The sequence below is a fragment of the Betta splendens genome, chromosome 22 (assembly GCF_900634795.4).
Source record: "Betta splendens chromosome 22, fBetSpl5.4, whole genome shotgun sequence".
Lineage (NCBI taxonomy): Eukaryota > Metazoa > Chordata > Actinopteri > Anabantiformes > Osphronemidae > Betta > Betta splendens.
Genome location: NC_040900.2, coordinates 14,630,783 through 14,700,720, shown reverse-complemented (window position 1 = coordinate 14,700,720; position 69,938 = coordinate 14,630,783). Strand labels below are relative to the sequence as shown.

At 43.6% G+C, this 69,938-nt stretch overlaps 5 protein-coding genes and 1 long non-coding RNA gene across 25 annotated transcripts in view; 3 read left to right on the top strand and 3 right to left on the bottom strand.

Annotated features, from left to right (window-relative positions):
* The window catches only part of rbks (ribokinase), a 28,801-nt gene extending 26,120 nt beyond the window's left edge, over window positions 1-2,681 (top strand). For all 6 annotated transcript variants that reach the window (XM_029140190.3, XM_029140189.3, XM_055505386.1 and 3 more), the window contains one exon: window positions 2,158-2,681. In XM_029140190.3, the coding sequence (XP_028996023.1) occupies window positions 2,158-2,331 (174 nt within the window). In that variant the 3' untranslated portion in view covers window positions 2,332-2,681. The remainder of the gene's footprint in view (window positions 1-2,157) is intronic.
* On the bottom strand, window positions 2,462-3,871 carry mrpl33 (mitochondrial ribosomal protein L33). 3 transcript variants are annotated; one of them, XR_003784546.3, is made up of 5 exons: window positions 3,731-3,871; window positions 3,437-3,455; window positions 3,255-3,361; window positions 2,800-2,927; window positions 2,462-2,703 (listed from the first exon to the last, which is right to left on the bottom strand). XR_003784546.3 is itself a non-coding variant. In XM_029140195.3 (5 exons), the coding sequence occupies exons 1-4, from the start codon at window positions 3,750-3,752 to the stop codon at window positions 2,878-2,880; spliced, it is 198 nt and encodes a 65-aa protein (XP_028996028.1). In that variant the 5' UTR covers window positions 3,753-3,871; the 3' UTR covers window positions 2,462-2,703; window positions 2,839-2,877. The 3 variants fall into 3 exon arrangements, 2 of the variants coding, with proteins under 2 accessions (XP_028996028.1, XP_028996027.1); XM_029140195.3 differs by having other exon boundaries at window positions 2,839-2,927; XM_029140194.3 differs by having other exon boundaries at window positions 2,462-2,927.
* A 17,194-nt stretch (window positions 3,872-21,065) lies between these two features.
* si:dkey-16j16.4 (uncharacterized) lies at window positions 21,066-34,822 on the top strand. Of its 10 annotated transcripts, none has more exons than XM_041069064.2 (7): window positions 21,066-21,628; window positions 26,992-27,073; window positions 27,347-27,849; window positions 28,522-28,609; window positions 30,403-30,456; window positions 33,559-33,587; window positions 33,737-34,822. In XM_041069064.2, exons 1-7 carry the CDS (start codon window positions 21,560-21,562, stop codon window positions 33,788-33,790), a joined length of 879 nt encoding a protein of 292 aa, XP_040924998.1. In that variant the 5' UTR covers window positions 21,066-21,559; the 3' UTR covers window positions 33,791-34,822. The 10 variants fall into 10 exon arrangements, with proteins under 10 accessions (XP_040924998.1, XP_028993959.1, XP_028993961.1 ...); XM_029138129.3 differs by having other exon boundaries at window positions 21,067-21,628; window positions 27,347-27,567; window positions 27,721-27,849; window positions 33,559-34,822; XM_029138126.3 differs by lacking the exon at window positions 33,559-33,587.
* A 951-nt stretch (window positions 34,823-35,773) lies between these two features.
* On the bottom strand, window positions 35,774-42,247 carry slc4a1ap (solute carrier family 4 member 1 adaptor protein). Its single transcript, XM_029138121.2, has 14 exons — window positions 41,429-42,247; window positions 40,960-41,191; window positions 40,647-40,775; window positions 40,497-40,557; window positions 40,277-40,416; window positions 40,006-40,166; window positions 39,033-39,102; window positions 38,742-38,931; window positions 38,551-38,641; window positions 38,254-38,473; window positions 37,950-38,048; window positions 37,291-37,376; window positions 37,129-37,198; window positions 35,774-36,680 (listed from the first exon to the last, which is right to left on the bottom strand). The coding sequence occupies exons 1-14, from the start codon at window positions 42,245-42,247 to the stop codon at window positions 36,631-36,633; spliced, it is 2,418 nt and encodes an 805-aa protein (XP_028993954.1). The 3' UTR covers window positions 35,774-36,630.
* Window positions 40,693-45,673, top strand: supt7l (SPT7 like, STAGA complex subunit gamma). Of its 3 annotated transcripts, none has more exons than XM_041069063.2 (5): window positions 40,693-40,824; window positions 43,100-43,581; window positions 43,782-44,106; window positions 44,475-44,712; window positions 44,971-45,673. In XM_041069063.2, the coding sequence occupies exons 2-5, from the start codon at window positions 43,160-43,162 to the stop codon at window positions 45,288-45,290; spliced, it is 1,305 nt and encodes a 434-aa protein (XP_040924997.1). In that variant the 5' UTR covers window positions 40,693-40,824; window positions 43,100-43,159; the 3' UTR covers window positions 45,291-45,673. The 3 variants fall into 3 exon arrangements, with proteins under 3 accessions (XP_040924997.1, XP_028993955.1, XP_028993956.1); XM_029138122.3 differs by lacking the exon at window positions 40,693-40,824 and adding an exon at window positions 42,432-42,566; XM_029138123.3 differs by lacking the exon at window positions 40,693-40,824 and adding an exon at window positions 42,600-42,795.
* Window positions 45,674-47,650: 1,977 nt separating this feature from the next.
* LOC114848429 (uncharacterized) lies at window positions 47,651-49,762 on the bottom strand. 2 transcript variants are annotated; one of them, XR_008693662.1, is made up of 4 exons: window positions 49,603-49,762; window positions 48,633-48,775; window positions 48,373-48,453; window positions 47,651-47,875 (listed from the first exon to the last, which is right to left on the bottom strand). It is a non-coding gene; the product is annotated as an uncharacterized LOC114848429 (long non-coding RNA). The 2 variants fall into 2 exon arrangements; XR_003784445.3 differs by having other exon boundaries at window positions 48,373-48,441.
* Window positions 49,763-69,938: the final 20,176 nt, after the last annotated feature.

Here is a 69,938-nt window from a genome sequence, read left to right as displayed (position 1 = left end):
TATGAGTCCCAGCAGAGAGCGGGCATAAGAACAGCACAGAGGTCAGGACTCAACGGACAGAGCTAACCAGCGAGAGCATCACAGCTCATCCACAGCAAGCGCATGTGTCATTTGATTGACAGATCTCTACATCTAACCTTCACCAAACTGTGTCGAGGGCAGTGGCAGCGGGGCTGAGGGGGATTTCACTTGTCAGCCCAGTTGAGCTTCATTCAGTAGATCCAATAGCGTCACATGCCAGTCTCTGGGACAGAAGCGTTGTTGGGAAAACAGAGGAAGGGTGGATCCTGGCTCATACAGTCAAGTGGCCTATAGACAAGTTGGTAAAACGCAGTCATTTCTTTTCAGTACTTTACAACTAGTTCAACTAGATGTGGATTCCAACAGTAAAAGGAGTTCTAGTGTAGACTTTGAAATGGTCTACGTCAATATCAAGTCAATATGATCTTGGATGTTTTATTCCAGTTTCAGGTCTTACAGTAGATGTACTTGTCTCTAACTAGTAAGATAACCAACAAATATTTGATCTATTTTTATCATTAAATAAATTTATTTTAACTTGTTTTGCTTTTTAAGGGTTTAGCCCTAAATACTAGTATTAGTTTGTAGTGTGTAGTTTGGCCCCGTCCTGTTGTAGTTTGCCTAGACAGAGGTGGTTTTTCCCGGGATTTGGTCACAGATTAGCTGAGTGTTGACAGGCAAAAGCATAAAAGAAGACTTAAGAGTCATAATAATAACAGTGGGGACGTGACTTTAAGGACCCAAACATTGTGTCCTACTTTGTCGATCACTCACCAGCATCAACCCCCATTCAAGAGTGAACTGGGGCTTCTTCAAAAAAAAATCTTTCCAATATTGTAGTCCAACCCAGCTACCAGACAGGAGACATAAACACATCATGGCCTGTGAAATGTTTCTGCTCTGATCTCACTCTTCCCAGCATTTCTCCAGTCCAGACACACCAGTGAAGTGAACTGGAGTAGATATTTATTCTGATAAAGTATCCAACCAGACCACAGTTTATTGGAAGAGAGAAAATCTCTTCCGATGATAACTAAAGACACTTTTTTTAGTGGAAAAAGACGTTTTGCTTTTTGTGTGCCACAGGCCTGGTGTGGACTCTGCCTGTCCCTAGTTTCCTGTCTATATCAGTCTATATCAGAGCACAGCCTTCTTTGCCTAGCTGAGGTCAAGTTGGAGGTTTTCGTTTCTCATCCCGTCAGTTGACACATCAACCTTTGCTCTGACAAAAGGGTTGCATTGAGGTTGAAGGGTGAGGGGTGTGGGGCAAGGAGAATATAAGGCCTACGGAGATGCTCAGAGTGCAACTCTTTTGAGAGCCAGAGTGATGAGTAATGGACTGGGCTTGTGAGAACCGGGGGGGGGGGGGGGTTGTGGTTAAACATGAGCGTGTCGCCACATACCAATGTGCCTTTTCCCATCAGCAAACCCTTTCCTTTCAATTACCCTCCACCCCAGCCAAACCCCCCTCCAGGGCATAGACAGCACATTCCATCTCTATCAATAGATGAGGAAGGGGAAAAAATAATTATTTATTTGTTCATAGACACAGTCACAACTAGAACTGGGGCAGTTATGACAAAGCCACTGATGGCTGATGAAGAGTCCATGTGCTACTTTTTAAGTTGGTACTTTGAAAGAAAATCATAAGCTTCTGCCTCCCAAATATTCAAGAAAGCTGTTCCAGTCATACCGCATGACTTATTTGATTTATAATTGTGTTCATGTTGTGAGGATCAGTGTGGACATGATTATTGCCCACAGTCCAGATGTTTCACTGCAATAACTGACTGGGACACACTTCAGAACTTCAGTACCTTCTTACCATTTCAGGCAGCAGTACGAAGACCTGGTCCAACTGCTGACAAAAGCCACAGCACCCCCTACTGTTCATTGCTCACTCACAATTACAAATGTAGCCTTTCTTCTGTCTTTCTGTTATTTAATCATTTTTCAATGTAAAGCATTACATTAACTGATCTTTTATAGAAGCTCACAGTTAATTTTCTTTACCTACCTTCACATGGATGTTTACTCATATCCTCAGTCTAACGTGATTGTGTAGCTACTTAAAGGACCTATTTGGACCACAGGTGAAATTTAATAAAGTATTGATGTAATATTGCTTCTTCCCAGGGTGCTGGAGACAGCTTTATTGGAGCGCTGGCATTTTACATGGCTCATTATCCCACAATGATTTTGGAGGAAATGGCGCACAGAGCCAATCAGGTGGCAGGAAGGAGCGTGCAGGCTGCTGGCACACAGACCTCTTACCCATTCAGAGACGACCTCTCGGCTGAACTGTTCTGAGAACAGCACATTCAGCAAGTGGACACCAGAGAAAATGGGTTTTATAACTTTGATCCAAGCCATTTGTGAAATGGAGGATTACTGATAATGTAAAAAAGTCTAGTTTAATGTAAAGCTTCATCACTGCAAATTTTCATTTTACCTGTTCAATGTAATCAGTTTAATAGTTAACAAGCTTGTACAACACATAACTGATTTCAAAGTAAGCCAAATAAATCATGATACAAGCCATTACATATACTGTAGGTTATGCAATACTTCACAGGCTGTAGATCAACACCAGCTGTGATGGTCTCAGTAAACCACTTTTATGGTTTTATGTGGTGTTAATAAAGACTGTGTTGAAGCTCTTCTGGGGTTTGTCATGCTGAGCTGGTGGGGTGAGAAGAGTAGAGGCGTATTGAAAAATCCCGCAATTCCTCTGAACATAAACTATCCAATGAGTCACAAATATTGATAAACAAACACCTCAGAATCCACAGCCAGGTACAAATTGTCTATTTAAACCTTATAGTTTTAAGTTGTCCATATAATTTGAGTGCGTCGTTAAACTGATCTGATCTTTCTCTTCTCAAAGAACAGGACGTGTTTGTTCACTGCAAAGACAAATACATAATGACAGTAAATGTTGGTCAGCCACACGGGAGATGCATACACACAAACCCTGAATAAAGATTTTTTTAAAGCCCCTGATAACTACTTTATAAAATAAACCTACAACACACAAGCAGGAAATAAACAAAATTATAAAAATATTGTGAAATCATGTACTTGGTCAAGATGTTGTTACTGTGTCAAAAGCGATGTGGTAGGACAGCCCGCATGGCAGCCTCAATCCCAATAAATACAAAAGTGTTTGTCATGTGTATCCGTCCTCTGCACAATTGAGTCCATCAGAGCATCGTTGGTCATTCATGACTTACCAAACGGATCGTGTTTGCGCAACACCAGCTTGTCTCGGAGACGGTTCCGCTTTGTATTGAAGAAGTAGCCTGTCCCCGCAGCGCTGACCATCTGCACCAGGATGGTCCTAGTAGGAAAAAGCTATTGATCAACATCATTTTTGAATTGTTCATTTTAGGGTTACTGATAGTGTTTTACTTACTTTGATTTAGCCTTGGCCACTGGCACATAAAATAAAACAAAAGCACGCAAGTGAATGATGTGAAACAACAACAACATGGTTTTTGCTAATAAAGCTATATGCTAAAATCTGAACATTCAGTGACATAAACAGAAACAAATGTGTCAAACGTATCGGGTGACGTTCACAGTAACGAGCTTTCTCGTATCCGTAACTGCTAATTTAAAGCTAAGGCACTGGCTAAGTGACTTACTATTTATACGAGCATGTGAGCGTCTTACTAAATAGTGACTATAGAGTGACTAGAATACTCACAGTTTACACTAGTGAGGAACATTTTATACACACGCTGTGGAATAAAAATAGTATACTTTGTGCGCCAGTGTTAGCTAAAGTAAGTCACATTGAGACTCGTGCGTATCCGCTATAACAATAACTTCCGGGTTATCTTAAAGTGACAGCTCACCCACTAATATTTATTGTTATCATCATTATTTATACTGTATCTAAAGAATTTGTATAGATGTTATGTATTAAAAAACACCTCTGGTCATAGGGTTAACCCTTGTTGCCACTGACAGTAATTATTAATCTAAAAGTGATTTGATTAAGAAGAATCAAACTGGAAACCAAAATATATTCAGGATACACAATAAGGACTTAAGGTGAAAACAACCTGGAATCAACATAATACAATGCTATAGTTCCATGAGTCACTACAGATTTTATCAGGTTTTTCTAACATTTTTACTCAGACTGTTTCACCCAATCATTTAAAAAATAGTAAAATTGGTCAGTGTGAGGAGAAAGTCAAATGGAATCACAATGATGTATAAAGGTGTTTAACAGACCCAATTTTTCTGGGTGGTTTTAGTCCTCTTCCAATTTCCTGCTGGTCAACCTAACAAGCCAAGTTTCTGCAGAACGCATTTATCACTTTTTTGTACTGTAAATTCAACTATTGTCACATGTGACTGAGCCATACTTTGAGTAAATGCAATATACTGCATATACTGCAAGAGTTGCACCATTACTTGTTTGTTTAGGTATATATTCATATCTAGTTCTAAGTTCTACTTCCGCCTCTCGAGGAGTGCAGACGTGTTTTCTCGCTCCCACTCTGCTTTTGCTTGCAGTGTCCTTGTCTTGTCTTTTTCTGAGCACCCTGATCTGCTATTCTGGAATAACATTATGGAGCTAATCAACTGGTCACTCAGCGCATTGGACAAAATGCTTTCACAAAGGAAAGAATCTCCGGGAGAACCACTCTGCCCCTTGGGGACTTTTGCCTCCGGCTACGTGCGGGACGCGTGGGATTCCTGGTGCCCCCTGTGTCTGGAGCCTCTGTCCATCGAGGATGCAGAGGATCTATTCATATTTTGGACTTTGATAACTGGGCTACTCATGATTGGCTTTGGTGGTGCCCTGCTTTATCGGAAGATTGGAAAGATTGGAAAATCTGTGGCCGGCTCATTGACGTGTCCACCGGCTGTGGAGCTGCAAACGCCGACGGGGGCCATGGTTACTCGGCTGACGGAATTACACCAGAGGATTGCCCGGATTGAAGGACTGATCTGTAACATCTCAGCCCGTTCGGATGCCCGGATCACAGGACTGACTAACAAGATCTCAGCCCGTACGGAGGAAGACAAGAGACAGAGGGATAACATCTGCAGACAGACTGAACACTTGGTTACTATGGTGACAGCCTTGTCTGACAGGCTTGAGGAGATGTCACGGGTGACCCATGGTCCCACAAGAGGCGAAGAAGCCCTGAGTTCTGACACATTGGAGTATTGATCTAGACAAATTAGTCATGGATTGTTAAAATGTATTAATTTTGGCTGTGTACTACTCTGTCCCTTCTCCCTCACCCCTCCCTTCCCGGGTCCAATCTAGCTCACCAGCTGTGCCTCTATCTATCCTCTTCCCCTTATTGTGACTCCCTTCAAGGACAACTGTTGGACTGACCTGTAAACATCTTGGTCGGCCTCGGTCAAACTTCTATAAACAACACTTCACTACACTGATTCAGATACACCCCCCCCCCCTCCCCTCCTTACAGTCTCACTGTCTGCTCTCCGACCTTATCTATCTGTCCTGATGAATCCAAGAAAAAATTCCAGCAAGGTTTCCACTTGTACTGTGTGATACTGTATGTGTGTGCGTTTGATTTTTACTGTTTGTACTGCAATTTGCTTCCACTGTCGGACTAGCGCCGGGTAACCTGGCTGCTGATGGGAATTTCCCCGCTGTGGGACTAATAAAGGCATTCTTATCATAAGTATCTTGCAATGCATGAGACCATGCATGAGGTGTGCTGGTACAGTACATTCTTTATAAATAAGTTTTAGAAAAAACTGATGTCTTTGAAGTATGAGAGATGACTGGTGAGTCATATGATTTCTGTCTTCTGCTGAGTCTCTAACTAGAGAAAAAAATGAACAGTTATTTTTGCCCTTAATTCACCTTCTTTAAAACCACAAATTTACGAAAGATCGTATTCATTCTTTAAGAACAATGAGTTGTATTCAAGAGTTGTGGCTGTGTAGTTCATTCCCAACTAACCATTCTTTTTACTCACGGGTCATAAAAAGTTATAAAATTAGTCTATGAAGTCATTTTAACAGATTATCTGAATAGTAAGTAACTATTTGTACACAGAAATAACTGTTTGCAGTAAGAAGGTGAAATCACTCACCTGAATTTAGCTTTAACTGACGCTTCGACCATTGTCTGTTTCAAGATCTTGCTGGTTGTATGTGTTACAAAATAAATGTATTTAATGTCAGAACTAAAAGAATAACAAAGACCAGCTATACTTAGTGAGTGCTCTCTAATGTCTGACTGGAGCATTTGCTTTTTTATATCCTATTCATAAGCAAACCTCATCTGCTTCTGTTAGACAAGAGAGCACTGAGTTCTTTTAGTTCCTTCCTTGTTCTTTTGATGGTTGCCATGAGAGCAGGACTTCCTGACCAAAACTGGATTGAGATCCATTCAAATCACTGTTGATTCCAGCTGAGGATTATGTTATTTTCTACTTAAACCTTATCTGTCACTACTGAAGTAATTTCATTCACTTTTCCAACTAACTTTGCTTCATCTAATTTGTATTTAACCTAATTAATTTCAATTTACTTTCATAAATGAGCATTTTACTGAAGTAATATTAAAAAAAAACTTTGTTTTGCTGGGAGTTATGCCTCAAGGAAGCAAATCAAATTTCTTGAATGTGCTGTGAGGAAAAACATACAGTAAAGTCCCTAAACCTTAGTCAAAGCCTGTCTCTCAAAAACACATACTGTAAATTGGTTTGATGCTCATAATGTCACCATGAAAGTCCCCTTCACGCCACAGAAACATGATATCTTTTTGTTAAGCGCTGGTGCTGTAACAATTTAGTCTGTTTAGTTGGTTTTACATGACTTAAGGTAGGACAGTGGTTTCTATTGGTATAGTACAGTATGTTTGTTGAATATATAAGTAAGGCGTTAGAAATGTGAAATCCATCTATCCATCCATCCATTTTTAACCGCTTTATCCAGGGCCGGGTCGCAGGGGCAGCAGTCTCAGCAGAAAGTTCCAGACTTACCTCTCCCTGGAAACTTCCTCCAGCTCTTCCGGTGGCACCCCAAGGCATTCCCAGGCCAGCCGAGAGACATAGTCTCTCCAGCTCTCGATGTGGAGGAGCAGCGACTCTACTCCGAGCTCCTCCTGGGTGACAGAGCTCCTCACCTTATCTCTAAGGGAGCGCCACCCTACGGAGGAAGCTCATTTCGGCCGCTTGTATCCATGACCTTGCCCTTTCGGTCATGACCCAAAACTCATCACCAAAGGTGAGGTTAGGAACGTAGATTGACCGGTAAATTGAGAGCTTTGCCTTTCGCCTCAGCTCCCTCTTCACCACGATGGACCGGTACACCGCATTACTGCAGCCGCCACACCAATCCGTCTGTCAATCTCACGCTCCTTCCTTCCCTCACTCGTGAACAAGACCCCAAGATACTTGAACTCCTCCACTTTGGGCAGGAACCCTCCTCCAACCTGAAAAGAGCAAACCACCTTTTTCCGGTCGAGAACCATGGCCTCAGATTTGAAGGAACTGATTCTCATCCCAGCCGCTTCACACTCAGCTGCAAACCGCACCAACACACGCTGAAGGTCCAGGCCCGATGAAGCCAACAGGACAACATCATCTGCAAAAAGCAGAGATGCTATCCTGTGGTCCCCAAACTGCTGGCAATGCGAACCAAGCTCCTGCTCTGGTTGTACAGAGACTGAACAGCCCTTAGCAAAGAGCTTTGGACTCCATACTTCCGGAGCACCCCCCACAGGATGTCACGAGGGACACGGTCAAATACCTTCTCCAGATCCACAAAACACATGTAGATTGGTTGGGCAAACTCCCACAAACCCTCAAGCACCCTGTTGAGTATCCGAGGTCCGACTATCGGCCGAACTCTCCTCTCCAGTACCCTGGCTTAGACCTTCCCAGGGAGGAAAGTCCTCTGCTTCCTCAGCAGAAGGCATGTCAAAGGGGTTGAGGAGATCCTCAAAGTATTCCTTCCACAGGTCAACCAGACCTGATAGAACTCTTTCTTCAGCTTGATGGCGTCTCTCGGAGATGTGAGTTAAAGGTCCGTCTGACAGAGTGTTCAGCCAGATGTTCCCAACAGACCCTCACAATGCATTTGGGCCTGCCAAGTCGTTCCAGCCTCCTTCCCTGCCAGCGGATACTATTTACCACCAGGTGGTGATCAGTTGACAGCTCAGCCCCTCTCTTCACCCGAGTGTCCAAAATATATGGTCGAAGGTCAGGTGAAACGACTACAAAGTCTATCATTGACCTCAGGCTCAGCTCAGGCCCCCCACAGTGACGTAACATTCCATGTCCCAATAGCCAGATTGATTATCCAGGGATTGGGTCGCCTAGGCTCCCGCCTACGACTGCTGCTGAATCCACTATGCACCTGCCTCCTACGGTTCCTCCTGCAGATGGTGGGTCCACCTGAGGACAGTCCCACGTCGCTCCTCTGGGCTGTGCCCGGCCGGGCCTTCGAGGGTATAGGCCCGGCCACCTGGCGCTCGCATGCGAGCCCCAACCTCGGGCCTGGCTCGAGTGTGGGGCCCAGGCTCGCAGAAGCGTGCAGAGGCGCGCAGTGATTAAATCATGCAGTTGTAAATTGTAAAATGTAAATTAACTTTCGGTCAGTGTACTTTCTTATACATTTATTTATTATACCCTATTGCTTATTGTCACCTGCTTCTTCTACTTCCTTTTCTGTCAATGCACTAAACCCCATGTGGGACATTATCACCCCCACAGGTGGAGGTTGCTTTTTCTGCTCCCAGCCAGTTGAAACTGATGGGCTGCAAAGCAGTGGACAAGGGTGCATATTTATGTTTTCTCCTCAATTTGCTTATGGTTGATTTATTTATTCATTTAGGTTTTGCTTTGTATTTATTAACGGTTTGTATTTAACTATTGATTGAACATGCCTGTAAGGTGTGAATGTGAAGCTGGAGCTTCTCTGGGGGGGGCCAATGGGGTGGCCAGCAATTTTTCAGGGGGGGCATGGCCACCCTTGACCACCTCCTGGGGGTGCCACAAGTTTAAAGTCATTATGAACAGGATGAAGGCTTTATATGCAGACCGCAGTGATTCCTTTGTTTGAACATGTGGGACCTTAATAATGATTATATATAATACAGTTTATGCACATGAGGTCCCTCAACAGTGGTGAATGTGCTCATCTTTCATCTGACTATGTACTGTACGTGTCAAAATAGTCCAGATTAGGTTTTAAAAAATTAGTTACAAATGGAACTAACTGATCTGAACCAAAGTCATCACACATATGTACATAAATGGATGTACTGTAATAAGCAGAATATGTGCCTTTAGACCAGTTGCAGTATTTTATGTAAAGTATGTGGCAATGAACATTCACCACCGTGATCATTTTTGGTTTTGTTGCATTACTGCAAATAGACTTCCATCAGTGCAGTATTGCGCCTGTACTTTAATGGGAGGAAAAGCATTATAAAAACAGGGGGTGGCATGTCTCTGGTGGTTAAGGGTTCCTTCAACCATCTCTCCAGCATCCGGTGTATTTTAGATTCTCTGTCGTCATTTAGACGACACGAGACAAATAGAGTCCTCTGCAGCTTATCTTCCCTGGAAAAAATAAGATCCTGTGGGTATGTGACACGGTGGTCCCGTTAGTGCCCGGATTAAATGAAAGCAACATGTAATAGGTGAACATGTACTAATGAACCTAAATTGAGCTGTGTTGGTAAAGCCAGTGGGGGAAAGCCATGCATTAAAGCGGAAATGAACATGAATGTTATTGGACAGGCCGAGAAGCTCTGTAACCAGGCAGGGAGCAGCTGTCAGGATGTGTGTGGAGGAGCCTGCGTCACAGAGGGATAATTCTGAGAAGGAAGCTGAGACCAGTAGCTCCTGCTTCAGCTCTTTGCCTTCTCCTCCTCCACCACCCCACCCACTCATACTCTCCACAGCTACTCCGGACATTACAGTAGCTTTCCTTTTCTTCTCCTACTTCATTGCATTAACGTTCTTCAGGCTATCTCACATGCACCTTCTTTTCATGACTGACTTGGTATTGTCAAGCCTTTTTTAAATTTTTGTTCTTGAACTCAGGTTCTAATGGCATGATTCTTACGGATAGCAAAAAGGAATGATATGGGTTTAATAGGTTTGACGTGTGTCCACCTATTCTTCTCATCAGGTGACAGCAGCAAAACCACAATGTAGTTCACTATTACTTATGCATTATGGTATAATGGTACAAAAAGGAACAACAGAAACATTTATTTGAAGCCAGATTATGTAAAGCTATCAAAGATACAGCTACTGCTACTGTTACAGTTACAGCTACTGTAACGAGGCAAACCTTAGTGTTAAAATGTTGAGCTATTCAAGAAGACAACATGAAGCTTGTCTTAACATTTACTGTAGCAAATGTATTTATTGCTAGAAAACACTTTTGCACTTTTTTACCACAACTGAAATCATGTACTATATATTTAATTTAAAATTATAACAACTATAAAAATTCAAAGTGACATCTAATATCTGAAGCTCCTAATATTGTCCACAGTACATTCCAGTTGTTAACTTTATCTTTGTTTCTTTCTCTTAACATAATTCCCAGCAGGCACCAACCAAACTTTAATGTTAAAATAAGGTTGAAATAATGTCAGTTGTTTTTGTAATTTTGCTTATAAATCAACGTTGAGATATGGTGGTTGAAACAGCGTTTAATGCAAATTGTATGTGGTTCTCATAATATATCCACTATCTAGACCATAGTCTTGATAACATCAAAACAACAAACAATTTTTGCCTGTTCTGCAACCAGTCTCTGAGTCTGCTCACTCACAGTTTGGTACACAGCCACATTTTAACAGGCTTTGTTGCAATTTTAACGTTTTTCATCTTTCAAAATCATCAGTTAATTGAACATGAATGCAATGTTGATAGTTAACCATAACTCAAAAAGAATCATGTCGTTGATAATTGACCATAAATCAACATAAACGCAATGCTGATAATTGACCATAAATCAAGGTACACATAATGTTGATGTCAATAAATCAACATAAATTTAACATTGATGATTGACCATAAATCAGTGTAAATGTAACATTGCCCCATCAGCGTTGATTCACCTTTCAAAATCTAAATATAATCCAATGGTAATTCAACCGTAATTATGATGTTGCCTTAATGTTGTCGCAACGTTGAAATGCCTGCTGGCTTTTAACCATAAACATACTGACGGATGACGCTACTTGGGTGAAGAGGGTGATAAGGTGCAGGTTCGCTGATGCTGATTGATTGTAAGTAGCATGTGCTCAGGTCAGAAGCGTGTTCACACACACACACACACACACACACACACACACACACACACACACACACACACACACACACACACACACACACACACACACACACACACACAGCTGTAGCTGCAGCAACAACTGTTTGTTGCACAGTAAGTGACATGATGACTCACACACAGAGTCAGAGGCACTAAATACTACACACTACTGTAGTTCACAACTCCCCAGTCTGCGTCAGCATGATGCCTTATTAACTATTATATAAAGTGTAAAAATAAATAACAAGAGGTGATCTCATGGAGTTTTTTACCACAGAGGAACACCCTGTCCACTGCTTTGTAACGTCTCATACGTGTCAGCGTACAAGGTGACTGAAAACTGCCTGAGACAAACTTTAAATGGCAGTAATCTTCATTTTGACCTTCTGTACATAAATACTTGTTCAATTCAGTTTCCTTGGCATAAAAGCAGCCCCCAAAGAAAGGTCAGCCATTGTGACACATTAATGGGTTAGTTTAACTTACGTTAGTAACTAAAGGGGAAATAATTTACTGCCTAATCATTAAAAGCTTCACTTTGAGGGAAAGAAATCTCATGTGAATCTTTGTCTGGACTTTCCTATTAGCAGATTTGTGATGACACAGACATCTCTCTCATCCCTGGTGGTCACAGGATCAGCACCGTGGCCTGCAGCTATGACACACCTCTGAGGCATCAGTACCAGTAGTCCACGAGGAAAAATGCAAAGTTAAGTGGGAAAACCTTGAATCTTCAGAAGCATAACTAATATCCCCCACAAAAGAAAACATATTGGCCTTGGATTTATTCAGAGTGGCGATCTACTGTACTTAAACAAGAATAAGACCTTTATAACCAAAAGCTCTTTGTATCTAGAAAAAAATAACAATTGAATGAGTTTTTCATTCTTGCATAATAACCTTGGTTTAGTTTCACAAAGATGAAAATCAAGTGAAAATGTGGCTCTGACTTATTTTGTGGACCTTCCGAAGCTTTTACACCCACTTTGTTTCTATTGCTGCACTAAACGTGGTCTCACAAAACACCCCATCAGCATCTTTGCATTCAGTCTCTAATTCATTATCAGTAAGACTGTTCCAGAAAACGCTGCCTGATCACATCGCACACGGGTTGCCAGTCTCTCCGGGGCCTTTGAAGCAACTTGTCTATGTTTGTATATCTTATTCCAGCTGTCCAAGATCATTGAGGGGAAAATATGGGAATTCTCTCCCAGGGTGGATTTTTGCTTTTAGCTTGACCCAGATTTGACTGTTCATGTTTAGCTTAGCAATGAGAAGATTTAATCGCTTGTTTTCATGGTGCTACAAATCTCATTTTTGCTTTGTTTCTGTGTAAATCCAATAAAAAAAAGCATTTGCATCTGAACGTGCTACATTATCAGTATCTTCTGTGACACCTTTTCTTACTCGTATCATTTTCAGCCTTATGCAATGCTTGTATAAAGTTATGAGAAGACAAAAACAAAAATACTATAATGCTCTGAATTGTCCTGCCACTTGCGTAAATGGGAGTGATTGTGGCATGTTGTGATGTCATGGACTGATGTGCATCAGGTCGCTATGGTTACACTAATGTGAAGCCCTCAATGAATCCAGTTACATAAAAAAGTGATTAAATGATTAAATCATTATAGTGGTTGCAGTTAACCACAAACAGGTTAAAATAATAATAAAGCTACATTTTGTTTAAAGCCCTTGAGTTAATGTGGGACTATATTTCCTTTAAACACCAAATGTGTCAGTTCCTGCTCCTCTAAATTCAGCCCAGGCCTATATATAGACCTGCTTGATGAGTCTACAATAGCCTGCTACTTTACATAGTCATATTGATGACCACAGCGTTGTTAGGAGTAATGTTATAAAACAGGCAGCCAGTGTGTCCTCCTCCCATCTGTTCTCTCTCCTCTGTCTCTATTTCTCTGTGTTCCATGACGCAAAGCCTGAGTGGGAGTGGACAAACCTTCTGCTCCCTGAGAGGACTGAGTGGGCTGCTGCCATCCGCTGTGCACGCACCAGAGATGGAGGTAGAGATTAAAGTATATGGTACAAAGGAAGGGGGGGGCGAACGACTGGGAGAGGGTGACAGCGGGAGATACAGAGAAGTAAATAATGGGGATGAATGGGGATAGGAAGAGAAAGTTGTAGTAAAGACTCTAGGACGGGTTTACTGGAGAGAGGGTGACATGAAAGAGTGAAAAATGCAGAGAGAAAAAGAAGGGGAGGGGCAGAGGAGATGGGAGGATGATAGCCTAATAATGGGGAGATAAGGAGAGAAGAGCGGAAGCAGGCGGAAGACACAGACAATGAGGACAGGACTGGCGGCAAGGAAAAATATGGGGAATTAGACTGACAGGCCTTGAGCGACAGCGTGCCAGGAAATCATTTAGAGAGTGGAGGTTTTTCAAAGGATGAGGTTTGTGACACAGACTCCAATGTCAATGCCAGTACTCAAAATATAAACCTCAGCCATTTAAACTCGGTCAAACCCAGTCATTCACACAATCAGCCTTCAAATTATCTTTAGTTTTAATTTAAAACATTGTCCTCCTTCAAGACGTCTTCCAAACTATTTCTTGTTCAATAATTTGGTGAGAGTCAAACTTCAGGCAACTTGATAAGTGTAAGTCTTAATAATTCACTCTTAATATCAAAACAATGCATAAAACAGCTGAAAAACTGAGACTATATACTATATACTATACTATATATATACTATTAGACATGCCTACAGTGCATGAATCGAATAATTTATTTACTTTTATTAACCTCTGTGGGTGGACCTATGAAGGGCATCACTGTACTGTAGGACTGAAATCCTATAAACAGTATCGTCGGCATCTCATCCTGCTGTTTAGTCTGACACCATTAAAGCAGATAATGAAACAGGATATAAGCAAATATTATATTATAGCAATGTATATATGTATAACTGCTGTTTATCAGAAACTCCACCACATATCGTGTTGTCATTAAAAGTATATTGCTTTTCTAAATACTTTTTTTTACTCGTTTTTTTAATGTGCTAATTTAAACATTTCCAGGAAAAAGCGAGTGATGAATCAACGACCCTCACAGTGGCCTCTACCTGCTGCTTATCTTTAGTAACATGATTCCCCTCCTCATCCACCAGTGGCCATTTTAAAATTTGGTTAAATCCAGCTCTGAGGTAACAAGTGACACCTTCTGTTTCCATGCTTCTGGTCGCTAGGCAACCTTAGCAATTATGCCACTGCCAAGAGAGGATGTAGCACCATGAGGCCCCCCTTCCTCCGTTCATTTTGGCTTCAGCCAGTCCGGCTCCATCCCTCATCTTAGTGCCGCGCTTCCACAGTAAGACGGTGATGGAGCTGCTGAAGCACGCTGCATTTCCCACTGTTCTCATTAAATCAGCCCTTTGCTATGCGATACAGTTGTCTGGTAAGCACAGTTCACCAAAACACGCTGCTGCCATCTGTTGTTATTACCAGTTCAGTTTATGATTGAAAGGAAGGTGAAAAAATTATGAATAGAATGTTGTAACTGTACAATCTAGTTTTGCCTGCAGCAAAATGTTAAGTAAAGTAAATTACAATAGAAGACTAATAGACTAAATTCAATTACACTAATTAAGCAGAATATAACGGAACGCTTATGGTATAATATCACTTGGCCTTATTTCCTGTGCTACAATCTTGGTTCTGCCCCAGTGTTTCGTTTGACCATTGAAATTTTCACAAAAGCACATGTTATAAAATATGATGCATTATGTATGATGACATAGTAAAAACACAAGTGTCTTATCAATTACTGTGATATATTTGAGGTGCATTTTGCTCAACAGATATCAAGCTTTTATGGGTCAGAAAAGTATTGCTGGACCAAAAGGTCAGACATACTGTACAGCGTAACAAGGAGAAGGCCACAGTAAATCTGAAAAATAATCAATAGAGAGTTGCTATGGTCACAGCTGTTATTCAGCTGGAATAAAGTACCAGGTAGCAGAACCCACGACAAAATAGACTTCCATGTATAGAAAACCATATCTATAGAAATATCTATCCTCAAATATGACAAATGTTTTCTGAAAGTACTAGTTACAGTAAAGACTCAGAGATCACAGCCACTATACAGTATGTCTGACATAGAAGATCACATTTCTACATCCATCCTGTAGAACTATGCAGCCATAAAATACATTGTCTATAATATTAATGCTGTTAAAAGATAAGGCAGCAATAAAATAAAGAGTTAGGAAACTTTCACATTCAGAAATTGAAATAAAAACAAGCTCTAAATAATATATTTGTATGTTTTCACACTACTTTGACTTGTGAAACTATGTAAGTATAAAAATATTTTTATACTGTGTGTTACAGTGTTATTGCCAGCGATCCTAAATGAACTGAATTTCATTTAGGGTTTCTTTTCACAAACACTATATTACAAGTGTGGATTGATTTGACTTTCTAACCTGAGTGCAGGACATTAATCAAAGTTTGCTTCCTTAATGTTCCTTGATTTGATATTCCTGTGTTTTCAATCAATTTCAGTACCCTTTGTTCCACAGGAATGACCATGACAAATAAAACCTAAATAGAAGCAAAAGAACATGTGCTTTGGAAGAACAACATGTTGTGATGAGCATTGTGATGAGCATCATGTGAAGACTGTTGCATCAACCCCCTGCAGAGACGCACATCTCGGGATGTAACAATACTGTATGTGAAGATGCACCTGAAGTGATTGAACTAAACTATATGTCTTTACAGATGACAGATTCAAATTCACCTTCCTGTGGCTGTTGTGCTAACTGTGTAAAAAGGGGACTAGTGATGACGTGCACTAAAGATCAACATGGCTTTGGGCTCAAGCTTGACTCGTGGTCAGTGGTTACTTTATCTGTCAGTGATTTGAACCTGCAATTCAATCATTTCTTCTTTTGGTTTTTGACATCATTGCAAATCTCGGTCAGTTCATTTAAAGGCATTGCTTCATACTTTCATGTGAGTATCACACATTTAACCACACAACACACTGTGTCAAAACATGAGGACATCTCAACTTAAAGGTCACATCTGCTTTTGTTAATCTCTATCTAGGCAAGTTTTTTCTGTTGACATCTACAATAACTGTGTCTACGTTGGTTGTGTCATAATAAATAAATATTTACATACGTTTACATTTTACAAAAATAGTTTTAGAGATAAACATTATATTTATTTGTTTTTAGTTTAATTATTCATATATAGCAATAACCTGTCAATATTTAACAATAAATCCAAACCAGCCTTTGTTTGACTCCAGCGATTAAACAGCTCTGAAGTCTAAAATGTTCTTTAGGTTCCCAGCACATGGCATCAGGAGAAAGCCACGTCCTAATCAGCACAGCTGGTGAAGTGGCAGCAGATGCAACCAATACTTTAATACTTAGAAATACTTAGAAACCTATACTGTATATACTTCTGTATCTTTTTAAAGAATATTCTTAAATTTATATATATATATATATATATATATATATATATATATATATATATATATATATAGATAGATAGATAGATAGATAGATAGATAGATAGATAGATAGATAGATAGATAGATAGATAGATATATTCCAACTGGTTAAATTTATTTAGTTTAGTTATGTGTCTTACCTGTTGTTTGTCTTTCAATGACTCAAATTGTCTCCTACTTTTTCTTTATTTAAATCTTTAAAGCTTAATATGTTTTTGGGATGTATTCCAAGGCTTAAACCAGGAATGAATTTATCTCATGTCTAAATATGCTAGTCAATCTACCCGTAAGGGTGTGTGACCACAAACCAAGAACGCTCTTGAGTAAACAAGACCTGTGACGGGATGGAAGAGAGAACCAGAGAGTGAGACAAGTGTTGCGTAAGCGAGCCTGTGCTTTGTGTTAAAAACAGTCAAGAGAAAATAGTTGCCTAGGAGGCTAAAAGTAGCCTCTTCATGACAGATGGCCCCCACGCTTTCCGCCAGTGGGTCAGTGGGTGAGGGGGGGACGTAGGTGAGCGGGGAGGCTGTGGCTGTATGCCGCCATCCAGGGGAGAGTGTGGGCAGCAGAAAAGAGAAAGACAAGGACTTCCAAGGCCAAGTGGGCTGAGGTTTGCAGTACAAGCGTCTAAAAACAGACGCAATGACGCTCAGAGGTCAGTTGGCTGATTTGTCATCAGCTATTTGAGCAATGTTAACAACTGATGAGGGAGAGGGAAAAACGTTGACATCACCGGAGCATGTTCACATCATTACTTGCCCCCACATTCTTCCGATTGCACAATCATCAAAGCACAGGAATAAAGCACTGTTTCCTGGACGTAAGGTTGGGCCATATTTGGTATTTAATTTAATGCCACAGGTATAAACCACCAAGTGGTGTGACATGAAAGAATAAACTTGTTTTGATAAGATCTGACGAAACATGATTATGATGATCTCCAACCTGAACTCACTGAGTGAGCACTTGCCTAGAATTCAAATGAGGAAGCAAGAAACATCTGTTACTTTTGAACGGGAAGTGACTCCTCCATCCTCCATCCTGTTATTTAATGATCGCAAGACACATTAGGCTTTAATTTGTCACAGAAGTATCTAAGAAGCAGCTCTGACATGCTTCGCATGTGTATACAACTGGATTGAGCTGCTCTACAGTACAGTATATAAATGATCTGTGCAGTGTCAGCCACATGCCAGCAGAGAGCAAACAAGACTACTGCTCTAGTTAAAGGTATGTTTGATGTGGCAGACACTGTAAACATGCTGAATGAATGACAAGTTCCAGTAAAAAAGGAGTAACTGGTTGAACTTGACTCAGAGAAAGTCCACCCTGCAGAATGGCCTTTAATCCCACCTGTCATCTAAAGAATGATGTGTACTGGGAACTCATCACATCACGTCATGGGAACACACTGTTTTTCATAGGTTTCCTGTCCATTTATATTCCTATTTATAAAAGGACATGTTTCAAATTTCGTCCTAAGGCCCACTAGATCTATAAAACGAAATTCAAGATTGAATTGGGAGCTTTTAACACCTTCCATCCACGTGAGCCATTTATGCCTGTTTCTAAAGGAATGCTTCCCTCTTGTGGCCAAATATTGCAAATCAAGAAGAGTTGCTTTAGTACAGTAGCTTCCCTTTACTGTACTGAAAGGGTCGCAGGGTCGCAAACTGGAGCTTATCCTCAGGGGTGGGTTCACCCTGAACAGATTGCTAGTCCATCACAGGGTCACATTTAGAGACAGACAGTAACTCACCTACAGGCCATTTAGAATCTGGCTGTGTATGTTTGGATTGTGGGAGAAGGAAACCCAGACAAACACGGGGAGACCATACAAATTTGTGTTTGATCCTGGAATCTTTCCCATGACCTTCTTGCTGTAAGGCAGAGCTGCTTATCCCCACACCACTGTGCCTTCCCTTAGTACTGTCAATGATTAAAATATGCAATCAATTAATTATGCATGATAATACTGATGATTCATATTCCTTCCTCTGTTGTTTTCCCACAGTTAAAGCCTTTTTAAAAACTACACTATTATACAGGGATGTTGTTACTGACCTCATAGCTATGTTCAGCACCAAATTGGATTTGCATTGAGCTTGTCCTAGAGCCAAGCCACATGTTCCTTGGAAATTTCACCAGGTCATTGACCGGAGGTGTTAAGTGAGAAAGCCTCTCACATACCAATCAGTGAGCCATACATCTTTAAAGGTGCAGCAGGCTGTGACAGAGTAGCGAGCAGAATAATAGAATAATGCAAGCAACAGTAAATTTATCTCACATACCGTAGCAATGTGAAATGTGCAAGCAATGTACTATGCACACATCGTGATGTTTGTTCCACGAGACCCGGGCCGTAGTGCTATGAATAGAAAATTCAAATATGTTGATGAAGAAATGATTAAAACTACAGTAAAACATAGTTTGGAGTTGATTATTATTTAGGAGCCATCATTCATTTAAACTCTTTTTTTCAAGCTAAGCTGCATTTTTCTTGAGATTGAATGCTGCATGTGAAGCAGTACATGTGCAGACTGGTGCATTTGTGCATCGACATCTTCAAGCGGACAATGGATGCAAAGTATGACATCACTGAAACTGTATGCCTCACTTAGACCAATTATACTTAAAGTGTTATGCTTTCTCCCCATCTCTCGTTCTCTCTGTGTCTGCCTCCACCAGCATCTTTTTATCAGTTTGTCACTGGTCATCAGAATGTCACAAGCAATAACAGCTGGAAGCAAAAGTATGTGTAATGAAACCTCCCTTTTTGTTTTGGATGATGCTCATTTTATTTGTTAAACTTTTTGTACTGCACAGAGCTGCTCTGCTTGTTGCAAAATGTGACAGATGATGAGGTCTTTTACAACCAATAATTACAAGTAAATTGTGTCAAGCAGACATAAGCAAAGTGCTTGTGAATGCAACAGACCCAGTGTTACTTTCATCTTAACAACACCATTTTCTACTAGATACAGATACTGAAGGGCTATATTATGTTTGTATACAACTGAGCTACAATACATTGTAAATCGTACATTATAATGCAACTTAATGATTACAAGAATGTGTTGGCCTTTTCTACTTTAACTACTTCTTAAAGTATGAGCTTCAACTAAGTACATTTTCCCTGTACTGTATTACTTTTCAGTTACGTTTACTTGAGTATTACGTTTATGTACTTTCACCTCAGAATTTTATGTGTGTTTAGACATAATATGAATATGAATGAAGTTTATTTATTTATTTACAAAATTAGTTTTACTGACTTTTATTTTATAGCTTTCTGTAGTTGCTAATGTAGGTTGTTATCAAAATTAAAAATTCTTTCTTATTATTTAGTATATGTACATTCTCTTTACAATAATTCCACTACTTCCAAAGCAAAACTCTCAACACTCTTACACCAGTCAACTTGAAGGTAGAAACATGATGTGTGGATGATATGGTAATAGAAAAATGAGTTCTAAACTGAACAGACATGCCAATGTTCTGGGCGACAACTGATTGGACATAGCTTCATTTTGCAAAATGACACAAAACTTTCTTTGCAATTGTTTATTATTTGGAGACAATACTAGCTGTTGAAATACTCTTTGAATTATCTTAGTCTGCTAAAAGACCACATCTGTACCTCCTACTAAAAATGCTAGTTATATTTGACCATTGTTCTGTCCTGGAATATGCTCTAGCGGCAGTTGTTGGCTTTTGTGTTTTGAAATTAATTTACAATCATTTGATGAACCCAGCAAATTATACTGTACATACAGAAGATGTTACTGTAAGTTAAGTCTGTACTTAAAGCAAGTACTGGTGAGTACTGGTGGTAAAATACAGTAATTTCTAGTTAAGTATTAGGCTAAGACTTGTAATTTTGTTTTCATTTATTTAATTTAATTGTATTATTTTTGTTTGTTTCAGGACATACACAGGTCATAAAGGTATGTTAAATTAATCAGAGATATGTCAGAAATGTCAGTTGATTCAGTGCTAAATGTTTAAATAAAACTAAACCGTTTGTTATCTTCTACAAATCTAACTTGAGGTACAATTAATATGTATTATTTAATTTTAGTTTAGTTTAAGTCAGATTTACAGCCATAATAGGCACAATAGGCGTTTCACTGGGTATAAATGGCGAGTCTGAAAAGAAGAGGAAGTAAACAGACAAGATAATGTGGCTTTAACTCTCATCCCTCCTCCTCGAGCGTGAAACGTGACGTCAGTCCACGCTGCAGCCAATAAGGGGGCGGTACGCTCGGGCTAAGGGAGCGTTCTGCGTATTCGTGTGGCTGCCGAACGTTTGCTTGTGTGTATGTGTGTGAGTTTGCGTGTGTGCGTGTCTGAATGCGAACAAGTTCATGTTATATATTTTTTTATTTTTCCGCATCTTTGAATTAATCTCCGGAATTAGATCGCGGCAGCGGCGAGCGAAGCTAAGAAAAAGTCTTTCCACAACAACGCAGTCCTGCATGGACTCCAAAATAACAAGTTTGCTGCGTACACCCTTTTGAAAACAAGCCACATTCACGCAGTTTTGCGAATTTCGGTGTATAATTTCTTTGCGCCACTGGCTAACTTGGTGCTAGGAGCGTGATTCCGTCAGGAGGGCGTCCCGTGTGCGTTGTTTGAAATCTTTAAAGTCGCTCATGTTAGCTACAAAAGCTATAGTCGTCACATTAGAAACACTACTAAAACGTAATTGCAGAGGTTGAGCCATTAGCAAAAGAAAATGTTGAAGACGCTGACGAAGAAGCTGAGAAGACATTCACTTAATGAGATCCATCCTTTCCAAGTAAAGGTAAGTTTGACTGAGTTACTATACTAAAACATATACTAAAACACATACTAAAAACGTTTCAACACAGTATAAAGTCCTGGTAGGTTGTTGTCAGTGCGCTTTTAGGACCATACATTGGTTTGGTGGTGAACAGCGTGGATGCGCTTTTGTCCCGTGACTTGTTCATTTCTAGGCCAGTTAACTACGCAGCTGAAACACTAGCAGCTTTCAGTCTTTAACCTTGCCTGAGCAGGGTTATGAGGAATTTATTAGCACACTCAATTTCACACGCACACGCACGCGCCGTAGCACAGATTCCTTAACGTAGTTGCTTTCTGTGCAATTGGTGCACACGCACGCACACACACACACGCACGCACACACACACACACACACACACACACACACACACACACACACACACACACACACACACACACACAAAGACACACACACACTCACTCCTGAAGTCAGTGCTCCTTGGTGGTATTTTCAGCTCCTGCTATCCTCGACCCATCCGTTTCCATGTTAGGAGGAGTTTGAGATGATCCAAGCTGCTCCACAAACACACCAACAAATATGTGGGTTATTAAGCAAGTCTCCCACACACAGATGGACACTCATTGACTCATAAACACTACTTTATCATTCATTTCATTTGCTATTTTACAAAATACATCTGGCGAATAATGTGCCCACATTCAATAGGCAGAGTGCACTTGTTTGTGGTGATACATGTGTAACTGTGTAACTAGTCTAGCTTCTTCATGTACAGGCGAAAATGGAGGTGAAGAAACTGTATGTGTGGGGAGCAAGAGGCAGCAGCAAAAGCTCATTTTAACAAGGCTGTAAAAAACAAACGTTACAGGAAAAACTTCATTGTCGCGATCTGTAATTGTCCCAAAATCTACGTATGTACCCTCCAATTTTCCATAACAGCATCCATGTAAGTGCTCCTCAATTGTTGCTCCCTGGCCAGTTTGCATAATGGCTCGTTTTGGCAAGTAGAAGGGTGAATTGTATCCGGCATGGGTCACTAACTTGCTCCATCCACAACACCATTGTGCGCCAACCAACTGTACAGTCATATGGCAGCCATTTTGTGTCAAAGTGCTCCCATTCAAAGGCCTGGCAGTGTATACGGGGGAAAAGTGTGCCATCCCCATTGTCTACTTTTGTTTGTGTTTGTTGCTCTGCTCAGTGGTAGCATTAATTCTTTCAAAAGTGGTTAGTGTGACAGGAAAAGTGAATTGCCATTACTGAGCAGCTTCGTGTATGTTTTTTACAGCCATATCCCACGCTCTATTTTGTCACCTACTACTTTGACTGGTTTACATCTGATTAAAGTAAAAAAAAGTGATTAGTACAAGACTTTATAGCTGAGGTGATATAGAATGATAATTTTTTTAAGTTATACATAGACACATAACAATAAGGTAGTTACTGTAAAACAATATACCTTGTCATTCTGGAGGCCCATGTGGGTAAAACGCCTTAAATTCTTGATCTTCCATTTTCCAAAATGCACCTGATGAACATTTCTTTTAAGCTTTCTTCATATTAAAAGTTCTAAAAACTCCTCACTCTGTTTATAACACAGGGTTCTTCTTAAGAAACCATAATTCTCAGCTGTTTTCCCATCTGATACTAGTTGTATGGTCCTTGAATCAGCAGCATGAGTTTTGGACTTTGACTAGACTTTGCTGTGTCAATTTACTTGTGGGCTTCTGAGCAGGGTCCTGTTGCATGGCCAAATGTTTGAGAGGTGTTTATAAGGTGTTTCTGTTTTTACTCTCTTTCATCTTCACAAAGTAGTTTTCTTCTGGCAACACCTCCAAACAGAGTTTACCTGTTCAGTCATTTAACATGCTCAATGGGTCCTGTAGGGTCTGAGATGGAGCGTGTGTCTCCCACTGACTTTGGGGTAGATGTGCTCAGATGTTTACTGCTGGGCAGGTTGGCAGCTGTGTTAAATGCTTTCCATTTTTGAATTATCTTTCTGACTGTAGAAGCGTTGGCTCCAGATTGTGTAGACATGGCTTTACAACCCATACCAGACTAATTCAATAATTCACATCAACAGTTGCTTCTCTAAAGGCATTGCTTACAGTATGTCCATGACATTGTATCAACACATACTGTACCCATATGCTCCAGACCAGCAAACTGCCCAAACATTTGCTTTTAGGGTTTGAAGCTTGGCATTTATCATTTGTTAATCAAAGTCAGTCTGCAGGACCCAACTTACACTGAAAGAGGAAATGTGGAGCTTTGAATTGCCCTTATTATTTTCACTTGTTTTACTGTATTTTGGTTTAATAAATAAAGGCATTTCCTGTTGTCTAAGGTTATACAGTATGTATCTCATATGGAGATCAGCCACGATGAGAACGTGTGTCTGTGAACAGGGTGGTGTGTGCACTGTGACATTGCCACTGATCCAGCTTAACAAGCTGCTCAGTGATGCAAGTGACTGACAAGGATTTTATTCAACTCTTCCTGACACACATACTTACACCTCAATCTTTGCATATATGCACAAATGTATTCTTTATGCAGTGTCATGAATGAAATGGTGTAGTCAACAGATGCACGCTGATTTAGGACTGTAACAACAATAAAAGTACTAAGTAGTTAATGAACCATGAGTCTGATATTGATACAGTGACTTTACAATTCAAGTACTGTAATGCTTAGTACAGTTTAATAAGGACTGCTCCAGTATACTAAGTTGCATAATTGGGTATTAGTCAGTTTTCAAGATTCTAGACCTAAATGTAGTTGTTGAGTTCAGATCCAGTGCAAAGGCCTGTGGAGAGTGATCAAAGCAGTTCAGGAGTGGTTTTCTGAGGACTGCTCCTAATGTATCCTTATAGATTAATAAAAAAATGTAAAACTCATTTGAATGTTTGCCGTGCAAAAAAGCTGTTGAGCCATATTTCCTGTAGTAGTTGGGCAACTTCGAAATGGAGCTACAGCATTACAAGAGATCTACAGCTTTGTACATTAATGTGGAGACAGAGGCATAATGCTTCTTCACACGTAGTTATCTTAACATTAACAACAGTGTTATTGATATATGACTAATAGGCATGTGAGGAAGGGTGTGACTGTTATTCTGGTTCATCAGTCTTTCATTTTGTTGCATGTAGTCAGAGTACAAATGGGTGTAAATCAGTCTGAGGAAGAGTGTTGATAACTGTAATGGTGAGGCTTTATATTTGAGAGCAGGAGCAGTGTTTGTACAAACAAACAAGGCCATTATGTGACGTCATGGGAGTTTGCTTTCATCCAGCATTAGACGTCTTATCCCAGCACTGGAATTGTGATGCTCTTCATCTGTAATTGACAGTTCCGTGAAGCCAGTATCGATGCTTAGCTGGGGGATTATCATATGAGGCTGTCTGTCCAGGGTGGAGTGGTACAATCCAGGTTTAGCCACTGCATTATACAAGTTTTAGATCTGTGTTTTAATGAAATGCACTTTTGCAACATGCTTTTAATTTTGTGCTTTGTTTGAAAACACGGAAATGATGAGCAAATTTGCTGTGTCTATTAAGCATATATTTAAATAAACCAGCATGTTGTGTAATTTATAGTGACATTGCCTTCCCTTAATTTCTCATGTTTGGACCTGGAATGATGAAACCCTGTCATTCCCATCTCTTAGGAAAGGGTTGCACACCTCAGTAACTCTAAAGCAAACCTAGCTACAAAAACTCTTCACTCACACCTTTCCCATATACACTGCCTGAAATACAGAAAATGCTTGAAACTGCCATTACTTACATGCTGATGTCAAACAACAAGCGTTATGACATCTTTGGCGTTTAACCAATACGTAATTCGGTCTGAAACAGCACCAGGACTAAAACCTAAGTACTTGTAAATGCAGTGAGGTTTGCTCTTAAATGGTCAGACATAAATCTGCTTTCCATTAGTAGTTTGTGTTTTAGCTGTTGGAGTGGTAGTGCTGCAGTGATGATATGCGTGTATCTGTGGCAGTGAAGTAAGGACGTTGGTGAAAATAGAAGGCACTCAAACACAAAGTCGTGTGATGTGGTTTAACGTGTACGTTTGAGAAACTCAATTATTGCAGCTGATTGTAATGGCACCCAAACATAAACAAGTCTTCTTTTGTTCCTGTCAGCCCACATCCTTCAAGAAGGCTAAACATGTGCTGCAGTGCATTTCTGTTATTCTGTGATCCATTAAGTACCTGTGAGCCAGTCTGTGAGGGGCAGGAGAGACCCAGCCGTTACTTTTAGTTACGTTTGTCTCCAGCTGCTCAGGCAGTGATCACCTCAAAGTTTAAGGTTAAAGAGACACATGTGCAAGCTGGTGAGTCTGAAAATGATAAAGCACTGACCTGAACCTCGCTGAGTGTGAACAACCGCGGCATTCAACAATTATGATGTGACATGAACACACCACTGACGTTTCATGGATGCTGTCCAAAAGTAACACACTGGACTGCATGTGTACAGTAGCTGAAGCCACTTGCCAAAATATATTTCCTTCCCACAGTAATTCCTCTGAGTAATTTTCCTTTGTAGTTAATAGGAAAAAATTGGTGCTGTTTAATAGGAGAATAGTATCCGTTAGGGCATTGATTGATTGTCTGTACACCGGCTCCTGGCTTATTCATTGGAAATTTACCCCATAACTGACAAGCAGAAGGGCTGCATCCTGGCCTCTTGATCCCAGTGGTTCTCCTCTCCAGTGCTGGACTGCTTCTACTTCTTAATTGAAATACAGTTACTATTAAACTTATTTTTAACCATCTTACACTTGTTTAGTCTATTGTAAGGAGTCGGGTCAAAACGATAAACCGACGTATGCAGTCATACAAACAGGCATTATACGCAGGACTTCACGCTGTACATGAACTTCACATGCTCTGCCCTCACTGGGTTTTGAGGCCCCGGGGTCTTTGCTCCCCTTTTTCCCTCTTATTGGGGAGCTTCACAAAGAAGAGGAGGTGTGCAACTGTGAGAGTAAAAGGGACTACACTGTGTATGTATACAACACACACAGGCATGCACGCGCTCACACGCACAGATGGCAGCTGCTTAGCGAGGCAACAGAGTGGTAATTACTGAGTGTGAGGCGCATTACTTAACTCTTAACACTGCAGTCTGTAGGGTATCTGCGCTGGTGCTACTACTGTATACAGTGGATGGAGTTTTAAAGGGGCAGAGAGAAAAGCCAGTGAGCACTCAAACAATACTGTGAACTATGACTTTGGGCCCTGATTTTTGTGAGAATCATTAATGCAGAAATGATGAAGTAATATTTGCACTTATTTTTTGCTGTTTATTGCAGCAAGGAATATCAGGGGTTAATTTGTCGGGCGTACTTGACCCACAGTATCCCTGTTTCAGATTTCGTACCATGGCAGTGGAGAGGGAGGGGAGAGTGACGACTCAGAGGGGGAGAACCAGGAGCTCGCACAGATTGACAGAGGTATGTGCTCTCTGCCAAACAAAAGGTTTATTGAACCTCCTCCATTCATTTAGACTTAGCCTTTTATAGTTACATGTTCCAAGTCAGCAGATGATGCATTAGATATGTTGATGCTCTGTCAACTGTCCCTCGACCACCATGTTTGACATTTCTTGTTTGTCGACTTCTAGAGAGACATGTTCCGAGTCAGCAGATGATGTATTAGATGTGTTGATGCTCTGTCAACTGTTCCTCGCCCGCCATATTTGACATTTCCTGTTTGTCGACTCCTAGAGAGACGGAGAAACTGTGCTCTCACTCCCCTGGCCACCAGCCAGCAGCACAACCAAGGTCCCATCTCTCCAGCCCGGTTAAAACGCCTCCGCCTCCTTCTTGATGCCAATCTGGATCGCCACTCCTCAGAAGAAGAGCTGGAGCGAATCAGCTGCAGCGACAGCAGGAAGTGGATGTCGCGTCACGGCGATCATCACAGCAGCGCCTCCAGTGATGAGGAGGTGAGGGACCTCTGTGGCTGCGGGTCACTGGCTGCCTCCACCAGGCCCCTGGTTGAACCCGGCAACTGCCTGGCTGCTTCCCCCAGCCCTGTGCACTTCAGCTCCAGCCCACCGCGCAACCTCAAGCAACCTCCCATGCGCTTCCAACTGCAGGTGGTGCAGCCAGTGGCACGACCCATTATTTTGAGCCACTTTGACCAGTCAGCACCTTACAGGAAGTACCGGCACAGCTACAGCGGCGAGCCTGGGAGACCTAGTTTGGACCTGGAGAAAATGCAACAGGTGAGTAATGTGGAACCAGATGGTTTTAACCAGCATCAAGCGCATGAGCCAAATAATGAAGATGAAGTTGAAACATTGCAGCAGCTGACTATGCTACCATATAATATCTTTTAAAATTGTACTTCTTAACTCTGGGCCAGTCGCATTAGACCTGTTCTGCTGGTACTGGTGGGCTGCGGGTCGGATTGTGGTGGATGCCACCACCATAAATTAGCCCAAATTACAACAGTGCAAAGACTAGATCTAAAAGCGTCAAATAAAAGCAGCAGTAATCGAAAAAAGTATCGTCCCATAAATCGATTACCAAGATAATCATTGCACCCCTAAATTTAAACTTTTTGGTCCTCACTATTGAGCAATAATTACTTGTCAACACACACATTATGTGATTAATAGTAAAATGCACCAAATTTGTAAATTAAAATATTACATTGTTGAGAAAGTGCTTTCTTTCATATGGAACATTATAAGGTTGTATGCTCTCCGCAACAATTGGATATTCAGCCTCTATAGTACTGTAACTACCGTAAGAACCAAACCCCAAAAGGCTCCTTACTATTGGACCAAGGGTTTAGTCCAAAAACACTCTTGAATCCCTGCAGTCTACACAAGTAAACCCCACACACAAATGTGCGCACTTGCACAAGCAAACAAAGTCTTCCCTTTCCATAGCCGGATGCTCGGTGGTCTAGCTGGAGCGGGATGAAGGAGAGGGAGGCACGGATGGCAGATGTCTGCCCTCGTTTTGTCACAAAGGCTGGTGAGCGAGGGGAAATGATGGAGGGGTGGAGGCAGACAGAGGATTAAATACACAAAAAAAAAAACAAAAAAACGATGGCCACTAACGAGTCATTTCAGAGGTGCATATGTCCATGAGGGAATAAACAGATGCTGAGAGACAGTGGGCAGCAATAAGAGGGCTGAAAAGAAAAGTGTGTGTGTGTGTGTGTGTGTGTGTGTGTGTGTGTGTGTGTGTGTGTGTGTGTGTGTGTGTGTGTGTGTGTGTGTGTGTGTGTGTGTGTGTGTGTGTGTGTGTGTGTGTGTGTGTGTGTGTGTGTGTGTGTGTGTGTGTGTGTGTGTGTGTGTGTGTGTGTGTGTGTGTGTGTGTGTGTGTATATTTGCTGTCTGTGTGTGTGTGAGCGTGTCTGCATGTTACAGTGCACACTCAGTCAAGTGGAATAGGAGGTGCAGGGAAGGGAATACAATAGGGGGCCTACAGAGGTAGCAGACGCAGCCACAGTCACCCGTTAACCCTTCAGCTGAACAGTCCTCCTCAGCTGAAGCTGAGTCACCATCACTGGGTCCTGGTGCCCAAAGAGGCCTAGGGTTAGGGTTCCATCTGAAAGTATTGCTGCAAATAATTTCTGCTTGTTGGGAGTATGTTAGAATCCAGTTGTTCCTATTGAACTCCTAAAAGGATGCCACTGATCCAGGTCCATGTAAAGCCGGTAAGGCTACTTTGTTACAGTGTGACCATCAGCTTAGCCTAAGTCTTTAATCATGCATTTATTTATCTCCACATTTTCCCAAAGGCAGGATTAAAGGGTCATCAGGTTGTTTTCATTCAGTGTTTGATAATCCCCGACCCACGTCCTCAGATGTGCTGCTGTCATTGTTAGCCTGCCTGAATATTATGAATGGATGGCAGAACATAGCAGGTGCTGGTCATGAACACAGTAGCCATGTCATGTACACAACATTATTTATAAGTAGACTGTTATAGTGTTTTTTAAAACTTGATTGAGCTGGCGTTTCTGTAGTAAATATTAAGGTATGAGCCCGGGTAAGGTGACTCAGATACTTTTCATGTACAACAGAATTTGTAAGGTTGTAGGTTAAGTGAAGTACCTTGAGCATTTGAAGCAGTAACACAGATTCACGTTTATGATATCTAGAAACACTACTATCGGGCTCATTAAAAATACAGAGTGAGACTTTCACACAAACCCGCCGTCATCTCAGACAGATGAGGGTTGGACAGAGGTGAGCCGGGGAGGCAAGGTCAGCTCCCTCCCACATCACTGCGGGAGTCTTGTGTTTCCTTTCTTCCTTGTGCTCTCTTACCTCCTGACTGGAGACAATCCCATGATTGTACAACCCTTTCACCCCCACTGTTTTTTTTGGGACCAGTGGAGCTGCCTGGGACATAGAGGGAAGTAGGAGACAGGATATTGCATAATGTTCACTGACTGTTTAATTTGCTGAGACAGCTGGATCACCATGCTTCCCTTTTCAACACAAAGACACAAAGCCACCTGATGACCACCTCATGTCACATAAAAATAACTAACTAACTAACTAACTAACTAACTAACTAACTAACTAACTAACTAACTAACTAACTAACTAACTAACTAACTAACTAACTAAATAAATAAATAAATAAATAAATAAATAGTGGAGTTATTGTTATTGTTATACTTCACAGTCATTGTCACCATCCACATGCATGTCGAGGCAAATTTCATAAGCACGGAACCTTTACACGCTTCAGGGACTGTCACAAATGTCAAAACAAGCTGCTACAGACGTTTGTGCTGTTCCTTTCCACAGAAAATGCTGCTGAAGAAGAACTGTGGGGGAAAAACGCGGACCATAAAGATTCGGGTGAGTCCATGTTTTAGCTACACTTTCCCACAGCAAATGAACAATACCCTCAGTATTACAGAAAAAACTGTGTCATTTTAAAGACTCTACTGAGACAGCTCTTATTAAGCAATAAGAGTTTATACAAGTGGTTTTAATTTAAATAAATACACACACACACACAATTGCACAGACGGCTTCTCCTTTCATGCAGGGCCATAATAGGCAGTCCAGACCAAGGTGTCCATTACAGCAGTGATAAGGTTGCAAGGTTGGCGTGCCCAGTGAACAGCCCAGCCTGTCGTTGCCAGCACCTTGATGTCCATCCAACTGCCTACTGGGACAGCATCTGGCAGTGGCGTTTGTTCCCATGCCCTCCACTAGCAATAGAGCCGAGCCTGAGACATCTGAAAGTGTAATAGCGTTGTCAGATTTATGCGGCAAATGGCAATGTAAACATAGATTATTGCTGGGAATGTGCTCGTTTGTTTTCCAGGCTTGTTTGATCTTTTAATCTCAGCCTAACGATTCATCCTGCATTATTTCATTTGTCCCATTAGGGCTTGTGTGCTCCCCTCAGTAGCTTTGCAGACACAAAGGTATTTTCCCGACAACGTGTCCCATGTGATCTACCTATAAAGTGTTTTTTCAGGACCAATCATCGTCCACCAACATACGGCTGCAGCTGTGTATAGTTGGACGTTTGTATGTGGTGGGTACAGTATGTGAGAGCAGGCTTGTTTTCCAGGCTTGTTTGATCTTTTAATCTCAGCCTAACGATTCATCCTGCATTATTTCATTTGTCCCATTAGGGCTTGTGTGCTCCCCTCAGTAGCTTTGCAGACACAAAGGTATTTTCCCGACAACGTGTCCCATGTGATCTACCTATAAAGTGTTTTTTCAGGACCAATCATCGTCCACCAACATACGGCTGCAGCTGTGTATAGTTGGACGTTTGTATGTGGTGGGTACAGTATGTGAGAGCACACTAACAGAACAGACTGGAACCAGCCGGGGCATCTTGGCTCGGAGTAGCATACTCCAGAAGGATGCGCAGTGCGGTGAGAAAAGTGACGTTATTATCACATTGTGTGGGCTCGCGTCAATGGAGCCTCGGCGCAAACTTGTTTATGTCCACGCGTACAGTCCTCCATATCATGCAGGTTCATTACATACTGTATAGCCCTAGGGTGTATGTCAAAAAAGCCTGAGCTTTGAGAGCCAGGCTAGAGCTGAGGCGGAAGAAGAGGAGGTGGAGTGTTGTGCGGATCCCTTGTGGTGTATTTCCAGGGATGAAGTCATTTTCCATTTATAGCCTGGCCGGCTGGTATCTGTTTAGCTCCACTGATACACAGAGATATTGCTCATTATCCTGTGTTCTCGCTGGTGTAGTCAGTGGGGCTGTTGTCCCCGTCAGTGACGTCTGTGGGCATTGGGTGCGTTCCAGCTCATAGATTTTTCTTGAAGTGAGTACACAGTGATTGTTTGGATTGATGAGTAATTTGGAGGCTTGTGTTGACTGTGTAGCCTCTGTAGCCACTTCTCTTTCTCTGTTACATATGGGCTCTGTTGCTTCCTTGCTCCTTCTGTCTCTTTACCTTTTCATCCGTCAGCCCTCAGTTTCCTGGACAGCATCCAGAAGAGACGCTGGATCTGGACAGGTCCCTAGTTTTAAGACAGAATTGTAGCCGCGAGATGAGAGGGTCCTGTGTGTGTTGTTCTGGAGAGGCCTCTTCTCAAAGGGCTGGAGGTTCAGAGTGGCACAAAGTTCCCACGATGTAGCAGGCAAGAAGGGACTGGGTTTGGTTTCAGCCACTGTAATAAACGGAGGGTGATGACTGAGGCATTGGTAATGGGGCATGAATGAATGTGCTGCATACCTCTTGATTTTACATGGATGGAAACTATTTGACTTGAATGCTACTGAAAGATATTTGCCTCAAGTATAACAATAAATAGAACTTTTTGAAGGACATATTTGCACAAGTGTTAAAATGTGTTTATTTGTGTGTCTATACATGGTTAGGTTATCTTAGCTTAGCTTAGCTCAGCTTTGTTTAGCTTAGCTTAGTGTTAGAACATGAAGCAGAATTTTGATGAACAGACTAGAGAACTATTGTAGCAATCACCTCAAACAGGGGCCTCGGTTGAGGCCAAGGCGAGAACCCCTGCGTCAGATTAACCTGTGTTTGTATTGCCCTAAAATTTTGGGCTGTCTTGACACAAAGCAGGGAATCAGCAACACAAACACGAACAAGGAGTCATCCTGATGAATGACTCGCCCCCACAGCTGTACTGAAATGTAGCTACCATATGGAGGACATCCTAACACAGTCCACGTGTATTTATTTTAATGTAAATTGTGCTTGAGCTTAGATTTATTTTTGCAGTTTCAGAGCTTTATGCCCGTTTATATGTTACACTGGTAGATTAAACAGGGCCAGGTGATACTGGGAATTGTTGCTGTGGCCTAGTTGCCAATGCTGAATCTCTGAAGACTGTCTGAAGTCATAGCAACACCTGTAGCCTGACATGCACCACTAATGGGGCTTTTTAATATGATGTCATTCTTTTCCAATAGTAGTGGCCACTTGAATGCAAATGAACGTAATCACTCAAGCACCTCTTGGTTTATTAACGAGAGTATGCAGGTTTTCCATGGGATCAGCTCCGGATTACAATGAGTTAGTCTTAAGGCACTAATCTGTCTCAGTCCACCATCTCATAAAGTTCACTCCCCCTCAGCAGGCTCTGGAGAAAGTGCTGCCTCACTGCCAAATCCAACAAAGCCATTTCCTGTAGTTTCCTGTCGAGATGAAAATGACCAGGACTAATTTTAGACGGAAGGCTTGTAAAGCAGAGAAGTATGGTTCTGTTTAGAGGGGAATGTCTGTGTGAGTGGAAAAGCATTTATCTCCCCCAAACCTTTGGTGTAAAACTTGGTAGCAGTTATTTTCCCACGACTGCTAGTTTGGTTTTCAGGCACTTTTCTTACAGACCCACTAACATAGACGTGCAGTAACTGAGCCTCTGAACTGAACTGAACTCAAACGGGATTCTTTTACCTTTTATGTCCAGTGATGCTCACTTGTCTCTCTGTGCCTCTTCTTTGCTGTCCTCCAGAATCTGACAAGCAGTCGTCCCCTGCCCAGGTATACCTGCGATCCTTCGATTTTCGCCTTCCGCTCCTTGAGCACCGCACCCCCCTGCAGCCCTTTGACCTCGTCCGAGGATCCTCCTTGCTCCTAAAGAAAATTGTCCACCGCTAGAAACTCCCTTCCATGTTTCTCTTCATTTGCAGACAGCTGCTGTTTTGTGGCTTCTGTGCCAGGACCAAGGAGTGACTGATAAATGAAAGCGACCTAGAAAGACAAGACAGACAAGGTCGAACTGTTGCACACTCAGGTAAACCCACCTTGTTGACGCTGTCCCTTTTGATCATTGTTCTCCACATGGAATCAACAGCATTTAGAGAATATAAGGCTAAAACACAACAGTTCTAAGGATATATTAGGTATTGCATATGTTTCGCTGTCTCTAAAATGATTTTGTGATAGGTGGATAAATGATCATAAGACAAATATGGACTGAAAAGTACAAAAGGACAAGGCCAACATTCTGACGCCTGAATTAAGTTCAAGGTTGTATGACTTGCAAGGGTAATCATGCATGTAAGACAATCAATCGGTTCCAAGGTTTCTTCCTTCCTAATGTTAGTAGTGAACATCTCGTAAGGTTTTTGGTGACTTTAATGAACACATTAAGGTGAGTCATCTGATGTCTTGTTATTGCTGTGATGAACATAGACCGTGGTCACGTTCATCTGTCTAAAACACTACTTCTCTTGATGTTATTGAGTATATGCAGGTCACAATGAGCTGTAACAAACATGTATGACTGTAGTTGAATAGTCAGCCTTTGACCTTTTGATGTACATTTCTTAACAAATTTGTCACTTTTTAGTCAGGGTCAAAGTTAAGTACTTGTATCCTTTTTCCTCGCATGACTTTCAGCGATTTGCAGAAAGAGACAAAACAGAGAGAAATGAGACTAGTTTGCTGCACATTTGGCAAGTGTGACTGGTGCTGTGTTATGCAGAGCCTACTTTTCCACATATTGTACCTCATTACTGTCTAGGTAGAAGAGGACCACTGGTTTATTCGACACATCCCAGTGTTTTCTATGGATCTCTTTATGCCTTGAAATGACATTCCTGTGGGGTAGTTCCCAGTTTCTGAACAGAGCTGGTTAATTGATTGGACGTCATATAACCACTGTAACAGAGTTCTTGCCTAAGTGAACGTAACATTGTGACATGCTTTTGTCCACTGTTGCACAAACAAATCAATAAAGGCCCTGTGGCCTCTTGTTTAGGAGACGATTGTTACTTCAGTGTCAGATTAATGGATGATCCAAATTGCTTTCTTGGTACATGCTTGCTTTGACTAAGTTGTTTTTCTTAATCTTATCACTGGTTTATACTTTACTGCTAAAAGTTCCATGTTCCATGTGTTCACCACACATGGAACTCACACCTCCACAGACTTTAATAGTGAAACAAGAGTTGAAATCCCACCTCCAGGAGCTGACTGGCTGACTAACACAATAAACTAATTGGACTATAGCACACTGGAAAATATACTAACAATAAACCTACAAATGCTGTCTGTATGAGGTATCATTACTGTAACACTATCGTATTGACTATCCTTTAGATCATTGTTTTAGGGTTTTAGGTCCGTGCTTTTATCACATACCATCATTCTTTCCAGTCACAACAGGCATCTCAAAAACATGTGCAGACTGACACGTTAAGCCACTAGCTAGTGAACTGCATCACAAAATTAAAATCTTTGAAGTTTGGATGAGACCAAAACGGATAAATATGGACAAAAGATTGGACATAATTGATGCTACATATACACTAAAGTTGCCGTGTGTGTCCTGGATGCATCGAAGGTCACTGTTTCTTCAGCTGTTGCCAGAAACAAAACTGCCACTTTAATATGTGTTTTATTGATTTATGATCAGTCATTCTAAAAATGCAACTAATTCAGACACAGGCTGGTCCACATGTGTTAACCAATTAAAAATGGAGTAAAATCTAGTTCAAACTTGTTGGGCTCATCACAATATGCATAAAGTGTTTGGATACCGTAAGATGTAATAATGTCTAGAAGATAACTGGTGTTTGGAAAAATGGAGGAGTGGTTTCTAGGTCATAGCAAAGGATCTACAGCCAAGACTGTGGGCCTCTGTACCACACTGGACCATCAAACAGAGAGTGTGAGAAAACTTAGGAGTTAAACTTGGAGGATGGAAACTCTGGGTCATCAGGTTAAGTGTAAGAAAAAAAAGTTTTTGGCACAATTTTATTATACATTTATATAACAAAATACAGTTTATTTACTCAAACAGACAACAGGAAATCAAGAGAACAGCACTGAGTTAGTGGGAATGCACAAAAAACAACAAATCCTGCTCCAGGCAAATCACACAATCGCTGATAAAGACAATCTTGTTAAACAGAGAACTTTGAGAAGGTTGGGCTTTGTAGACACTCCACTCAGCTTGAGTCATTATCAGCTTGCATTTCATCCAGTAAGCCCTCCAAGTGTCCAGATGGTCAGAAAAGCTGCTTCAATACTCTCCCTCCCCGCTATACACTCTCCTTTAGAGGAAAAAAAGGTTACACCAGCGACCAACCCAAGCCAAAACAGAGGGGGCTCAGATTGGGTGTTGGGTGCAAGGGGAGCAGAAAAAGACCACAAAGCGGAACACAGATCTGTTGCTGCTCTGTGTTGTGTTTAGATTATAAAGAACAGAGACAACAAGGGACAAACTTTCAGTACTAGAGATACTATTATTGTCACAGATGAAAACTAGCTCTGAGTGGAGGGGGCAGTTCCCAAAGCTTGCCTCTTTAATGTGAACTGGAAAGGTTTCCCTTCTTTACTCAGCCTAAAAAAAGAAATATCCCAAAGGCATAGATAAAGGATAGCACATTTTTATCTCCCCTAATTTGTTCTGCCTCCCATTTTGTCAAGCTCTAAGATTTGGATGGGTAGTGGGGGTTATGTTTAGAGCTACAGAGGCTGGAAGTTGAAACCTTTGCCTTGCAGGTAACCCCACGGCCCCCCAAAAATAAAAACTCCAGGAGTACAGTGGAGTCCTCTTGTGTTTTCCATGAGTAGCTCAGTAGCCATACTTGTCATTTAGATGTGTGCGTCCGTCTCCGGTCTGATCTAGAAACACAGAAAACAAAGTTTAAATGCTGTTTCATGCAGTAGCATCGGTCCTCTAGACTCGTGTGCAAACTATGTCTAGGAGATGTGTTAAAGTTTATCTGAATCAAGGCATATCTCATCTCCAGCAAACAATAAAAATGTCACTGAAGACTCAGTAACACAAACAGTCCATGAATAAAAGCCTGTTTATTTCCTCTTGCCCCTTTATTTCTAGCACTGCAGCCCATGTATATGCAACCCACTCAAATCAAAAACCAATAACACTAGTATGTTTGTGTCAACTTTTCTTTTCCTGTAGCTCGTTTAAGAAGTTTCAATGCCATCAGTCGCTTCGATAAACAAAGACCTACAGAAGTATTCACATTTATTTAGGTTGACACTGTTTACTTCATATGCTTGACAATGAGACCAAGAAATAACAGCAAATCGTTTTAAGCATTCTTACTCGCAGGAGGCACCCACACGGAATAATCAGGGTCATCTTCTGGATACTGTGTTGACAGAGGCACTGGTGGCTGTGGAGGCAAATCATGAAATTCAATTTTTACTACATTACCTTTTCTATACGGGTAATAATACATATGTATTGGTGTATGCGGGGGCCTACCCTGCTGGGGCCCATCACTTTCTTCTTTGCAGCCTTTTTAGGGTTCAGCTTTGCTGATGACTTCTCATCCTCCTCTGTCTTGGACTCTGAAGACAGAGGTACACTGGCATTAGTGATGCAGAGTGAGTACCACTGAATACAAATACTTTTTGGCTAATGTTGTAAATTAATGGTGTAGATGGAAACAGCTGTAGATGGAAACAGCTGTGTGCTTTAATACACTAGTGTGTATTAAAGCACACAGCTGTTTCCAACCAAGAATTAAAACCAATTTTAATTATTTTTGGCAAAATAAAAAAATGTATGCTTTCAAACAAAAATACAAAACCTGAATGGTCAAGTACATGTCAAGTCACATACCATGTATTTTTGTGTGCTGTAATGTTACGTTAATTTGGAATTTACATTAAATTCACCTCAATCTAAAAGACTTCTTTAGTTCTGGCTGAGGCACCATAGCAATGTTCATATCCAGGATAGCAATAACAAGTCACCCAATGGGTGATCCACAGGGTGTATAAACTTGTTACAGCAGCCAGTCAGCCAAAACTGAGTAGGTCTTTTGACGGGAGGAGCTCCCATCTCAACTACAACATTTTTAGCATGTACAACTTCAATCCAACTAAGAATATTACCACAATAAGAGACACATCACCCACCTGAATGTGACAGCAATGGAGCCTTGTTACACTTATACTGAGGTTTCTGCTCCACTGCTTCAACAGACTCCTCTTCACTGCTGCGTTTGTGGCTTTGTGCTAATATGAAATACAAACATAACTTATTGTCATAACACACATATGGCCTAATAGTTTTTTTAGTATTGTAATACAGATCTACTGCCACCCAGTGGCGGAAAACACTTCCCATTACTACGTGGGAAACTAATGTAATTACAGAAATAATTCTTTCCTCTTTTTTCCTCATGATGACTAGTTCCTAGTACTGTAATGGGGGGTTCACCTTGTGCTGAAGGCCCTAAGGCAGTGCTCTCTTCTGACTTGGACGCACTCGACTCTGCACAGTCAACAATAGAATTAGCAAAACTGGCAGAGTGTTGATCATTATTATCCATTTGTTGCTCTGTTGCATTCTCATCCTCCTCTTCCTCTTCTTCATCAGGTGGAAGCTCGTTCATGTTGAAAAGCTGTGCGGGCAAGTTGGGCCGCTTAGCAGGCAACTTCTGCAAGAAGTATAGAAATAAGCTCATAAAAAGGCAGGACGTTCAAGAAGTTAACACCATAGGAATCAGAGACCTACTCCAATGGTGCCAGTTTTTAGTTTCAATTTACAGCCTCCTTTCATGGCTCCAAACAGAGGTAAAGTCTTCTTAGTCTTCGCTGCCTCTGAGCTGCCAAAGACCCACATAACATTAAAAGGGATTTTTTTTTTCAGTTTTGAGAAAATGAAAACTGATTCTGGACGGAGATCAAAGTAGCATCATGTCTCACCCCTGTAGCAGTGAGGGCATCTGCGCAGGACGTGTGAGCTCCACCAGTTTGTGGAGCTTTTGAACATCTTTGCGCAAGTCAGCCACATGCACGTGAAGTTTCCTGCGTTCCACAGCGTCCATGGCTGCCTCGGTTTTCACCGCAGTCATAAAGGCATCCAGGGGATCCTCGGTGGAAGAGCTGGAGCTGTCTAAAAGCAGGGATAGGATACGCAGTAACATAATGAGAAGGTAAACCTATATGTTCAGTGAGACACATGACCACAACACATTGAACACACAGCTGACTCACCTCCCCTACCAGCACTGAGCTTTTTCTGAGCATCTGCCAGCTCCTTTTCTACTTTGGACAGTTTGGCCACCTACATGAAAATCAAACACAGACTTTTCTCTTTACATCAATACACATGTAAAACAGAAATAGTTAGTATCAGTGCAAAGAGCAGCTCCTTAAAACATACAGATATATTATTATTGAGGGAGGAGAACACCTCCATCAGTAAGCTGCACAGTGAGGAAACAGATACATTCTGTGGCAACATAGTGGAAGCATCATACCCAGACACTGACCATTTTTAACTGTCTTTAAACTGTTTTTGAAGCACTTGGATTATTAGTCATTATATATAAATGCTAGATGACTTCACTCCAAACCTGGTTTGACTAGAACTGTTATCTAGATAGTGGAATAGGGGGTGTCAGTAGATTTAATAGTCACACCTCCTGTCGCCACTCTAAAACAAAAACAGCTGACCATCATGTACACATTTATATATGATACATTATTATACATATATTTATAACAAAATCCCATAATCTCATAATCTGTTTCCAAATTATTATCCTGTCTGTTCATCTATCTCCAAAAGTTAGACATGAAAAAGACCAGTTCATACATCAACCAAGACGCCACAATAATTTGGGTCTCCTATTTTCAGACTGAACAAGCTACTGGAAGGGAAAAGAAAGAGATGCAAGCTGAGATAAATAAAACTTACACAACAAGATAGTGAAATTTAACAGAGAAGCATTTACAAAGTGCAAATCAAACTATTTAAATGCAATGTGAGAAGAAAAAACAAACATTACCTGATCTTCAGATCAAACTTTAAATCAGTTTGTCACAAGAGTTTCTTAAATCCTGTCATTTGCTTACACAGCATGGAAAGCAACTTGCTTTTCTTTTGATATCTAAAAGCAGTTAATTTTACAGCCCTAATCTGGAGGTACAGTAGGCAACATTTTCCATAGTGGCAGCCATTTACCAGTGATTCAAAGGTCTCAGGCTGCTCGTCAATCTTTCCAGCCTTTTTCATTCGCTCCTGCCTTTTCCTCTCCACAGTGCCTGTTCGATCTAAAAACGTGTCATCGTCACTGTCGTAGTAGTCATCATCTGCCCAGTTCTTCTTCTTGCGCTTACGAGACACTACAAATTAAACAGAAACGCTGTTAATTCTATTTCCATAGGGATTATAGATGGTCTTTGATGCATCCACTTTTTAGATCAAACTCACTGAGGAGGGAGCACCTGCATACCTGCTTCCTGCCGCAGCAGCCCTCTGGCCTCCAGCATACGACAAGCCTCCAAGCAGCACTGGATGGCGGCTTCTTTCTTCTTCCCTGTGTGAGTGACTTCGGCAACTAGCTGCCGGCCCAAGGCATCGTCTACAGGTAGCCTGACAAACATCAACGTGAATGTGGCGACTTGAAACACAACTTCCACTCACAAGCAAACAAAGTAAAAACAACTACTCACTTTATCCTGCAGAGCCAGGTACCATGACTTTTGTCTTCATACTCAAACTCCAACTCTTCCCCTACACAGATGGAGAATGTCAAAGCTAAAGTCAAGAAGCACAGGAACCTCTAAAAACAGAGCAGATGTTTGTGGATGGAATGTTCTTACCTTCTCTGTCATAAAAGCCCTGCAAAGCCTTCTTTGGGTCTTTCAGATACGCAGCTTCCTGGTCCTCGTGGAATTCTGTCGAAAAGGGATTCTCCTCATTCTCATCTTCCTCTGGAACAGCCTCCTCAGCTGCGGAGTGGATTACCAGGACCAGATGTAGTGAAAGGGAAAAAGAGAAGTAAAAGGCTTCTTAAGTTATTCGCATTAAGAAATACTCGTCACCCACTCATTCAGGCTGACAAGACATTAATATGTTGGCACAGGTGACACGTAACCAATTAACAGCCTAAATCTGATGTAAAGTAGAGCTCACCCATCCCCCATGAACAGCCAGAGTCTTCTGTAGACACACTGTTGTGGCTCTTGTTGCTTTCACCTTCCCCTGTCTCACTGTCATCTTCATCATCGTCATCATCATCATCATCATCATCATCAGAGCCATCTCCCATCATCCTCTTCTCCAGCTCTTCCCTCTGTTTCTGGGCTCGCTCCCTGAGCTCTGTCACAGTTAGCTCAGATTCTTCTTCCTCATCAAACTCTGGACCCTGTAAAAAGAGATTTATGACAATATAAGAACATTAAACATGCGGACACATATTGTATGTCATATTCTGTGAGTCTCAGCCCAGACTTTAAACACATTCAATTTGCAAAATGCTTAAGAGAGCAAATCTTGTGCAGCTTAGTTTCATGAATGTTTGGTGAATAATTCAATTGAACATCACTGTTTATACTTAAAAAAATAATCATCGGTATATTAACCTGCTGTAACTGTGACATACCTGGAGAATAAAAAGCCTTGTGCTTCCCCCAAACTTTAAAACATGTCCCACGCGGAGTCTGATGTAAGTCTTCGAGGGTATCTTGTTCTTGTTCACCACGGTGCCGTGCGTGCTGCCTAGATCTTGGACGTAAAAGCCCTTTTCCTCCCCGATCGACTTCCCCTCCCCGTCCTGTCCGCGGTACTGGATGACTGCGTGGTACCTAGAAATGGAGGGATGCTCTAGGGAGACATCGCACACAGGTAAACGTCCAACCACGAAGTAACCTCTGTGACTGAGAGGTATCTTGTCCACTATGGCGCCGTTTTTCAGGATTTCAAGCTCGTACGTGTCATCTGGAGCTTTACCACCCCAAGGCGGCTCCGTGTACGGGAGAGGGGGGAATTTAGCAGCTGGGGGACCTTTGCCAGGAAGCACCCTAAGTTTAGCGTCTGACTTAGGTTTAGCAGGAGCCAACTCTTTGTCACATTTTTTACGCTCCTCTGACAGCTTTCTCGTGACGTTTTTACTATCAGGCTGAGACGGAATACCGATCGTAACGTCGGCTTGTTCAGCTTTGTCGTTTTCTTTCGCAACCCGTGTCTCAACTGCTGCTGGTGGTCTGGATGCAGCAGTGACGTTACCACGTTTGTTGGTGATGGAAGGCGCTGAGAAAATAGCCGGTTTCTTAAAAGGGTCGTCGGTCTCATTAGGAGGAATATCTTCCTTTTCCGCAACACGTCCACTATCTACAGCTGAAAACTCGTCTGTTTCCATTACAAAATTAATTTCTTCACCCGTAGATTTCAGGCTGACGTCTGGCGGCGGGGAGGCGGCCATGTTTATTTGGTGTGACAGTAAAATGTGTTCGTGTTTCTAAGATGCTATAAAACTCAGTAAAGAAGTAATTAAACGTCTATCATCTAGTTTTAAAAATGTCGCGGAGAAATATTTCTAAAAAGTTGCAGAATGGATTAAAATTTTTTTTTTTTAATTTATGAATAGGTTCGCGTTAAAATCAATAGTTGTGGGGAACTAAAGTTGTGTCCAGTTGTTTACCGGATTTTTGCAACAAGGACGAGATGCTTATTTCCTGTGCAACTTTCTCTAGACATATAAAACGTCTGCTACCAGTTGGCAAGAGACATTTCAGGTCAATGTAAGTTACAGATGTACTTTTAAATTATACAACATTAAAATAGTTCTTAGCTAGTTTGATAGTTTTACACTGACAAAGTAGACGATGTTGTATATGTACGTTTACATACGCAGCGTCGTCTACATGTATTACCCCAATAGATGATAGTGACTTTAATTCGGCATAAACCAAGTACCCCACTAGTCATTTTCGGCAGATTAAGGTGGTGATCCCTTGATCTGTGTGTAAGGTAAGGATGTGAGAGCATTGTGAATGCTAACGGAAATAATTAAATTTAACAGTGTTAATGGTGGGTAGTATTATAAAGCGTTCCCCCGGATTCGTATTAGTTTGGCACATTCATCTAGTATTATTTTGTATACCTACAGATTCAAATTGGATTGATAAAATAAACTTACAAGCCACTAGCATGTTTATTTTAAATATATAACCTAAATGGCTTATTATCTAAAATGATTCGGTAATGATAATTTTTTGTATATTACTATACTTTGCTATCATTCATTCATTCATTCATTCATTTTTACTTTCAGGTGCCTAACAGTTTGCCGAATTAATCAAAGTTGGACTCCAGCTCAGCTTGGTTCCACATCATGATGCGATACTGGGGAGAGATCCCTGGTCCTGCTGGTGTTCCTCCCAGCCGCAGCTCCTTCGACTTACTCCAGCGTGAGTTTCGCTCTGTGGAGATGCAGGACCCACCTCTGCACCAGCCCTCGGCCCAGCGTCCACGACCCACCACAATGTTGGATATTCCCTCAGAACCTTGCAGCCTCACCATCCACACGGTGCAGCTGTGTCAGCACGTGCGCCGTCTCCGTGGACTCTTAGCGGCAGCCCAGGCTCAGGGTCAGATCAATGAAGGTGGAAACAGGCTGGAGGAGGCTGATACCAACCTGCCCCTACGTCCTCCCACCCCACCTGCAATGCCAGATGACCTGTTACCTGTGGACAGTAAAGACCCTCAGGAACCTTTTCAGCTTCGTCATAGTAATCCTGAAAGTGACTTCTATAAGTATGTTGCTCTAAGAGTGAATGAGCTAGGAGTACAGCCTTTTTTGTAAATAAATACCTTATAGCATTACTGATTACTAATCTAAACTAGGATCACGGTTTAAGTCTAATTATAAGGTACATACGTATTATCAATATAGTTAAAATGACAACTACCAACAACTATCATTTATCCCCTATTATCTTTTCTTCTATCCTAAGGGGCAAGGGTGAGCCTGTCACAGAGCTCAGTTTGCCCTCCTGTAGGCAGCTACTGTATCAGTCAGTGGCCACCATCCTAGCGCATGCTGGCTTTGAGTCTGCTCAGGAGAGTGTACTTGAGACTCTGACCGACCTGGTCCATGAGCATTACCTACGTCTGACCCGCCTGCTTCGAGTGGCGGTGGACCGAGAGGCACGGTTAGGAGCCACTCCGTTCCCAGATGCGATGGAGCAAGTGTTTCATGAGGTAGGCATCGGCAGCGTGCTGGCCCTACAACGCTTCTGGCAAGTAAGGATCAAGGACTATCACACCTACATGCTACAGGTGAGCTTGGGAATGGGTTATAGCTGTTTTATTATATAGTTTGATGTAACTGTAAATATTGCAAATCAATGAGATCAGCTTCTGTAACTTACTGGATTAGATGACACTAAGGCAGAAACATTAAAATGGTTCAGTTCTGGCTCTTCTCAGAAAGCAGAAAGAACAATTGAAAACAATTCATCATATGGCAGCATGTGTGCAAACATCTTGGATGTACACTACAAACCAAACATTTATGTTCCCCAAAATTCAACACAAGTGTAGAAAGCAGAATTCATTTTTTATATTCTTAGTAATGATATCATTTGGCCATAAGATATGACCGTTCTGGATTACATGCATAATCACTATTAGTCTTTTTTTCCCAGGTTAGTAAGGATCTGTCAGAAGAGTATGAGCGACTGGTGAACCCAGAGAAGGCTCTGGAGGACTCAAAGCCTTTAGGAATTAAGGAAGAGCCAGTAAATGACATCCCCTTCCCTGTGAGCGAGGAGCCTGAAGCTGACCTGGCCTCTGGGGACCAGGCTCTGCCAATGGGGGTCCTCGGGGGCCATGGTGAAAGGCTGGCTTCAGGGTTGGATGGTGACCATTCTCCTCATACCTCAGGTGAGATTAGCATTCTAACTTAAATAAAATTTTGCCATCCATGAAGAATTGAATTCAAATACTACTCTTTGAACTGCCAGTTTGAATGTACTGTGACCACACATGGCAGGTAAAGGCACTGCAGTCTTCTCTGAATAGCCTGTCCAGTGTATTTACTATAGTATTACAGTTTCTTAAAATATATATTAGCATCGCTAAATATTTTCTAACTATGTTTAGGGAATTTGCAAATAAAGCTAACTGCCCCTCTTTTAACAGGTGGAGGTGGGGCCACCAATTCCCCTCTGTGGCCACAGGTAAAAATGGAGCCACAGGATGGCGAGGAGGGCCATGGGGCTGGCCATCATCCTCATCACCACCATCATCATCACCACCACCATCATCACCCCGTATTGGGCGGTGACGTGTTTGAGGAGGGGGGGCCCATGTCCACCATGAGCGAGTCGGGAGGAGCGATGGCACCCTCTCCTGGAGGCGTGGCATCAGATGGCAGCTATGCCTCACAATCGCCCGACTCCCTGATGGGCACGTCACCTATCTTCAACCAGAGACCCAAGAAACGTGCAAAGAGAATGTGATGGAGGAGTGTGGCAGTTGTAAGAGAGACAGTTGAGTCTGAGCTCATGATTTACCTGTGGGGTTTTGGATTCATTGTAAAACCAGCTGTGCAATTTGAAAGTCAGGATGGACTTTGCCCAGCTGCTGAGGTCAAAGCCACAATGACTGGGAGGAATAGAGGAAATGGCTAGTGTTTTTTTTTTTTATTGTGAGCATAGATTCTCTCTTTCTTCTGTTTGTTCTGTTTTTAAGTATCAGTTAATACAGTATTTAACTTTTTGAGGTTTAGTGAGTTATAATTAGCTAAATGTAACTGATTTGGAGAATAGGAAAAATGATTTAGTTTAAGTTACCAATTCTAACCTGTGTCATTTATTACAATTAAAAACACTCTTAAAAAGTGCTACTTTTTTTCTCCCTGTGAACACCCCATTGAATATTATCCACTCACTTTCAGTTTGCAGTACACTTCTAGCCCAACACAACACAACACAACACAACACACACACACACACACACACACACACACACACACACACACACACACACACACACACACACACACCTGTCAACCTGAAGCTGCATCTGTTTCAGTAATGAGGCAAAGCTGGAAATGCAACACCAGAGCCAATTATGGATTGGTTGTCTGTCTTGTGGAAACGACATAAATCCAGCTTTAATGGCAAATTAATTATGACATGCATAATTTTGCATGCTGAATGAGCAGGGCTGTTTGAATACATGCGGTTTGGCCTCTCTCTCTTTTCAGTTAGGAAGATAATTGTCTGTGCCGATGGGACGTGTTGATGAGGTATATGTGTTAATATTCAAATGGTGGCTCTAAAAAAAACACTTCTGCCAGGTCATGCTAATAACAAAAAATTTGTTGGTTCAGATAAGAATCCTAAAAGAGTCCTAAAAAATATTTCTGATAAGATTTGGACATTTACAGCAGACATCAGCCCCAGTTTGTGATCTCTGCCCAGTATAGTCTCTTTCAGGCCTGTGGATGATGGATTCTACTGTTGTAGCAAAACAGTAAGCAAACACCTGCAAAATTACTTATCAGCCCATTTACATTTATCATTGTGTAGATTATAATTAGCAAGTATTAACTTGCTAAAATTGTAAACATACCACAATCTGACATTGTACGATGCTAAACTGCATCGTTCCCTCTGAAAAAGCCAAAGCCTTGCTTTTCATGTAGACATGAATGTCGTTCCACCATCTGAGATTACAGCACTGATTACAAATTAAAAGTTAATGTACAGTTTTTTAAAAAATATAAGTTTAGAATACTTGTTCATTCACCCAATATTGCCGTAAGTTTTCCAAATTGTCCAGATTTTAATGACAGTGTTTTTGGAAGACGAGGAACACCATTCTGTACTGATTTTCCTAAACTGGTTAACGTTGTGAATTAAACAAATGCTCCTTTTATAGCCATCCGTGTTAATGAATCATTGCCAGTTAACATGCTGAGTTGCAAAACGTTTTCCATCTTGCTTCGTTTCCAGTCTTTTGTTGCCTTATTTCCAAATTTTATTGACGCACGCTTCCTCAGGATTTCATTTTGGTACAATAGTTAGTTAGTTTCAACATTTGATGTGTATATACAGTATGCTCTGTGATGAATCATTAGCATTGTGGGCCTCGGTGTTGAAAGTCCACCAGAAAAGCCACGGATGATGCTGGATTTCGTCAATGTAAAGAAATGGAGTGTGACCTCTCTCCATTTATCAGTGGATTTAACCCTCAGCCACAGCATTAAAACATGCTTGAGGACTGTGATCGTCTACAGTTACACAACACCATCTGCAGCACCCTGGGCAGTTCACCAGTTGTCTTTACTCGCACCACCCTGCTAAGACCTGCTGTTTTGGTCCGACACTTCAACCATCATAATTGGACTCTTGTCAATGATTCAGACCTGTACACTTCATCAATTTTACAGGATTCTGCTTTAACTGTGAGAGCTGTTCATTAATATATTCACCTTCTGACAGAGGCTGCAGCACGAAGATAATCAATATAATTCACTGTATTTAGTTTGTCAACAGCTGCTCAGGTGCTTTGCTGTGGAGCAAAGGTGTAATTACAAAAATGTCAAGATGTTGTTTTGAGCAGAGGTCCCCAAGTGAGGCCGGAGCACATTGAGAGCCAAAGAAAGCATTCAACAAGTGATTAATTAACTTCCTGCATCCAAAATCATTAATTTAGTATGGAATTGACTCCAGCTGATTTTTGACTGTGAGCAGAATGAGAATTCAGTTTAATTTTTACTCTGTGGCCTTAAAGGGCCTTTCAGGGTGCTGAGTTGTCTGTTCTTGAATGAAATCACACAAGAAGTGGGAAGGACACACTCCAAATAACGCAGCAGCATCACAGGGCTCCTCAAAAGCCTGTTTATTGTAATCACATAAGAGACACAGTACAGCACGTTTGAATTATCAAACAGAAAGATGAATTGCCAGATATATAGCATGTGACAGGTACAAAGGGCCCCGTATGAATGCCATTTTCACTGCGCCCCAGAGATGGAAAAATTGATTGAAGTGTCATAAAACTCTAAGCAGTCGATGGATATTTTCTCTTGGGTAATCTGTTAAAAATGTAAAACGAAGCGAGAATTGATTAAATCATCCATTGTAAAATAGCTAAAAATATAATTCTGTGTTACAAATGAATCCTAAAAGAGTTGAAAAGGTGTGCGTGAACTGTAAAACATGCTGCAGTGCAGCACAAAATAAGGCTTTTGTGTCCCTCCGACATGGTTACATTACACACACTAACAAACACAGACATGTACCTACTGTAAGTGTAATTCCAGGTGTGAGTGTACTGTAAGAGGTTGTCTGTGTCTATATGTGGCCCTGTGATTGACCAGCAACCTGTCAAGGGTGAAGCCTGCCTCTCGGCTGTCATCTTAGATAAGCTCAAGCATGTTCATCAGTGGCTTAGACGATGAGTGAGTAGAAGGGACTCAAAGCAGACTATGGTGTTTCCAGAGATTCAGTCTATTAAACTAACCTGAAGTAAAAAAAAACAATTTATCTACTTATGACTTATCTAATTAGTAATTAGATAAGTTCTACCTACCGTGCACAGTCTGGTTTCCTTCAGGCCTCTCAGGAAACCCCTCCTCTACACCAGCAGACAGACTCTAACCTGTAACCTCAACTACATTTGTTTCAAAGCACTCAATTGGTAAAACTCAGCAGGAAAAGAGCACTCAGGCAAACCAGTCCAGCTCTCTGTAATGTGCTTTCATATGATAGCTTTCATCTTAACGGAGTGAAGTAGGCTCTAAAATTGGATACACTGTATGGTAAATCCATTCTACTAGAAACAATACTGACCTTTTGAAATAGCGCCACCACGGCTCCATTGGAGGGCACTGTTGCACAACACACAGACTACACATGGACTGGCAGCACTCAACAACCTCCATGTCACCAGAGGCAGGGGCACTCCCCAAGCCATAGAACCATGCAGCGGTTTTCTGGAACAAAATGATATGAAAATGAATTTCCTCAAAACATGGTAATAATCAGCAAATTGGTGTTCGTCTGGTCTTGTACATGCTATTGCATGGCCTTGTCCATGGAACTGCTGTGTGGGAAAACACTAAGCACACTACTGTACACCGTTGGATTTGTTCCTCGTCAACGTGGATCCTATTTCTACACCCTTTTCCAGGACTTCTCTGCTGTGATCCTAGTTTTTACTTAAAAACTACTTTTCAATTGCTTGTCAGTCACAGCAGCCTTTGGCGGCGTTAGGTACCTTCTCATATCTGCCTTTGCAGCACACGAGCGAGGATAACCAATTAGAGTATTGTGCCTGTACATAGCTGGCAGGAAAGGTACGAAAATAGCACCACCATCTTTCTCATTTCAGTCCACCACAACTGATATTTCTGTAGGTTCTGTATTCACAGCAGGCACTAAAAAAGCATTTTGACACACACGCAAAATGTAAAACTAATCAACAGATATGTTCACTTACAAGTTACAAACTTAACAAGGACCACCCAGACAGACAGTAAGATGGATCTGAGTGAACAGAACCAGAAAGCAAACACTGATGAACAAGATACAGCACAGAACCAAAAATCAGCAGAATCATTATATTAAGAAGTTTGAAACTATGACAGGATGATAGCAACCAACCAAGCAAAGAGGAGGAAGAACCCAAGGCATTTTACAAGAAGAGAGGTTAGACGAACCAGCAAAGTCCAAATGTGCAAGTCCTTACAGCAGGGGTGTGAAACTCAAACCAGTCCCTTGCTGGTTTTTAATTCTCGCTTCCCCAGAGCCTGTTGATTACCTTGATTAGGTGTGTCAGTTGGCTCATCCAGCTGCTGATTGACTTCTCTGATTGACCATCTAGTCTGCAGTCAGTTTGATAAAGTGATTCAACATGTCTAGCAAGCGCTCGGTGCTTTTGCACTCATTCTCGTGCAAAGTTTGCTTTGTTCTGTTTGAGTTCAAATGCTTCAGGGGTTTCTAGAGTCTGACACCGTGGAACAAATTTGCGCAACATGATAAAAGTTAATGGATTCTGGCACTGCTATTATTGTTCTGTGTCACTTTGGGAACAAATATGCTCTACATTTTGAAACTGAATTACACTGCTGGCTACAACATGTGCTTCCTGTTTTGTTTGTTTTTTGTTTAGCCTCTGTTTTATTCACCCCACCAGTCAAAGGTTTGGACATAGCCTGCTTTTACAAATTATGTGTGAAATTACACGTAAGTACTCAACTAAAACATGAAAACCCCCCAGAATACTTTGTTCTTTTTAGAATTCCTAACATATAAAACAAGAGGTCTTGTCACCATGCTAAATAAATGTATCACAAACTTATAATTTAATTATTATAAGCCAAGCCAATACTCCACCACGTAGCCACCAAGCCACTATCTCAGCAACTGTATCAACATTAAAGCATCCCCACACCATCACACCTCTGCCTCTACACTTTACATTGAGAAAATCACCTTCAGTGTTACGGATCAACTCCCCCTGAGGTGTTGGACCTAAATGCAGAAGTGACAGGGACAGCCAGGTTCAAACAGACTTTATTATAACGAAACTTCAGGGCAAACGCTGGAAATAACAGTAAGAAATATTGCTCAAATCAGGAAAAATGAGAACTAACATAAAGCAGCTACAAAAACAGGTAGGAACATACTGTAGAAACTGTCCACATCCTGAATCCCCAAGCAAACGATGACGCACTACCTAATGGCTGTAATGTTGATCACTCAAAATAGCCCCCTAACCACCTGACTGACCTTCTGCCTCACTGAAGACTGACAAGGTATGTTCTGATGGAACACTGGACTCACAAAACTCACTAAGAAACAAAAAGGTGTGGTTGGGTAACAGCAAAGTCAAGTGTTCAAGGTCAACATACCAGCGACTTGGGTCACATGTGGCAGGCTTGAAATACCCCTGCTTTAATTACAAACCAAGTACATCTGTATGCCCTCCCAGCTCCGCCCAGGAAGACACTGAGCAGAAAACACATCATTCAGGAATGTGGTTAAAAGCCCCAAATCTCAAATTTTGACCTGTCAGAGTCAAAGTAGTCAAAGGAACTGATGAGGGGCTTTCATCTGCTTCAGTGTTCCACACCTGTATTTTGACATAATATTAAGCTATTTTTAAGTTATAATGTAATGTTTTTCAGCCAAGAGGTTTCAAGCTTTCTGCACTGACTTATGTTACCATGTTATAAATAAGTTAATGTAGCGCTTTAATCTAATTTCTAGTTACCTTTTAAGTAGAACAATGCTCTTAGTGAAGGAAAGAAGTGTTTTTAAGTTTGACCTACCTATAAATGATTGTTCTCATGATGCTTTGCCAGTTTTCAGTTGTAGAGATATTTTGTGTCGGGTTAATCTTGTATTAATTTTGCTTAGGGACTCACTATTCCTCATTGGACCACAGAGGAGACAGAAGCTCAGGTAGATCTCTACAGACACCACCGGTGCTCTGGCCAGCAGCTTTGTCATAGCTCTCATACTTACCTCTTCGCTGTCTCTACATACTTTGCGCCTCGCTGACCTCACTCTCCTGCTGACTCCTCCTTGCTTATCAGCTGTTGCATGTACCTGATTCAAAAAGTGAAGATTCTTAGAACAATTCGAAGCTGTGTGGTCAAGCTGAATGGTTTGTTTAATTACTGTCTGATCCGTTATGACGAGTGCCCACCAATCACTGCTGCCTTAAACATCTGGCGCCACTTGCTGAATCTCTTATTATTTCTATAATTTCTTGTTACTTTGATTGTGGTTTGGTTTTTAATTAGTGTAACATTCAGTAATTATAACACTTGTGTTTCTTGGCCCAAGAAAATCTCGTCTGCTTGTTGGTGTTTGAATTTAAAAGCAGGTGCCTGCTCTTGGGGAGCTATTCAGTGTGTTTTGTATTTTGAATTGACCTTCATCTTCTAAAGTAGAAGCTTTGTTCAGTGTTTCTGTTCATACTATGGATTTACAGTGGCTGTAGTAGCACAACTGATGTTCTAATGATGGCAAGGCATGTCAGAACTGATCTCTTGACACGCTGTGAATGAGATTCCATGCACTGCCATGAGTGAACCATTAGAAAACACATTCTGTTTTTACTGTTTTCTACAGTATATGATTCTGTGTTATGGTTTGGGTGTCTCAGTATTATTGTACAATGTTTAAAGTGATAAAACAAAGGATGTGTTCAAGCCACTTTAATATATAAGGATTTTGAAGGTTTATTCAGGATGGATGTGTTACCAAGTCATGATTATTCACACGAGGACTGAACCAGTAGGATTTGATGCTAATTGCTGCAGTTGAGTGCTCATGGTTTCAAAGTTGCTTCTGCTGCTGCTGACCATGATAAATGAGCCAAATCAAACCCTTTCCCATTTACCTTACTCTGTGAATTCCTCCCTCCCCAACCCCCAGTATGAGTGAAATGCTTTGACATTTGTCATTCTTAATAAAATGCAGCAGAGAGGTCTATTTTTAATGGGCTGTGAATTCTACCCTCTGACCGCAGCTTTTCAAACTCTTACCGGAAAAGAAAAAAAGGGTCACGGGTTCATTTCACCAACCACCTCATGACCTGTTCTTGGAAAGTGACTGTGTTAAGTCTGACATGCTGTCATGGTCCTGTATCACTTTGTCACACCGTGCTTGTGACGCTCTGACACTTTGATGAATCCTCTGTGTCAGCTTGTTGATACTGAGTTTATGACACCACCCCATCCCATCTGCTATTCGTTGGCACATCCTCTGAAACTGTCAAAACACTTTGGAGATTGTGCAAAAGTGAGTGCATGCAGTGATGGCTGACAGAAAGATGCTGTGGTTCAGAATGGAGGCGCTCAGCTTTTTTTTTTTTTAAATTTGCGACACCGTTCAATCACTAGTGGTTTTTGTCAGCACTTCCTACTAAAGTGATTTAGGTAGTAGGGGAGGAAGGTTGCCCTGCGATGGACTGGCGACCTGTCCAGGGTGTACCCTGCCTCTCGCCCGTAGCCAGCTGGGATAGGCTCCAGCACCCCCGTGACCCCGCACTAGGGAGTAAGCGGTTAAGAAAATGGATGGATGGATGGATGGGAGGAAGGTTTGTTTACTTACTGGAGGTGATGCTGGGAGGGGGTTAAAACAGTGACTTTTGAAAAATCCTCTCAATTGAGGTAAACACTTTTTAATTTACTTAAAATTTCCAGTAAAAGGAGCAAAACAGCAGATAAATAAAAAGAGCTGGACACAACTTTCTGTGGATGCAATATGTTTACAGTGTTGCCTAGCAGCGAACCTTTAAAGCGTCACTCTTAGTATTAGTCTCCCACTCAAAGTTAGTCATCAAATTACATTTCATTTCACAGTCAAGACTATAAAAAACAGTTTGACTCCACAGATTCTTTGGAACCTATGCTAATTATTGTCACATGGAGACGGGAGAAAGGAGCGAGCTCCCTCAGAAGAAAATGTTCTGTTTCACATTGTCAGGCTAAATGTAGTTTGGGGAAAGACTTCCGAGGACTCTATTGTTTTTGTGCCTAAATCAAAGCAGTACTGCTTTTTTTAAGATCATTATCTCTTGTTGAGTCCTCTTCATTTTCATTTACTCACCTTGATCTTTTCAGATGTGACTTATTTTCAGCAGACTGCTGGCAGCTGCTTCCACAGTAGTTTGTCTAGTTGAAGTCTTTTGTCTTCTTTTATGGTTGTATCACAGTTCGTTTTTTTTTTGCCTTGTGCTGCTTATGCTGAGACCAGTTTTTAATTGTCTACAACTACTTCTTTGAACAAATAACAAATAACTTATCTGAGGTAAAGGAAGCACCTCAGGTGGAGTTTCAGGTAATGTAGTCCACATTTATGTCAGTGCAACATATTTTTGTCTTGTTCTCACCATGGCTGTTGGATGCTGGAGCCTGTCCCTGTTGTCATTGGGCATAAGGGGAGGACTATACCCTTGGGTGGCTGCTAATCCACCACAGGGCCACACATACTGTAGAGACACCTACAGTATGGACAATTTAGTGGTTTAGTGGTCGGAGAACAAGAAGTAAACTGCAGTATTACAGTAGATATATGGTAAATGGTAAATGGTCCATACTTATATAGCGCTTTAACCACCCTTCCGGGATCCAATGTGCTTTACACTACTTCTCATTCACCCATTCACACTCATGTTCACACACTGATGCCATGGATAGAATTATAAGTGAAAGGTTTTTCATCCTTAGACTGAATTACTGTAGTATTTTGTCTGGTGCCTCCTGAAGGAAAGGTTCATTTGATATTGTTACAATTTGATTTACTGTATTGTATTCAAATGCAAGTGGTATGTTTATTGTTACATAACTTTAATTTCTTATCCCAAAGGTGCTTTGAAATTATTTCTTCACAGCTTTTATATTGTAATCTCATAATGTATGTGGAAACCAAACATTAGTCAGTGTAACCCTTTAGAAGCTACTGTACATTCTGACCTTTACCAGCCAGCTTGACATCAGCCTGAATAAGACTGGAACAGAAACAAAAGGAAACCTTCTAGAGCTGGATACGGAACCATATTTCGCACCACTCTGTAAACTCAAGTCAAGACCCCTATTGAGACTCCAAAATGTTGATATAGAATACAACCTGAAAGGCCTCCTCCTCATTACATTTTTGGACACTTGATGTTTTACTGTCTTCTGGTTCCTAACAGTTTCATACACAGAATGGGAAGTAGAATCTTTCAAGCTCCTCTCCTGCGGAAGCAGCTCCTGGTTCAGGTTCTAGGAGCAGCTTCAGCTTTTAAAACCAGGATTCAAACTTTCCTTTTTAATAACGCTTATTGAGATTGGTTCTGTTCACTCTGAACCATCTCAGACTGAATAACCAGCTTCTTCCTATCTTGACAGACGCTCACCAGTAGCCTGACATCACCCACTGGCTGATTTTAAGATAGGTGGATTCTGTTACACTGCAGCCAACTGCTTCCCCTAAGCTGGGTTGAGGATTTTTATTGTTACACTTAGATTAAGGTTGGAAATGCATTATCTCTATTCAGGCTCTGACAGAGAAGGAACCATTACTTTATTTTTATTCTAGAGGTCATTTTAGATCTGCTGCTCTACATCTGATGATTGAAACTCAGTGATGATTGACAATTTGCTTTTATCATGATTAAGGTCAAATATTAGTCTAGATTGTCTCATTAGGTTGCATACAGACAAAAGTGATCTTGAGCTCAATTAACTCCTGTCATTGGCTAAAGCTGCAGCTTACTGAATCCATGTGTTGCTGAGAAGTTTCCACCAGCTCTTTGGTTTCAAAATATGTGACCTTAAAATGCCTTTGCTAAACAAATGATTCAATTACTCCTCCTTTTAAATGTGAAAGTGGAGATAATGTTTTTTGTGGAAGGGAGGAGAGAAAGAAATTAACCTTGGCTAACTCCCTATGCCCTCGACATTTGTATTATGATTTTCTATTAAAACCCTATCTTTCGCATAATGAATTCAGGCTTCTGCAAGGGGACACTCTCAGCATTGGCACAAAGTAATTTTTGTTTGTGTTCAGATGGACTCTCCAATGAGAGGCCCGACAGTGCAGCAGTGAAAGACCTATTAGAATACTTACTGGCTTTTTAGAATAGGCTATACAAAGGTGCAGCTAAATGGGTCATACGGCATGGATATGAAAATGAATAATAACCCAAGAGTTTGTGAGATCATTTTTACTGCTCATTTGATTTCAGTTTTACAGTATTTTTAAAGGTGGGCTTCTCTGATGCTGTAGAGGCAGAAAATGTTGGGAACTGATGAATTAATAAGAGTCCCAAAACTACAGTAACACCAAGCAACCCCATACACATGCATGTCCATCTCAAGTCCCAGATGGGCCAGGCAGGTCAGGATGAGCCCAGTGGAAGTCTGGGATCAGCCCGGCGTCCAAGATGTCCCTGGCCGGAACCCAGGGGCGCTCCTCCGGACCATACTCCTCCCAGTAAATGAGGTATTGGCTTGTCGTCGACGGGCCAGGAGGGTCTTGACCGTGTATGCAGGCCCGCCATCAATGACCCGAGGAGGAGACTGAGGAGGAGCTGGGGGAAGCAGAGGGCTGGAGCAGACGGGCTTGAGATGGCTGACGTGGAATGTGGGATGAATCCTCATGGACCGAGGCAAAGCGAGCCAGCCAGACACCGTCTTGGTGACGGTGAATGGGCCAATGAATCTTTGTGCCAACTTACGTGACTTCAGCCAAAGTCACGTTGTCACGATCTGGGTTTTGTGTCTAGTTGTTCCTGTTTTATTTTGGTAATCTCCTGGTTTCTGTTCCTGTTTTAGCTTTACTTCCGGGTTTTGTTCTTGTCACAGCTGTCCCTGCTTCACCTGATCGTTATTCACACCTGCACTGTATCAGTAATCAAGTCACGTTGCATTTAACCACCACCAGTGTCCTCAGTTCCCCGCCAGATCGTTGTTTGTGTGTTTACCGTTGTTCCCAGTTCGCTGTTCCTGTCCGGCCAGATCGTTGTTTGTGTGTTACCGTTGTTCCAGTTCGTTGTCTCTGAGCCTGCCACGTCTGTCTGGATTATCTACTGTTACCTGTGTATGACCCCGGACCGTTGTGACCTGAGTTTTGGATTAAATATCAGTTTGACCGCATCTCCTTGTCTATCGTCTCATCGCTGTGCATTTGGGTCCGTTCATTGCCGCTCGCTGACAGAACGATCTGGCCAGACTTGGACCCAGCCAGCGCCAACCTGCACCCAGGTCGGTTACGAGTTTCGTTCCCGTATTTTCCTTTTTTTCCGTCTGTTTGGCTCCGTGCGCAAGTCACTCGCCGGAGCAATGGAGTTTTCCTGCCCGAGTCTGCCGGTGGATATTCGCGGAGACCTAGAGAGGTTCGCTAAGGCATACGCGGAAGCGCACAGCCTTGAGGACCGTCTCCGCCACGTAAAGCAGGGCATCGAATTGCTGACGGCTGAGTTTTGGTGGCGTGCGTATCCCGGAGTGCAGACGTACTACGAGAGACTTCATTCGCTGCAGAGGGAATTGGCGTGCGCGCTGCATGCATCGTCCGCCCGTGTCTCCGCAGCTGCTCCTACCGCTGTTTCATCGCTTTACGTTCCCGTTCCTGTTCCTGTCGCCGCTCCGGCGGCTCCAGCCCAAGTTCCAGTCGCCGTGGCCTCGTTTCACCATGCGGACCCCGTTACAGAGGTCCGGTCCACACCGCTCCCAGCGCCTCAAACGACGGACAGTCGCAGCTGCTCCGGACGGCGACGGCGGAGGCGCGGTTCCAGGATTCCGGGTCCCGCGGTCTCGGTCAGGGGGACCGAGCAGCCTCCTTCTCCGACAGAGGAGCCCCTTGATTCTCCGACTGACTGTGTCCCTCTGATAACAGGCATCCCAGACAGCGTCGCCCGACGGGTCCACCTCCTCTGCTCTCCTCCAGTTGCGTTTCTCTTTGCCCATCTCATGAACACCGCCGATTCGGCAGCAGACCAGGGCACGAGAGAACAATTGTTCGAGGAAGCAGCCGCTCTCGTCCTGAGGGAACCTGTCCTGCGTGAGGTCCTGCAACTCCCGGTCCTGCAGCCAGCAGCCGCTTCATGTCCCACCTCTCAGTCAGGTCAGTCGAGCCCAGTTCAGTCTCCAGTCCAGCCGAGCCCTATTCAGTCTCCAGTCCAGCCGAGCCCTGTTCAGTCTCCAGTCCAGCCGAGCCCTGTTCAGTCTCCAGTCCAGCCGAGCCCTGTTCAGTCTCCAGTCCAGCCGAGCCCTGTTCAGTCTCCAGTCCAGTCGAGCCCAGTCCAGGTTCCCGTCCAGTCGAGCCCAGTCCAGGTTCCCGTCCAGTCGAGCCCAGTACAGGTCTCAGTCCAGTCGAGCCCAGTTCAGGTTCCAGCCCAGTCGAGCCCAGTCCAGTCGAGCCCAGTCCCAGTTCAGTCGAGCCCTGTCCCAGTTCAGTCGAGCCCTGTCCCAGTTCAGTCGAGCCCTGTCCCAGTTCAGTCCAGTCACGCGCAGGTCTTATCCCAGTCAGAGGACTCCACCTGTCGAACGGGTGCTGTGCACACCCGATCAGGCCCGACGTCTCCTCCGTCGAGCTCGGCAGCTGTAAGCAGTCATGCCGGCTCCGGAGGGGACGCCGTCCCAGTTCCTGTCGGCCATGTTGCGGCCGTTCCTGTCGGCCATGTTGCGGCCGTTCCTGTCGGCCATGTTGCGGCCGTTCCAGTCCCCGTTCCTGTTTCTGTCGGCCATGTTGAGGCCGTTCCAGATCCAGTTCCTGTCCCTGTCGGCCATGTTGAGGCCGTTCCAGATCCAGTTCCTGTCCCTGTCGGCCATGTTGAGGCCGTTCCAGTTCCTGTCCCTGTCGGCCATGTTGAGGCCGTTCCAGTTCCTGTCCCTGTCGGCCATGTCGAGGCCGTTCCAGTTCCTGTCCCTGTCGGCCATGTCGAGGCCGTTCCAGTTCCTGTCCCTGTCGGCCATGTCGAGGCCGTTCCAGTTCCTGTCCCTGTCGGCCATGTCGAGGCCGTTCCAGTTCCTGTCCCTGTCGGCCATGTCGAGGCCGTTCCAGATCCAGTTCCTGTCCCTGTCGGCCATGTTGAGGCCGTTCCAGTTCCTGTCCCTGTCGGCCATGTCGAGGCCGTTCCAGTTCCTGTCCCTGTCGGCCATGTCGAGGCCGTTCCAGTTCCTGTCCCTGTCGGCCATGTCGAGGCCGTTCCAGTTCCTGTCCCTGTCGGCCATGTCGAGGCCGTTCCTGTCCCTGTCAGTCTCGGGGTGGCAGTCCCGGCGGACCTCCAGGAGGAGGTCGCGCCAGCTGCAGTCCCCGCGCACCTCCAGGAGGAGGTCGCGCCAGCTGCAGTCCCCGCGCACCTCCAGGAGGAGGTCGCGCCAGCTGCAGTCCCCGCGCACCTCCAGGAGGAGGTCGCGCCAGCTGCAGTCCCCGCGCACCTCCAGGAGGAGGTCGCGCCAGCGGCAGTCCCCGCGCACCTCCAGGAGGAGGTCGCGCCAGCGGCAGTCCCCGCGCACCTCCAGGAGGAGGTCGCGCCAGCGGCAGTCCCCGCGCACCTCCAGGAGGGGGTCGCGCCAGCCGCAGTCCCCGCGCACCTCCAGGAGGGGGTCGCGCCAGCCGCAGTCCCCGCGCACCTCCAGGAGGGGGTCGCGCCAGCCGCAGTCCCCGCGCACCTCCAGGAGGGGGTCGCGCCAGCCGCAGTCCCCGCGCACCTCCAGGAGGGGGTCGCGCCAGCCGCAGTCCCGGCGGACCTCCAGGAGGGGGTCGCGCCCGCCGCAGTCCCGGCGGACCTCCAGGAGGGGGTCGCGCCCGTCATAGTTCTGGCCGTACCTGCATCGGTCCCTGGCGGCTCGGCCGCACCTGCATCGGTTCCTGGCGGCCCGGCGCTGACCGCGTTGCCACGTCTGTTCTCGCTTCGGCAGCTGGACTGGTGGCCTCGCCCTCGGCGCTTCCGGCCGTTTGGGTGGCGCTGCCTCCTGCGGCGACGTCCACCTCGACCCCTCGGTCTCCAGGATCGGCGTCGTCCTGGAGGACGTCGCCGTTCGGGGGGGTCCCCGTGGACGCTGGCCCAGCCCAAGGGCGCTGGGGGTGCCCTCCTGCCTCAGCGGCGGTTGAGCAGGATCTCGCCGCGTCCCCACCCTCCGTGAGGGACTCCCTGGACTCTGTTGTTTTCCTGGTCGGGGACTTTTGCTCTTGTTTTGTGGACATTCAAGTTGGGTTCTCTTGATTATGAGACGTGTTCTTTGTTTTTTTTGGTCGGTCTGTGTTCGGGCGAATTCTGTTTGATAGGGGTTCCCGTTTTGCCCTCCCCCGGTCCGCCCTCCACCCGCCCTGTCTGTGTCCTGTGCGGGTTGTTTTTGGTTCTGTCCCTCCGCCGGTCCTCCCTCCGCCCGCCCTGCTCGGGTTTGTTGTTTTTTTTGGTCGTCTGGAATCCGCCCTTGAGAGGGGGGTACTGTCACGATCTGGGTTTTGTGTCTAGTTGTTCCTGTTTTATTTTGGTAATCTCCTGGTTTCTGTTCCTGTTTTAGCTTTACTTCCGGGTTTTGTTCTTGTCACAGCTGTCCCTGCTTCACCTGATCGTTATTCACACCTGCACTGTATCAGTAATCAAGTCACGTTGCATTTAACCACCACCAGTGTCCTCAGTTCCCCGCCAGATCGTTGTTTGTGTGTTTACCGTTGTTCCCAGTTCGCTGTTCCTGTCCGGCCAGATCGTTGTTTGTGTGTTACCGTTGTTCCAGTTCGTTGTCTCTGAGCCTGCCACGTCTGTCTGGATTATCTACTGTTACCTGTGTATGACCCCGGACCGTTGTGACCTGAGTTTTGGATTAAATATCAGTTTGACCGCATCTCCTTGTCTATCGTCTCATCGCTGTGCATGTGGGTCCGTTCATTGCCGCTCGCTGACACACGTAAGTTCAAATGAAGGTCCCTGGGGGACATGGATCCAGTCTTTGCTGAATCCATGTGTATTTGCCCCTGGGAGATAATGAAACCAAGAAAGGAAACTGTTGACACATGAAATTCACATTTTGACAAATAGTTGCTCGAGTAAGTGCTTGAGGACCCGTTGCAAATGGGAGCGGTGTTCCTCCTCAGTCTGTGAAAAAATCTAAATATCGTCAAGGTAAACAAAAACAAAGGAAGTATGCACCAGATGGTATGCATTCCGGAGGTCCAGCTTGCTAAATACTCGAGCCTCTGATAATACCTCTGACGCCTATGCCAACAGAGGAAGGGCTGAATCAGAAGGGCTCATTCAGAGGAAGGACGTCATTCGGCCCCCAGTAGTCAATACATGCCCTGAGAGAGGCGTCCTTTTTCCTGACGAAGAAAAATCCTGCACCAGCCGGGGAGGACGAGGGCTGGATCAACCCGGCCGCCAGGGCCTCCTCCAGGTATTCCTTTGGAGAGAGCTGGAACAGTCGACCCTTGGGAGGCACGGCGCTTGGCTTCATGTTAATGGCACAATCCTGGTCCCGGTAAGGGGGTAATGATGTGGCACGGCGTTTGCTTAACACGGTATGAAGATCCAGAAAGCACTCCCCAGCTACATCCACTGGATCCATCCTATCCCTGCTCAGGTCAGAAGAGGGCGCCAGAGCCGAAGCAGTGGCCAGCTTGAAGCAGTCCTTGGTGCAACCGGAGCCCTACTTCTCGATCGCGCTGGTCCTCCAGTGAATCTGGGGGTTATGCCAATGTAGCCAAGTGTGTCCAAGGAACACCGTGTGGTGGCAATCAGGGACGATCAAAAAGGTGATCCCCTCCGAGTGAGAATCAGGAAACGACAGGGTTACTGGAGCGGGATGGTGTGTGATTCTAATGAGCGGCCAGCCGTCTAAGGCCGTGGTCATGGCACCGTCAAGGGCTATGTGGTAGCCCCCAGCCTCTCCGCCAGCGCGACATCCATTAAACTGGCATCTGCATCTGGGAGTTGACCAGGACGGCCTGCTGGATGGAATGGGAAGAGGGCGGAAGAGAGGAAGAGAGCGAGTTGAGGTATTTTCTAAAAACAGTACGGCTCACCATTAACCTCTGGCTTAATGGTGACTTTTAGCGGACAGGCCACCACAAAATTACCTGGTTGGCCGCAATACAGGCAGAGCCGTGAGACCCTGATCCTGGCTCGAACAGCGTCCGACTCCCACCCCCACGTCTCCACCCGCCGCTTCTGTTCGCTGCTCCACAGGCATCGCTCCATCCGGATGGATAACTTGATTAGTTTGTCCAGTTCCCTCGGGAGATCTCTTGCAGCTAAACAGTCCTTCACACGGTGGGGAAGACCCAGGATGAACACATCTGCCAGTGTAGTTGCTTCCCAGCTGGCCTCTGCGGCTAATCTGCAAAATTCAATGGCGTATTTCGATGTGCTCCGATCTCCTTGCCGGTCTCTGGGCTGCCTGTTGAGCGGGGGTAACCTCCTGGAAGATCTGCTTGAGAGCTTTTGAGAAGCTAGCAAATTCTCATGCATGCTGATTCGTTCTGCCACTCAGCCTTAGCCCAAACCTCCACCACTCCTGTGAGATAGGAGACCGCATATGCCACCTTTGCCTGCTCTGTGGGAAATTGTGGTGCATGCAGCTCAAACTGTCACACTCAACCGCCGCCAGAGGCGCTTATGTGTTTTTGTTGTGAGTAATCACCTAAGTTGAAACTTCTGTAATAATGAGTTAATGATCCCCACCTGGTTGGAGGAGTATTTAAGGCATGGCTTTGTTGAAAACATGGTTGGTGTTTACACATGGTAGTAGCCAGATGCTACGCCAATGTTACGGTTAAGGAGAGTTTTCAATGCAATTGAGTTTTTGGTTTTTTTGGATGTCTTGTTTCCCCTGAGGTTTGGGTTTTGCCCGCAGAATTACGGAGCGTTTTAGGTTTATGTAAGTGATAGTGTTTTCCTGCATTGCAGGGATTTTTAGTTCTTGCGTTTTGTGTTGGAGCTGAGTCCTGCTTTGCAGGGGTTTTGTGTTTAATAAATTGACTTACGTAAACTCTTAATCCTGTGTTTTGGGTCGTGCACTTGGGGTGTCCCTCTTGTTTCCCTGCTACCTGGTCAGCCAGTTGCGGCCAGGTAAGTGTGAAAGGAGACTGAGGCTTTTATTAGCGTGGTGCTGGATGCCAGTTGGCCTCGGTGCCAAAATCCTTCCCCGCTCGGAGCGGGTGTTGTTGTTGTTCCTCGATCGCCACTGCATCTCCTCTCCTGTCCCCAGTCAAACCTCGCCGGTTCGGAACCGACGGGGTAAGTATGTAACACAGACTGGGTAAGAAATGTTCTACAGTCACTTGACCCCCCGGAGAAGCGCTGAGGTGCTCCCAAACGGACGTCCGGCTCGGGGGGTCACTGGTAGCGTTTACCAGAACAGGCTCCACCAATGGTGAACGAGTCAAATCCTGAAGCGCGGCATCGGTCTTACTCTCAAGGTCCTTGACGTGAGCCTGGGGAGCGGCGTGCACAGACTCTCACCGGCTGGGTCCATCTTTGGCCAGATTGTCCTGGCAGGTGGCTTGATGAATCGGACCCAGATGCACGGCGTCGGAGATCAGAAGGTAGGTTTAACGTGTTTAATTTCAAGACAGGTTGGGTCAAAAACAAGGTAAGCACGGCTACGGTACACTGAGACTAGGCAAAGGCAGAAACGCTAACTGGCACTGTCAATAACTAGATATATGCATGGTAAACACTGGAAAGAGGAGATGACTCACAACAATCTGGCAAAGGTGTGAGGTGAGTACTGAGTGTTAAATACAATGTCTGATTACTGATTGAGAACAGCTGATGAACATGTGACCGGAAGCAAAGCTGGATCTTAGCGTAGATGAACAAAAACCTGGAAATAACTTCAAAGTAAAACAGGACACATAAAAACATGACACTAAGGAGTCAAAATGTAACAACTTTGAAAAGTGTTACTTGGACCTTATTCCCCAGCCTCATTTAACCCAGTCGGTTCCAGTCACAGATATGCAGCCTGTCCCAGTCGCGGAACCACGGCCTGCTCCAGTCACGGGACTGCAGTCGATTCCAGTCACCAAAACGCAGCCTGTCACAGAACCACAGTTGGTTCAGTCCAGTCATCCAGCCCCGTGTGAGTTCTGCTTCCCCTGTCACCAAGCAAAGTATGGTATCCGCTCTTCTGTTCACCAAGACATGCCCATCCCCCTGTTCCTTGAACGGCTCTGTTGTATCGACCTCTGGATCTCTGCCTGCCACTGTTTCTGAACCTGTAACTCCCTCAAAGGCCTAGACTGTCAGACTTCAGCCTGTCTACTCCGCAGACAGTTTCAACTACGGCCTTGCAGTCTGTTCCAGTAATGGATCCTCAGTCTGTTGCAGCTGCTCCTGTCACCAAGCTTCAGTGCTGCCATCTTGCCCAGCTCAAGCTCCAGCGCTGCCATCACGCCCAGTATTAGCGTCAGCCTGATATCCTCATCTGATTCTGACCCTCGCCCTGCTGCAGCGGTTCTGCGGCTCATTCATGTCAAACTCTAGCCTTGTTGTGTCAAGCTCTAGCTCACCCACGTCTCGCTTAAGCTCCAGCTCCAGCTCCAGCTCCAGCTCCAGCTCCAGCTCAACCACGTCTCACTCAAGTTCAAGTTGCAGCTCCAGCTCAGCCACATCTCACTCTAGCTCAAGCTCCAGCTCCAGCTCAGCCATGTCAACTCTCACTGATACATTACGGCAGGCGTAATGTATCAGTATGTATATATATATATATATATATATATATATATATATATATATATATATATATATATATATATATATATATATACACAACACAAATGCTACGGCAAGGGGGAGCCAGGACGCCAGGTCAGAGGGGAGGTTTCACCATCTCCCCAACAACCCCAATAAGCACAGATACGCTGAGCGAGGCAGCAACTGACCTGAAAGATAAGATCATGGCGAGATTGAACAGGCAACCCCGAACCCCACTACAACGGCTAAGTGAAGTACCATCAGAAAGTCTCATGGAAGATGTGAATGCAGCATTGAGAGCGATCCCTACCACAACAATCACAGAAACCAATGAGCTGATATACGCTTCAGCATCAGTGATCCTAGAGGTGCTTGGCTATAAGAGCAACCATGGGAGCCATGAGAAACAATACCCACCATGGAAACGAAGGTTGGAGGCAAAAATCAAGGCAGCTCGGAGGGAAGTGAGCCAAATGACAGAGGCCCAGAGAGGTGCAATGAAAAGACCGATGCCCAAGAGGTACAGCCAGATGACCATACCTGAAGCACTCGAAACTGCCAAGCAAAGGCTACAAGCCTTGGCCAGCCGTCTAAAGAGATACACCAGAGATAACGAAGCCAGACGAATAAACCGGCTGTTCGCAACACAACCTGCGAAAGTGTACTCTCAATGGCAGGGTAATAACAACAGAGCAGACCCACCAAGGCTGAAAACTGAACAGTACTGGAAGGGTATATGGGAAAGGGAGGCATCACACAACAGTGATGCACAGTGGCTGGTGGATCTGAGGGAAGACCACAGCAACCTCCCTGAACAGAATCCAGTGACTATCACAGTGGCAGACATCCAACATAGAGTCTCAGGTATGAAAAACTGGACAGCACCTGGCCCTGACATGATCCACGCCTACTGGCTAAAGAAGCTCACTGCAATCCATGAGCGCCTGGCAGCACAAATGAACCAGCTGCTAAGGGATGGGACTCACCCTGAATGGCTAACCGAAGGGCGAACGATTCTGATAATGAAGGATCCCTCAAAGGGTACAGTCCCATCCAACTACCGGCCAATAACCTGTCTCTCCACAACATGGAAGCTCATGTCAGGCATCATCGCAGCTAAGATAAGTGGGCACATGAGTCAATACATGAGCGAAGCACAGAAGGGCATTGGTAAGGATACCAGAGGAGCCAAACACCAACTCCTGGTAGACAGAACAGTCGCCCAAGACTGCAGAATGCGACACACCAACCTGTGCACAGCCTGGATCGACTACAAGAAAGCCTATGACTCAATGCCACACACATGGATACCTGAATGCTTGGAGCTGTACAACATCAACAGAACTCTAAGGGCCTTCATTGCAAACTCGATGAGGTTGCGGAGAACCACCCTTGAAGCCAATGGGAAGCCACTTGCCCAAGTATCCATCAAATGTGGCATATACCAAGGAGATGCACTGTCCCCACTGCTGTTCTGCATAGGTCTGAACCCCCTCAGCCAAATAATAAACAAGACTGGCTATGGATACCGACTCCGGAATGGGGCCACCATAAGTCACCTCCTCTACATGGATGACATCAAGCTGTACGCCAAGAGTGAGCGAGACATCGACTCGCTGATCCACACCACCAGGATCTACAGCTCGGACATCGGGATGTCATTCGGACTCGAGAAATGTGGGAGGATGGTGACAAAGAGAGGCAAGGTAATCCACACAGATGGGGTCTCACTCCCAGAAGGAACAATAGCAGACATTGAGGACAATTACAAGTACCTTGGAATACCACAGGCAAACAGCAACCTTGAACAGGCAACAAGGAATGCGGCAACAGCCAAATACCTCCAACGAGTAAGGCAAGTCCTAAGAAGCCAGCTCAATGGCAAGAACAAATCCCGGGCAATAAACAGCTACGCTCTGCCAGTGATCAGATACCCTGCAGGAATAATAAGGTGGCCAAAGGAAGAGATACAGACCACAGATGTTAAGACACGAAAGCTCCTCACCATGCATGGAGGGTTCCACCCCAAATCCAGCACCCTGAGACTGTACGTTAGCCGCAAGGAAGGAGGCCGAGGACTAGTGAGCGTGAGAGCCACTATCCAGGATGAAACATCCAAGATCCATAAGTACATCAAGGATAAGGCCCAGACAGATGACGTGCTGAGTGAATGTCTCAGGCAGTGGAGAACAGAGAATGAGATGCTGGAAGAGGGACCATCATGGAAGGACAAGCCCTTACATGGGATGTACCACCTGAACATAACTGACGTGGCTGATCTCAACAAATCCTACCAATGGCTTGAAAGGGCTGGGCTGAAGGACAGCACAGAGGCACTCATCCTGGCTGCACAGGAGCAGGCCCTGAGCACCAGAGCCATAGAGGCCCAGATCTACCACACCAGACAAGACCCAAGGTGTAGACTGTGCAAAGAGGACCCTGAGACGGTCCTGCACAAAACTGCAGGGTGTAAGATGCTGGCAGGAAAAGCATACATGGAACGCCATAACCAAGTGGCTGGCATAGTATACAAGAACATCTGCGCGGAGTATGGACTGGAAACCCCAAGGTCAAAGTGGGAAACACCTCCCAAGGTGGTAGAGAACGAGCAAGCCAAGATCCTGTGGGACTTCCAGATCCAGACTGACAGAATGGTAATGGCGAACCAACCAGACATTGTGGTGGTGGATAAAGAGCAGAGGAAAGCCGTAGTGGTGGATGTGGCAATACCAAGCGATGGCAACATCAGGAAATGGTGCTGGATTTGGGGTGGAACCCTCCGTGCATGGTGAGGAGCTTTCGTGTCTTAACATCTGTGGTCTGTATCTCTTCCTTTGGCCACCTTATTATTCCTGCAGGGTATCTGATCACTGGCAGAGCGTAGCTGTTTATTGCCCGGGATTTGTTCTTGCCATTGAGCTGGCTTCTTAGGACTTGCCTTACTCGTTGGAGGTATTTGGCTGTTGCCGCATTCCTTGTTGCCTGTTCAAGGTTGCCGTTTGCCTGTGGTATTCCAAGGTACTTGTAATTGTCCTCAATGTCTGCTATTGTTCCTTCTGGGAGTGAGACCCCTTCTGTGTGGATTACCTTGCCTCTCTTTGTCACCATCCTCCCACATTTCTCGAGTCCGAATGACATCCCGATGTCCGAGCTGTAGATCCTGGTGGTGTGGATCAGCGAGTCGATGTCTCGCTCACTCTTGGCGTACAGCTTGATGTCATCCATGTAGAGGAGGTGACTTATGGTGGCCCCGTTCCGGAGTCGGTATCCATAGCCAGTCTTGTTTATTATTTGGCTGAGGGGGTTCAGACCTATGCAGAACAGCAGTGGGGACAGTGCATCTCCTTGGTATATGCCACATTTGATGGATACTTGGGCAAGTGGCTTCCCATTGGCTTCAAGGGTGGTTCTCCACAACCTCATCGAGTTTGCAATGAAGGCCCTTAGAGTTCTGTTGATGTTGTACAGCTCCAAGCATTCAGTGATCCATGTGTGTGGCATTGAGTCATAGGCTTTCTTGTAGTCGATCCAGGCTGTGCACAGGTTGGTGTGTCGCATTCTGCAGTCTTGGGCGACTGTTCTGTCTACCAGGAGTTGGTGTGTGGCTCCTCTGGTATCCTTACCAATGCCCTTCTGTGCTTCGCTCATGTATTGACTCATGTGCCCACTTATCTTAGCTGCGATGATGCCTGACATGAGCTTCCATGTTGTGGAGAGACAGGTTATTGGCCGGTAGTTGGATGGGACTGTACCCTTTGAGGGATCCTTCATTATCAGGATCGTTCGCCCTTCGGTTAGCCATTCAGGGTGAGTCCCATCCCTTAGCAGCTGGTTCATTTGTGCTGCCAGGCGCTCATGGATTGCAGTGAGCTTCTTTAGCCAGTAGGCGTGGATCATGTCAGGGCCAGGTGCTGTCCAGTTTTTCATACCTGAGGCTCTATGTTGGATGTCTGCCACTGTGATAGTCACTGGATTCTGTTCAGGGAGGTTGCTGTGGTCTTCCCTCAGATCCACCAGCCACTGTGCATCACTGTTGTGTGATGCCTCCCTTTCCCATATACCCTTCCAGTACTGTTCAGTTTCCAGCCTTGGTGGGTCTGCTCTGTTGTTATTACCCTGCCATTGAGAGTACACTTTCGCAGGTTGTGTTGCGAACAGCCGGTTTATTCGTCTGGCTTCGTTATCTCTGGTGTATCTCTTTAGGCGGCTGGCCAAGGCTTGTAGCCTTTGCTTGGCAGTTTCGAGTGCTTCAGGTATGGTCATCTGGCTGTACCTCTTAGGCATTGGTCTAATGCCTAAGACATATATGTCTTAGGCATTATATGTATATATATATATATATATATATATATATATATATATATATATATATATATATATATATATATATATATATATATAGATATACTATATATATATATATCTATATATAGTATATATAATATCTATTATATATCTATATAGTCACTATATATATATATATATCTATAGTATATATATATATATATAGTATATATATATATATATATTATATATATATATATCCTTTTGTCTGTCTGTCTGTCTGTCTGTCTGTCTGTCTGTCTGTCTGTCTGTCTGTCTGTCTGTCTGTCTCTCACCTGCACACACAACTGTCTTCCAGTATATTTGGACATCTACATGCGTACAGAAGTATTTAAAGGTGCCAGGCATGACATGACGTTGTGACGGCGGTCTTTATCACATTATGTCTACTGAACTGTGAACAGCGGGTTTACCTCAGATTATGTATAATCAGAAAAAGGGGGAGCAGATGGATATTAGCAGGTGGGTTAATGGTGCTTGGCAACATAATTACTCTGTTTGCACTGACAGACCAGAATGAAGCAGCTCTTTGTTATTAACAATGAAATATTCCACAAGGAACTATGTAGACACTGAAGACGCATGAGCTACACAGAGCCAACTAATCTAAGGCTGATTAGCATCCCATCTTTCTCAGCTATTGTTACGAAACCCAAATGAGTTTTAGTCCATTTGTGATCAATTCTATTCAGACATGACGTTGGTCCTATGGCTGCAAGGCATGAGGGGTTGCTCCCATGCAGCCTCTCCAGGAAGGAGGAAAAAATAGAAAAACTCAATAAACAAGATCAGATTGCACAGGCAGACGGGGAATAATCTGTTGCTATGGTAACCCGACTACACCATTTTCCCTCAGAATCAAGATTCGTCTTTCTAGAGTCTGATACAGCAAGGCTTGAGAAGTTATAGACCACACACTAGTCAATGCGAGTAATTCAGCCGTGGTGTCACAACCTGATTACACGTAATCCTTTGTGAACTGGAGGAGCTTCCATCCACTAAATGCGGTGGAGGAATATACATTTGCACGTCTGTGCATGATGGAACACAGATCAACAAAGGGGCAGATTCACGCAGATCTCGATCTTTCTGCTTGTATGCTCATTCTCTGTGTAAGCTTCTGTTACGGAGGCACCGACTTTCCTATATGAAAACATGTATTTTGGCTTAAGTCAGGCAAAAAAGTCTGTACAGAACAATGAAACTGGTTCTCTTTATGTTATAAGCCTCTCTCAGTGTCTCTCCCATCACAAAACTGTTTTTAAAGCTTTTAAAGCAGACTAGCACCGAGGACTCAACCTTCGTAAATGAGGTGCTCAAAAAAGTGACGTCACCAGCGTGACTGGCAATCTAACTGTCATGTAAGTAGCACTCCTTCACACACACAGAGGAGAGGGTGTGTTATTAGTTGCGTTTTCAAAGGCACAATGTTATATTTGATTTAAGACAACAGACTAAATTAAAAAAAGAAGCTTCCACTAAACTGATAAATAATCAAATCCTATTTACATCAAAGCAGAGTAGATAAAATAAAACTAGTTGAAAATCACCTAGTGGAGACAAGAGGAAGCATGCATCATGTTCTGTGTTATTATGTGTCACTTTCATTAAAT

What these genes read in the sequence shown, in the direction of transcription:
- mrpl33 (XM_029140194.3), bottom strand. Translation starts at nt 3,752, where the DNA reads ATGTTCCTCACTAGTGTAAACT. An exon ending in GCGCAAACACGATCCGTTTG is followed by an intron (nt 2,928 to 3,254) that starts GTAAGTCATGAA and finishes TTGTCTTTGCAG; the next exon opens with TGAACAAACACGTCCTGTTC.
- si:dkey-16j16.4 (XM_029138125.3), top strand. Translation starts at nt 21,560, where the DNA reads ATGTTGAAGACGCTGACGAAGAAGCTGAGAAGACATTCACTTAATGAG. An exon ending in TCCATCCTTTCCAAGTAAAG is followed by an intron (nt 21,629 to 26,991) that starts GTAAGTTTGACT and finishes TCCCTGTTTCAG; the next exon opens with ATTTCGTACCATGGCAGTGG. An exon ending in GCTCGCACAGATTGACAGAG is followed by an intron (nt 27,074 to 27,346) that starts GTATGTGCTCTC and finishes GTCGACTCCTAG; the next exon opens with AGAGACGGAGAAACTGTGCT.
- slc4a1ap (XM_029138121.2), bottom strand. Translation starts at nt 42,247, where the DNA reads ATGGCCGCCTCCCCGCCGCCAGACGTCAGCCTGAAATCTACGGGTGAA. An exon ending in GCTGCTGCGGCAGGAAGCAG is followed by an intron (nt 40,167 to 40,276) that starts GTATGCAGGTGC and finishes TTTAATTTGTAG; the next exon opens with TGTCTCGTAAGCGCAAGAAG. An exon ending in AAGTGATGGGCCCCAGCAGG is followed by an intron (nt 37,199 to 37,290) that starts GTAGGCCCCCGC and finishes TTGCCTCCACAG; the next exon opens with CCACCAGTGCCTCTGTCAAC.
- supt7l (XM_041069063.2), top strand. Translation starts at nt 43,160, where the DNA reads ATGATGCGATACTGGGGAGAGATCCCTGGTCCTGCTGGTGTTCCTCCC. An exon ending in ATCACACCTACATGCTACAG is followed by an intron (nt 44,107 to 44,474) that starts GTGAGCTTGGGA and finishes TTTTTTTCCCAG; the next exon opens with GTTAGTAAGGATCTGTCAGA. An exon ending in CCATTCTCCTCATACCTCAG is followed by an intron (nt 44,713 to 44,970) that starts GTGAGATTAGCA and finishes CTCTTTTAACAG; the next exon opens with GTGGAGGTGGGGCCACCAAT.